Here is a 72089-nt window from a genome sequence, read left to right as displayed (position 1 = left end):
TGCCACATCTCCAGGAAAAATAAATTTTCAAAACAAATCAATTTCACCTCTCAAGGACCCACTCCTGGGCCACTCTTTTAATACTCTACTTGTCCTACTTGACTGGATCAAAAGCACTTTCTTCTTAACCCTTTCAGCATATGTTTGACACAGTTTTATGTGAAGGGAAGGGTCTCGTTGTGCCAACTTTCCTTTTCAGTAACACTTCCACCAACATCCCCATTGTTACCTATAATAACCTGTTCCATCAAAAAACTAGTCTCCCACAAGTACAAACACAAACATTGCACCCTCCGTAGTTTACCTGTTCCCAAAAAGAATGCTCAAGTTCACATTCCCCTGAGTTTTGACTCAGACTCACACAAGGACTTCTGATGCCCTCTTCTCTCTTAGCAACTGCAAACAAATATCTTGGCTCCTTTTTTCATCTACTCCGTACTCCAGGGATAACTGTAAAAGCCCCTGCTCTCCTCCAGACCTCCACCTCTCTGGTAAGTGCCACCAAAATCCCATTCCAGCCTGATCAATTTCACTGGCAGTGGCAAATAAATGTTCCCACTTCCATCCACTCCACTGGTTTCCATAAACAAAGGCCTAGTCCAAGTGTCTGCAGAGTTCTCCACTTCAAATGTTATATTGAAAATAATATTTTCTTAGCTGTTTAATATCAAGAAGCGGCTTCATTCTTGCTGGGAGCAAAGTCCTACAGTGAGTGATAAGCTTTGCAGTGAGTAGAATCCTCATTGGGCCTCGCAGACAGTGGTGGATCTTGAACACTTAGCTGCAGGGAGACATAATTAATTATATGTAAAAGTTCAGATCCTCTCCAGGTATCCTGAAAATATTTGCAGATCTTGAAAGTCTGACGAATTTTAGCAGAAATGATTCTTCATTTGAAAATTCACAGCATTGTTTCCTATTTGTTGTTCTCCTCATTAAAATGTTATTTATTTATTCAGAGAGCAGAATCAGTATCATGTGACTTAGGTGGCCAAATCACACAACATGAGTAATGATAACAAAGCGGAAGCAAACAATCTATAATCGCATGAAAATTTTTTCATCCAGATTATTCAGCAGATACTGACAAATAAATACATGCAAAGAAAGGCGAGGAGCAATGTTGTGAATCTGACTCTCATTCACACCTCCCAGGGCTATTTATTCAAGGTTGGAGGCAGGAATGAGTTTGATTCTGTTGGAGTCACCACAACAAAGATTCGGTCACCTCCCCATTTAAGACACAATGATGGAAACACTTAAAGGTGGATGGTCTGGGAGCAGAGATGAGACTCAAGGAAGAAACCATCAATATTGTCATACAAGGTACCAAAGTGGTCCTTTCAGCTGTGTTCCTCAGTAGGTTCTGCCACTATTACATCACAATGAACTCAGAACTCCAACATGTGTTTGTAGCCATGAGTCTCCATTATTTATCCGCCCTTGGAAGCCCTTTGCACAATCTGTAAACAGCAGAGAAAGCCTGGTGGAAGCTTTATAAGGGGGGATAATAATAAAGGAGTCTCATGGTAATCAGGGCATGTGTTGCAGTTCATTGTGAGGTAAATAAATAATGGAAGAGTTAGCTAAGGCATGCAGCTGAAAGGAAGACTTTGTTGCCATGTATAACACATTACTAGTTATATTTAGAGGCGATAGGCTCTACAAACCCCACTATGGCCAGGAGGGGTTAATGATTACACCTGTAGTAGGTGTTAAGAATGGCGAAGGGAGTTAAAAGAAGATTACTTTGGTCATTTCTGGGCTTATAAGGAAGAGGAGCAGACCTCTGTGCAAGCCTCCCTGAGGACAGGGAGTCCAGGTCCAGAGAGACTGACTAGATGACCATTTGCTTGAAGTCAGGTCCTGAAGTGAAGGGCAGGGTCCTGCCAAAGACTTGCTGGAGGACGCTCTTAAGTTCCTTGTTTGTCCTTATTTGCGGACTTTCTGGAAAGTGTGGAACTGGAAAGGGTCTTAGCTGGAGGGTCAAGGCTCCACAACATCAATCTCTGTTAGAGGTGATGGTTTACTGGTGGAGATCTTAAGGCAGGATGAGTAGTGCCACACTGGACTGCAAAGGGTGCTGTGGAGGCCAATCCTATTACAAGGTGTTTTCATTTCAAATCTCTGCACTGATTTTAAAACAATCACGCAAAGAGGTGTGAGAATAAGAAACTATGGGCAAATGACCTCTATACAAGGGGAGAAAACTCCTGGATTGCCATAATACATTACCTTCACAACACTTCCTCAGGGATCTCATACCACTCACCTGCACATCTCTGTGCTCTTTAAACAGGAGATAAATTCTTCCCATAGTACATGACTTTTTTCACTTTTCTCCTTAATCTTATAAATAAGATGCTCATAGGAAGCGTTTCTGTCATGTCAACAGATCAGTCTTTGGAATCTTTCCCACTTTACAAAGATCAATCTCTTTGCACCACCAGAGACAACCACAATCCATTTTTTAGAATACTGCATTGTCACAGGTACTGAAGACAAATGATGTAGCAAATGTAGCTCTGACTGCCCGGTAGCTTATGATACTACACTCTTTCCCAAACATTTGATCAAAAATGTCTAATATTGGGACATTGCCAAAAAATGTGTAAAATTATCACCCTGATTACCACACCACCAGTAAACATCATTCTGCAGTAGATACATATGAACAAGTGGTGAGTAAATCCTTTGTAATATTTTAAATTGTAATTTAATTTTGAACTCAGTAGTGTAGCCCATTATATTTGACCATTGGGTCTCATTAAAACATATATTTAATTCACACCCCCGTCTCTGTCAGATTGAAATACAACACATATGATAAATAAATCCAAATACCATCAGATATAGTTTTGAGATTACATGAGAGGGGTGAAATGTCTTATGCTGAAAGAGCTACAGGAAATGGGTCAGGCATTCTAGCCAAAAAGTAATGTGAATATCTTGAAAATATGTGAAATCTCAGTTGTTGATTGCTTATAATGATTATGAAAGGTCACGAAATACATGGACATACTTTCATCAGGAATATTTTAATTGAGATATATATTTGGTTTACTGCTGTTTTAACAGGCTGATCCCAGGTAGGGCCACCTCAGGTTTAGGTTTCTGTTTACAATGTTCATGTTCTGTTTACATTTACCCTTCATGTGTTTCTTGTTTCTTACTCTGCTTCCAACTATGCCAAGGAATTTGCATTTAAAGAAGTGTTTGTTTCCTCATAACCCACCTTCTCCCATTTGCTATTGCCAAATTCACAATGGAGTCACAATGCTCTATTTGTGACAGCATAAAGACTTCCGTATTTTCTTATAAACCCAGGACTATGTCTTTCCTATGGGATCAGAAAAAGAGGTCATTGGCAGGGCAATGGACTAGATGAAATTCTTGCACAGAGCCTTACCTCCCATCTTTTTACTTGAACTTCTTCCTCTCTGGCTTCCCTGACTCCTACCTCACCCTCCTCCACTCCATTCAAAACACAGCTGCCCAGATTATCTTCTTAGCCTGTCACTTTGACCTCCCTCTCCCCATAAATCCCTCCACTGGCATCTCTCTCTCTAGCACATCAAGTTCAATCTTCTTGTCTTCACCTTCAATGCCCTTCATAACTCTTCCCCCTCCATACTTATCTACTCTTCTCTCTTATTGCATCACCCCATCCACTCCACTAACATTGCCATCCTTGTGTGCCCATTTGCAATCTTCTTCAACGAATGCCGGAAGCCTCTCTGCTTTCCTTTATGCATGGAATTCCTTCTCTGAAAGAAATCTGCAAGGCCACAACTTTTCCCCCCACTTTCAAATCCCTCTTCAGCTAGCCACCTTTGCTCTTGCACCTGTGAGATATCAGCCAAACAATGATAGCTAGGGTTAGGATTAGTTGGGGACAGCCGATATTATTTATGTATAAATAACAAAAATATCCATGTGATTTAGAACTACTGAGCTGGCCATATACTGTGTACCATTTTATCTAAGGCAGTTATATGACTGCCATTTTCATGAGTGCCTCACAATCTTTAATGTGTTTATCCTCATGACACTCCTGTGAGGTAGGGAAGTGTGATCTTTAGTTTACAGATGGAAAACTGAGGTACAGGAAGACTAAGTGACTTGCTCAAGGTCACAGAGACTGTTGTAGAACAGAAAATTGAACCCAGGTCTCTGAAGCCCAATGCTAGTGCCTTAACCACTCGCCATCCTTCCACTCTTCGTAATGACATGATCTTATCACCATTAACCTCCTCTTCCTTTCCTCCTATTGATACACTTAGTGGTGAATCTTGTTTCAAATTAGTTTGGACTACATTATGGTTTTGCCACTAGCCCCAGGTTTGAGGAAGCATGCAGTGCTGCTCTAAAACAGACCAGGAAGCAGAGTGGGAGCCAAAGAATCACAATTTGCCTTCCACATTCTCTGTTTTCCACAGGGGAAGAATCATACTTTGTCAGCCCTACACCTGACTCAGTTTATATCCCTTGGAAAGCTCGTGTAGCTGCATTGGTTGCTGCATTCCTTGCCCCCACACAGAGGGGCAGTAGTGGCCCTGCAGCAGCTTCCTCCACCCTCCGTGCTGATACTTGAGACGCAGGAAGGTGGCACAGGGCAATAGAGGGGTGCCTTGCACCTTCCTACTTCCCTCCATGGGAGCTTTAGCTCTTCAAGGCAGAGACCATATCTTCTCATGTGTTAACACAGTGGCTATTACAAATTGACACCCATCCTAATTGGAGCCTTTGCCATGGAAATCAGTAGTCTCTTCTCTCTCTGCCTTCTATCGTCCCTGGGAGAACCCGGGCAGTCAGGCTGGTCCTTGTTAAAATCAGGCCCAGATTAAAGAATGTTGAGGCCCAGAGCACTATGGAAATATCTCCCCCCGCCCACACACACACCTTCCTTAAAGCACTCCTGCCCCACACATACTTTACCCGACAAAGACCCCAGAATGCCTCTCTCCCCCAACATATACCTCAACAACTGTCCACCAGCCCTGCCCCCCAACTTATTCTGACAGACTCCACACACATCCCAGCAGCCCTGACACACGTCCTACTCAGTGCAGCTCCAACACCTCTGTCCCACCGGCCACAGCCCTCAACATCCCCCACTCACCCGCAACATCCCCCATATTCCCCTCTTTGCCCCCACATCCCCCATTCCACTCACTGTCCCCAACATCCCCCACTCACCCCAACATCTCCCAATCCCCTCACCCTTCATTCCTCTCACTGTCCCCAAAATCCCCCACTTCCCTCATCCCCCTAATATCTCCCTCAACTACCCCAACTCATTCCCCTCAATGCCCCCAATATCCCCCACTCACCCTCAAACCCTCTCCACACAGCCTATAACCCATCAACAACTCATCCCCACCCACAGCACCAGGACCTTACTGGACACTCACCAGTGTCCATCCCAGGAGGAGCCCATCCCAAGCTAGGGTGGTTCTTCCAGGCCCTGGCTTTCTGGCACCACTCTTTGCCATCACCCACCCCACCCTCATAGAGTCCCATGCTGCTCAGATTTGACCATGGTGATGGAGCGGCCGCCAGACCAAATTTCGGAGCATGACATTGTGACTTGTTGCACAGGGTCACAGCACCACTCAGTTTTGTTTGTTTGTTTTCCAGTGGTCAGTGACCCCCCCTGAGATGGAGGCCCTGTGCAAGCACGCTGAGCACACATTGGTTAATCTGGGCCTGGTTAAAATACAGATAAAACATAACTTTGTTTCAATTGATCTGTCCTACTAAATATTTACATGGCCAATTTCTTTGAGTTACTGTGGTATGGGTCTGTATGCTATAATTTTAGGTCTAGTCTCTGTAAAGATATAAAACAATATTATAAGAACACTGGGAAAAAATCAGCCGAGTTAATTTCTTTAAATGTTTTTTTTTCTAGTTTGCTCTGATGTGAAAGTCCCTCTCTATGGGCCCAATCTAGCTCCCCTCAAGTTCAAAAGGAGTAGAATTAGGTTCTCAGTTACTGTGCTCAAAATGGAGCTCCATTTTATAGAAAATATATTCCAATTGTATCATGCCATTCAAACTTTCTCTTATCCGCTGCTGACTATCTGCATCTCTATTGCGAAAAAAACTCCCTTCCAGTGCTGATCACACTGCAAGCAAATTGTGCTGTGTGAATAAGTCTCCATAAACCTTCTGTGCATTCTGTGCATTGAAACAGTGGTCCCTGAGGACTAGTTCATTGTATACTGTTCCTCTCACTACTAGCTGCTGATAGAAGTTATAGCCTAAAGAAGCTGCAAAAACTGAAAAACAAATGTACTAGCAATGGAACCAAGGGAAAAGCAAGAGTAAAGAAAAACAACATGAAAAAAAAGAGGTAATTGGGAAGGAAGAAATACACTCCAAAGGAAAAAAATATAGCTTGAGTAATAAAAAGAATAAGCCAAAAACAAAACAAAAAAAAGGAACTAAGTAGAGTAGTCAACTAAATAAGCATAGGTTAAAATGGTTGGAATGAAAATGAAGGCAAGACACTGAAAGAAAAGATAGAGAGAAAAGAGCGAGCTAGAGGTATAAACAGACCAAATTTGAAAAAATACTTAAGAAAATGGTCAGAGAAGAATAAAGAAGCTTAAAGAAATAACTATGCACAAGAATTGGGAGGATATCCTAAACAGTAAAGAAAACAGAAACAGAGTTTGATACAGTAATAAATTCACAGATTTTAAGGCCTGAAGGGACCATGAGCTCATCTAGTCTCACCTCCTGTATAACACAGGTCATGGAATATCAGACAGTTATCCTTGTCTGTATTCAGCCCAATAGCTTGTGTTCAACTACTTGAGTTTGATTTCTAAAGAAAAAGGCACAACTATACTGAACCACTTTCTTCTGTTGGCTGTGTGCCCCAATCATCACTGATAAAGAATTCTCAACTTCATCTCAATGAGTGTCATTTGTGCAAAGCCAAGGGCAATATTTGGCCCAGGGATCAGAAAATGGCACATATACAAGAGGAGAAATCCAGAATATATTGACGAAGTGGGACAGCACCTTAAAGAACACACAACTCTTTTGGCATAGTTTATTTTTATCATATTAAAAATGATAGGGTGGGGATTTCAAAAGCACTTGGGATTGGCAAACTCTGCTCCCATTGAAGTTATGTGAGTTTTTACCATTAACTTCAATGGGAGAAGAGTTAGGCCAACACTAAGGGTATGTCTATACTACCCGCCGGATCGGCGGGCAGTGATTGATCCAGAGAGGGTCGATTTATCGTGTCGTGTCTAGTCTAGACACGATAAATCGATGCCCAAGCACTCTCCCATCAACTCCTGTACTCCACCAGAGCGAGAGGAGCAGGCGGAGTCGACAGGGGAGCGTCAGCAGTCAGCTCACTGTAATGAAGATACTGCAGTGAGTAGATCTAAGTACGTCGAGTTCAGCTATGTTATTCACGTAGCTGAAGTTGCGTAACTTAGATCGCTCCTCCCCCCCAGTGTAGACCAGGCCTAAGTGTTTTTGAAAAACCCACCCATAATGTAAAGTGGTTACATTTACATTAAAGTGGAGAAAGATTTCTTACCAAAAGATGTTTCAAAAGTATAAATTATGGAATTGGAACTAGGGGGAGAATTATCTAATTTGTTCATAGAATTTGGTCCTCTTTTCTGTTTGCAAACAAATCTCAAATTCTATTCATTTGTTCATTACTTGCAAGTATTTCATGGACTGTTTATATTAACATATTTAAATATTAAGGTATTTCAGCCTCTAATTTGCTCTTAGAAGGTACACTATTGCCTTGTTGTACTTCAGATATCTAATGGTTGAAATTCAAGCTATTTTTATTGGATACATATGTCACGTGATATCATTTCTGTTCCTGATTGGATGATGCAAATCTTTGATCCTGAAACTTGATTCACCAGAGTGAAAAATCATTTAAAAGTTTAAACAAGTGAATTGTGACCAATTCTTTTGCATTATACACCCAGCACCAACTGGAATTGCCTCAAAATAAAAGCAATTAAACACATGTAATATTTTTGGTTTGCCTATATCATATAACCATCTTTCACAACCGGGGGCTGAATTTTTTTTAAAAAAACATAAAATTACATTCACGTAAACCTATACTCAAGGTCTCCATTTCCTCTCTTTCTCCTCTGCATTCCCTTGCTTTTACTTTCTTCAAACTTTAGTATATCCAGAAAACAGGCCTCCCACAAAAAATTGCAATGTAATATGCAAAGGAAGTTGCATCAGTTTATCATCAAAGCTTTTAGGCCATTTATTGAGAAGAGACTTTCTGATTCATTCTGAATTGGTAATCTCTTCTCTCCCATAGTTACAGGCTTAAAAACCTTCTAATACCCTTGCATTGTGGGTTTTGTGAGCTGTCACATTTTGACACTGTGCAGAAACACCAGCAAAGGCATATTTTATGGTGATAAGCCACACAGGCTTTCAGTACACTGGATTAATGCACTAACCTGCTATATTTGGAGCAGGGAGTTTTTAAAACATGTCTTTTATAACTCATCTGAGAATGAGTTTGGTGGCTCCACCCTAATGGATGCTCATCTGCCACAAAAGCGCCGCACAGTTTTGCCTGGTTTGGCTCAAGCAGTACCACAGGACTATTGCAGCTCAATATTACAAATCAAATAGACCATCTGAACTTCATTGTTAGCGAATATTTGTGCACTCAATCTTAAAATGTGTTTTACATGAGTAGCTGTGCAAGCAAAACTCAAACACCTGAGTGCCATTGGCTGCTCTGTGATAGGCATTACTTTAGCCTCTCTGTGGCCCCAAACTACGAAAGCATGTGTGTCATTTTGAATGCCTGAGTAGTCCCATGTATGTAAAGGCTTTGCTAGATCAAGGTGTATGTCTTACATAGCCAACCAGTAAAATTAGCAAAATATTATCCTACTCCATGGAGTCTCTCGATGGTTTTGAAGTCCTTTGAGGGCCTCAGAGACAAGTTCCAAGTATTGTTAGAAATATCCTATGATACATGTACAAATAAGTTAAGGAAAAAACTAACCTTCAGATTTCAGAGTAGCAGCCGTGTTAGCCTGTATCCACAAAAAGAAAAGGAGGACTTGTGGCATCTTAGAGACTAACAAATTTATTTGAGCTTAAGCTTTCGTGAGCTACAGCTCACTTCATTGGATGAATCAGATGTAGTCTTTGGAAGGAAATAATCTGGCATAAATAATGTCATATGCAGCACTCAGCCTTGATACAGGGTAAATGTGGTTTGTAGAATTACTGCGAACAGTTGAAATTCTTGGCACCTTGGTAGTTTTAATATTTGTTTCTAATTATATTTTTTTTAAAACAGGCATGTTAAGGTGCTTACTGCAAACACCAACTCTATACAGAACACACTTTCAAACTGTAGTTTAAAGATTATTTGTATATATTGTCTGTTATAACTATATAAAACAAGGATGTGTCAACTGCAGCCTTTGAGTCAAATGTAACCATGGTGCAGATTAAAGCAGCCTGGAGTCTGCTGTAACTTTTGCCAGCTGCTTATGGTCCCCCACAAGCTCATATGCCACCTGGGGATAGCCAGAGCACAATGCACTTTGGATATCCTCCTCATTCCTTTCTCTTGCCCCACCACTCCTGACATGCATCCTGTAACAGGTGTTGTGGGGAAGGAGGCATCACAGCTACCTACACTGGCTCTGCACTATCATAGATGCTTATGCCTACTGGGGGTTGCTGGTGCCTGCACCTTTTGTGTTGCTTGAGATGTGAATGTGCACCCCCCTTCCCCCCAGAGTTTTAGCCTGTTTGCATTTCCTTTAAAGTAAAGTATGAGACAGGGTTTTAACACAGAGCTAGATGTTCTTTGTGTTAATTCTATCAAAGATCCTGAAAGCTCTAGCAAATATTTTGTGCATATATCTGGTTAGCTGCCATAGGCAATCTGTTATTTTTGCTAATGGCTACATTTCTCTGAAATTGTTTTGCATCTCTAGACTCCCCGTTTAGATACGGTGTTTGTGGCATCCTCATTTCCCATTTTATTACCAATATAACAGTTCCATTGCAAAGATTAACTGAGCCTTATGGCCTCTTAATATAAACAGCCTCACAGGAGAAGGGAGAGAAATTGATATAGTTTATCCTAGAACTAAAAATGCTTTAGATGTTTATTCGGTAAATAGCAGCATGAATGATGCATAAAAATCATTGTGTGATGTCAAAAGAGCATCAAAAAGGCTAAAATAGAATAACATATGTCCGTTTGTTCTTATGTTTTCCTTCTTATATTTACAGATTACTTCATGTGCAGATTGTATAGAAAGTGCCTGCTGCATAGACTATTATAATATTTATGTTATTTATTTGGGTCAACTGTGCTCGTCTCTGTCCAAAACGAAGAAAAAGACAACCCTGGCCCCTAAGAACTTAGTCTAAAAGAGTGACAGAGAAGGACCGGTTTAATTATTTATCATTATCTCACTAATTGTGGACATTACAGAAAAGGTGAGCTTTGAGGAAGGATTGTAAGATCTGAAGTTAGAGATGGGCCTGATGTGCGAAGTTCAGATTACAATACAAACTCCTCCAAAGTTTCAGGGGTGTTTGGATCAGTGGATTTTGATTGAACCATTACTTAAGAGGGGTCAGGTGCAAAGTTGATAGATCTGAATCCGCATTTCCCCCCAGATTGGTAGGGTTTGGACCTGGGGTTTTGGTAGGTGCTTGCCGTTTATGTAGCTTAAAGTTTTTGTTTTCTGCACCTTTGCACATCTAAGACATCTGCCTGTTTCAAGAAAGTAGCCATTTTGTTCTCAGAGTTGCTGCAGCTTGTGCAACTTTAATTTGGCCCTTTTGTATGTATGACACAAACTCACACTATTTTGCTACAGGGTCCCTGCCTCTTTCAGCGCACAGGATGGACAGTGCTTACCTAACGAGCAGTCGTTCAATATTTTGTTTTCTTCTCATTGCTCAGTGTATGGCCCATGCCTTATTTACTGTATGCTATTCAAACCCTGCTCTGAAGACAGAATTCTTAATAAGTGCATGGGCTTTGTATGGTGCTCATCACTATAGTAACTGAGTGCTTTGCAAACATTCATTTGGTTTCACAACACCCCTGTGAAGTGAAGGGGTAGTATTATCCCCATTTTATAGGTGGGGAACTGAGGCACAGAGATTAAAGTAAAAAGTATCAAGTAATTTTGGTGCCCAATTTGAGACACCTAGGAAGCAATTTTTCAGAGTAGTTAGCATTATAGAGCAATTTATTTGTTCAAAGCGCAGCTCCCAAAACTTTAGCTGCAGCTGGGAAAGCTCAGCAAATCAGACTCCAGGGTCTCAGGCTGGACACCCAGAAAATGAGAAATCCACAACTAGTGGCCAACTGTGAAAAGTTTGCTTTTAGTGATTTGCCCAGCATGACAGAGGAACTTTGTGGCAAAGGCTGGGATAGAATCCAATCCTCCGGGGCAGCATTCAACTGCCTTAACCACGAGACTCTCCTTTCTCTTCCTGCCATCCCCACCTCATTCATTACAAACCTTCCAGCTTCTGCAACAAATGAAGAAGGGGTCCTATGGTCTCCTTCTTGCACAGCCAGTCACAAGCCCCTACTGACCCAGTTCCAGTTTCCTTCTCCCTGAACCTTTGCTAGCCTCCAGTCCCAGTCTCCTCCTCCTCTAGGCTGCTTGTCCCAAACTACTGCACCCACCCTGGTCTGGATCTTTTCCCCTCTACATTTGAAACAGACAGTTTCCTCCTCCACTGCCTGGACCCAGCAAAAGAGTCACAGAACACATGAGAGACAGGTTCTCTGTTTTCAGTTCAAGTGCCTGATCCCTGCTTTGAACTGCAGCAGTCCAGAGCTGCAATTTCAGGGAAAGTCATGCTAAGCCCCAGATTGGAGCATGTCCAGTGAGGAGGGAATCTACCTTCTAAAATCTAAGAAGTCTTTACTGATAATGTGCTAACTGCAATTTGTCAAAGGCTTATAACTTGGCAAAAATTGGGTGGATTTTCACAGAAATAGCAAAAGACACATCCATGATAAATTTCAAATGCCTGCTCTAAACTATGTGGATGCTAGAGGTCTTCAAAGAAAAGATCATCAGCATTTTTTAACATGGACAAAACAATGTTTTCCATCGCCTTATTCACAGAAACAGCTGAACCATTTGGTAGAAATTTTCCCAAAAATTCAGCATGAGGCAGACACTTGGCCTAGAAAGTAAAATGTTGGCAAAGTTATAAGCAATTGAAAAACGGGCTTATGGGATGCGTCAGTCAACCTTAATAATAGGCAGTGCTACCAGACACAGAGCACTCTTGAAACAAATGCTTTTTCTGAAGTTTATTTGAACTCTCTAAATTCTGGGGGTCTGTAGAACTGGGCTGGACATCTTGTAGAAAAAGGCTTTCTTGAGAGGTTTCAGAAACTTTTATCGCTCAGAGGTGCGAAGAAAGACTGACTAAACCTTTTCTAACCCCAAAGTTTGGTTTGAATTTGGGACAAAGGTTATCTTGTGCTATGAAGAACAAAAACAATACAGTATCTTATATCCTTGAATTTTCATTACCCTGCTTTCACTACACAATCTCTTCTCTTGAGTAGTAGGATGGTCTTGGGGTTAAGGAACTAGGCTGTGACTCAGTAGATCTGGATTCATTTCCCAATATTCTATGTGATGGATTTGCTGTCTCTGTGCTTCATTTTCCATCCATAAAATACAGAAGATGGTATTTGCTTTTTCATACTCTTTGTAGCAAGGACTAGTTTTTACTACCTGTTTGTATAGTGCCTAGAACAGTGGAGCTCCCGATCTCAGCTGATGCCTTTAAGTGCCACTATAATACAAACTAATATTCAAAATGATGGTGATCTCTTCCAGTCTTGGAGGCCTTCAAAGATTTCAGGGACAGATTATTTTAAAAGGGGGATAAAGATTGTGTATTTACACACACTTATTCCCCTGGGCGGCAGGTATTGTAGGCTGGGGAAGGCTGTGCCTCCCCAAACAGCCAGGTGTGGCCCAGGCCACACTCTGCTCCCAGACCCTCCCCCCTCCCGGCGATTCCTGCTCTGTGTAGCTCCAGTCTCCCTGCGCGGTCCCCCCAGTTCCGGTGCTGCAGGGCTAGGAAGGCTGATAAAACAGATTTCACAAATGGGCTGCTCAGCAATGTCTGGCTTCCTGCATCTTAATATTAAGAATACTGTTATTAGTAATACACCTAAAGCTTTTTTGCCACTAAAGCATTTGCCCACTATTTTATTTTGGCAAAAAAGTTTCTGCAGCACCATTTTTACTATGTTAAAAAAACAAAATTTATACCAAGCTGGCATTATATATGTCTCAAATCTTTGTATAAATGTAGTGAAATGATTTAGCTAATCACTCTCTCTTTTGTATATAATGGATCCCACATCACTTTTCAAGATACTGGCTGAATCATTAGTATTCTACCAACATTTCCTTATGATCCTTTCCTCATTTTCCCACTAGAACAAATGACCTACATGTGAACTAAGTAAATTAATTCAAGATTTCCACTCTGAATTTTAGTGTATCCAACAATGAATGTTTCCTGGCCTCCATATTTCTCCTAAGGGATGCCATCCATTCTTGCACAATAAAAGCTGTAATCTATAGACTGCTGATAGCAAAGGGACTGGCAGCACAATGCAATTTTATTAACATACAAGGTTTTTTAGGTGAAGAAATTTTAAATGGACTTAATTGGCTGCTCTCTGCCACTTCCAATAGCCAATTATAACTTTTCTGCTTTGCTCTTCTACAAATTGGACCTCATTTTTTCTCTCATTTACATTAGTTTCACTCTTATTTAACTTCATTGACTTCAATGGAGTTGTTCCCAATCTGCACGTGAGTTCAGAAACAGGCCCAATTTTCTTTTTCTGGAATAAGTTGCTCAGATGGGGCCTGAACGAAGGCTCACTGAAGTCAGTGGGAAAGACTCTCAATGACTTCAATGTGCTTTGGATCAGGCACATAGTGACCTTGCAACTTTTTTCCATCACCATTCTTTAGATAGCCTTGAGAGAGACTTTGGTCTAGACTGATTGGTTGAAAAGCTACACAGATCTGGTGGAGTGGTGGGTAGACATTATAGGACAGGTGAAACATGATGAACATTATCTACTGAGCAAGAAGAATCAGCGGCCTGCAAACAGGGCCAGTTCTCAGTGCGGCAAGGAGTCAATCACCTTGGGTGCCAACTTCCAGGAGGCACCATCCCCTCTATGACTTTGCTCCCCACCCCCCACAACCCTTCTCATTGACTGTTTTTTTAACATTATTATTTTGTCTCAGCTGCTCAGGGAGACAGGGAGGGGGCAGCAGGGACAAAAATGTTTTCCAGCTAGGGCTGGTTCTGCTTGCAAAGTAGTGACATGAAATAGCAGTATTATTTTTATGTATGATTTGTATTGCAGTAGCACACAAAGGCTCTGATCTGGATCAAGACCTCACAGTGCTAGGTGCTACGCAAACATGCAGGACTGATGTCTCTCTCTATCCAGTCATCAAATAGGATCCAGTGGGTCTGTAAGTGCAATTAAGGTTTTATTGTGCCCATCTCTACCCTGCTCAGGCTCCAGCAAATGCTTCAGCAAAACATTTAAGCATGTGATTAACTTCAAATGCAGTTGTTCTCAAGGGGAGCTTCTGTTTCTGAGCATTCCTGAAAATCTGACCCAAAGTGTTTAAACTAGAAAACTTTTTTTGATTTTATAACTTCCAGGGGATATTGCCAAGTATTTAGGTGCAAAATTTGACCTCTATTGAAACTGTTGTAATCTGGTGAGAAATGTCTCCATGATTTTAAGTATCAATTTTAAAAACCAACAGTTCTGTACACAAAGAATTTTAAAATTATTAATCCTTAATTCATGACTCAAGTATTTTTCTTCTGCTTCTATTGAGGTTGCTATTCCTCCAGCAGAGGGCGTACCAGTTAACTAAAAAACCACTTCAGAGATGGTTGAATCATATTTACTGAATAATTTACTGTATGATTCTTGTGATATCTTTCAGATAAATTATTAATTTTTTCCATTATTCACCAACTTAGTGCTGGTGGAATAATTTACAAATGTATTAGTCACAAAATGTATTCAATGAGTGTCCTGATTATTTAAAATAAAATATTTGACAGACAGTTCTACTCACCTCCCTCTGTTTTTATTCCCAGAACAGTGCAAAACACCTTCCATGGCACGTAGGGAAATAAAAATATTAACAATCTGTTGTCATGTTATCTTGTGTGTGCAATAACAAAGTGCGTGATCCAATGCTTGCTGAAATTAATGGATGCATTCTCATTACCTTCGGTAGGCACTGGATGAGGACCAGGGTGAAAATGGAAATGCCAAATGGAAAACGTCAAAACTACGGTTGTCACCCATACACAGCCAACAGTCAACAATTGTCACTGAACTGGTATCTGAGATACTGCATATAGTCCATATTCTAATAAAAGTTGAACTGCTGTATGTCAGACACCACAGTATGATAACTATTGGTAAATGTTGACCTCTAATAGTGCCAATAATAGCAAGGAGAAATGTTACATTCAGTCTAAGAGGTTACCACCAATGAAGTTTAAGGCTCAGATTTTTAGATGATTTAGGGATTTGGCACCCAACGCAATGGGAATTTGATATCCAAATCCCTTAGGCAGTTTTGAAAAATCTCATCTTAAAAAAATAGGTCCACTCCAAGAAATCAATGGGAGTTTTTCCACTGGCGACAAACCTTCAATTTTGACTACATACCATGATGCTTGTTTCTGATGCAAGCTCTGCAAAAGTTGTTGCAAATGAACTCTTAGGCCCAATTCTACTTCCTTGGAGATCTACTCTTGCTATAGGATATCATCAGCACTTAATATCACACTGTTGATTTTGCTTTGTTTGGTTCCTGCATTCTGTGGCAGGGACACCTACAGCTTTAGACAGGCACCTATTATTTTATTAAAACCAAATAAATAAAACAATAAATCGTAACAATCAGTAAACCTTGTGCACTAATTGTGCTTTCTCAAGGAAAGTCAAAAAATGGAATTAGCAGATCTCTTAAAACAATGGTTTGGGAGACAAGCATGAGGCAGAAAAGACTGCTGTTACAGAATAATAGAATAGAATGTGTACTTGTTTTAGTTCTATGGTTACAATCTTATTGTAGTTCAGTTCTTGTTTTTCAGTAAAATTTAAATAAGAGTATTGAACCTTACTGATTTTGGCTTATAAAATATTGAGTACATTCACAGGGAGGGATTTTCAAAGGTGCTTGGGGTTGACCTAGCTCTAATACATTGAAATCAATAAGAGTTTTACCTTTGACTTAAATGAAAGCAGAATTATTCCCATGCTGCACGTTTTTTAAAATCCCAACTTTATTCTTCACCTTTAACTTATATAATCTTGTTCAATGCTAGACTTTGCTTTGTCACCCATTTTAGGCTATGATCACACTACAAGCTAGAGGTGTAATTCCCCGGCTAGTAAACACATACTTGCACCAGCTCTCATCTAGCTAGTGAGACTATAAATAGCAGCGTAGCTGTAGTATCAGTAGTGGAGGAACGGCTGAGCCGTGCTAAGTACAAACCCACCTGAAACCAGTGGCGGGACGTAGCTCAGCCATGCCGCTGTTGCCACTCCCCATGTTATCACAATTACACTGCTTTTATACTCACTGTAACTCGATCAGAGCTAGCATGAGTACATGTACACAAGCAAGAAAATCATATCCCTAGCTCATAGTCCAGATGTAGCCTTAAAAACAAGCTCAATATTTTCAGTGAAGTCATGGCCTATTTTCCATTTATACTGAATTCAGAAGACCCTAAGAAACAGAATATTTGTTATAGTAGGCAATAAATATAAATTTCTCACAGGTACCATGCTTGTCTGTCCTCTAGAATGATCACACAGTTCCATTGATTCCATGGGTCAAACTTTGACTCCAATCATATTTGGCTTGTCCTGCAGCCTTTACTCAAGTTAGCTACCACATTAGCATAAGAGCTGCTGGATCGGGCTCACAGTGTATGAATTCAAAATAACATTTTTAGACTGGGTGCACGTTAGTGCTTGGTAAATTTCACTGATGATGACTACCTTGCAGCAAGAGTAAAGTAGGACTGATGAACTAAAGGGTTGCATTTCAGGCTTTTGAATAATGCCTCCCTTCCTCAGAGTTGCAAAGAAAGATAATTGTATTATAAATGAAACAGTGACCTTTGATTCTGCTTTTTAATAAAGCACCAAGCTAGAAGGTTTCACAGGCCATGTTATTACTTGCGGGTTTATTCTTAGGCATTAGTATTGGGGAATCAGAGTGTACATGGTTCTGGGCCTTTTCTTTCTACCAGTGCGTTCAGTTAGAAGTTGTCATATGACTGCATTTTTAAAAGATTTGATACTTACAGTAAAAGCCACATTAGAAAAAGAACAGCTCATCCATATGAAGATGTAGGGCCAAATTATACCAGTGTCAATTCATAGTAGCTCATTTGAAGCGACAGCAGAATTTGGCCTGTGGTATCTCAAAGAATTAAACACACTAGAAGAGGGCGTCATTGAAAAGGTCAAGTTAATTGAGACACCAACACTAACTCTCATTTGCCCAACCTCATCCCACAAATGGAAGCTTTGAACTGAGTAAAAGAATCAAGTTAGTTCTAGTTACATATTGTTTAACTTGGCCTTTAAACAGCAAACCCCCTTTTTCTAACATCTCTTTTCCATCACATTTAGAAAGGGCTAAACTCTTCTTATGCTTTACTGAATCAAGCCTATTTAAATCGCTGAGTTCAATTGATTTAGGCCCAGCTTTTTAAGGTATTTAGGCATTACTGCACTGAGCATTGCAATGCTTAAGTGTCATTTTCAAAATTGATTTAGGCACTTAGGAGCCAAAATCCCACTGTCAGCCAATGGGATTTTGGCTCCTTAATGCCTAAATCCCTTCTGAAAAATGAGACTTAGGCATTTCAATGCTGAGTGCCACAACCCTTAAATACTAAAATCTGGGCCTTAAATTTTAAATATGTGCAATCCCATCTATAGTCAGTAAAGCACATAAGCACATGCTTAATTTTAAGCATGACTTTTAAGTGCCTGGTGGAATCAGGACCTGTCTAATCTGGGATTTTGTAGCTGCAAAGTAATTTCTCCCTTTTAATTTAGAAAAGTGGTAACAATGAACAAGACTATACACTGATGGGAAATAGTTTAACAGTTGACTGAAATGTTTATGAAAATATTGTCAAACAGGACTTACATTTCTTTTTCTATCTTGGCTTTCAATATTTGCCGTGGCTCAGAAGAAAGTGGGCTGCGTGGAAATCTCTCTTATTTGTAGCTGTCAGAAGGTGCACTAAAGGTTGATTGGCTTCTGTAGATTACACTGAGAGCTGAAAATGGAACTACAATTTTTGGTTTGGTTTTCAAAAAGAATGTCCCTCCATCACATTTTGGTCCTGGTTTACCTCTCTCTTCTAGTGCTCTGTATTCAGTACTAAAGCTGTGTAATCCTCAGTAAAAAAAAGCAGAACAATTAGTAATCAGAAATCTGTGGCTTTTGGTTCCAGTCATGTCTAAGAGATCTGTTTTCAAAGTAAGGGTTTAATAAGTCAAGTCTTGATTCACCCCTTGTGGGGCCAGATGGAGGCAATACAATTTGCAGCCTCTCTGTCAGTGAGGACAGAATCACATAGAGGAGGGTCTGGGGGCATTCACCTTAAGGGAAAAACTTCAATTACTGATCTTAGCTGTACAGGAGCCTTCCTCATAGAAGCTGCTATAGGGGATGCACTGACGTCAATGCATCTTGGTTACACTCCTGCACCCCAACCACAGCTGTACATTTTGGGGATAGTGCTAGCTAGTTCTGTCCCTTCCCCCTGCCATCAGAACAGGTCAGACTTTTATCAGGATCTGCCTACAGCCTTAGTCCTACTGCTACCAGTGAATTCAGATCTCAGAATTTAACAAGGAATAAACACAGTTTCAATCCTGCTCGCACTGAAGTCAATGGCAAAGCTCCCATTGGCTGCAGTGCTGTGGGATCATGCCTAAAGTTTGCTGCAGGATTAAGGGCCTAGTCTTGTGTGCAGTGAAGTCAGTGGGAGTTTTGTCCTTGAATTCAGTAAGAACAAAGTCAGAATCAAATATTGCACACTTCAGATTACAGCTTTATCTGTCTGCAGTGGTGTCAAATGGGGTTATCTGACAATTTCAAATTTTCTTTTAGAAAAGGGGCTGTGTTAGATATATTGAAACTTGATGTTTGCAATATATCCTGCTTATACTAGATTGGATAAACAGACACCAGCTGTATACAAAGCATTTTGGAATCTGGGGGCAATGTTCTCCTCCTCTCATCCAACCCCTATTAGCCATTGCTGTGACTTTCAGAGGTGAAAGAGGCAGCTAATTAATTTTAGTCTGTGAATTTAGAAAGCAGGAGAGGCTGTCCCCATGTCCAACACTGTGCGGCAGACTTCATTAATTCTTCATTCCTGGAAGTCACAGGTCAATCCCATATTGAAGAGTTGCTCCCACACATTTGGGTAATGCCCTTCCTACTAATTGCAGTTAATAAATGACACAATGTAATATGTGCAAGAGGATGCATATCCTGGGAGGAGAAAGTATGGGACTCTGTGAAAAGATGAATATATTCAGATTCTACAACCCCTGGCATATTACACTGCCGCATCATCTGTACAGTTTTAGAATAGAAAACAAGATAGATTTCCCCCCCCTCCCCCGGAGCTATAGATTGCTTACAAATTTATAGTAAGGAGACTTTTTCCTCTGTAAACAATTCCGATAGATGTGAACTACATCTAAATGGCAGCATAAATTTAATTCATCTGTTTCAAGTGACATAACATATGTCACAAGTGACCAGTTGCTAACCACAAGGAAGTATACTACCTACTGGAGTGCTGTGCTTTATAGCTATGCAAACTGTGTAGTTACCACTGAAGCATCTTGAAGCGTATGCAGGCAAATATGTCTGGCAAACCCCTTAGGCATTTTTTTCCCTTCTGCAGATTGTTAAATTGTTTTCTCACAGAGAACTGGTGGGAAAATGCAGACTTGTGCAAAATGAAATTATTTGCTGCAATCCTCCTTTATTTTTAAAAATACCCTTTTCTATACTAACAGGAGGCAACTTTTCCCCTCCTTTTTTCCATTTGTTGTTAACGCAAGCCAGCCTCAGCAAAGACCAGAAGGATAAAAGTGGGGGAAACCCAGTGTTGCTTCATAGAAATGCTGAGGTGTTCCCAGAGATCAGCCTACATTTAGGTATCTTTGTGTAGACTATTCTTCTTTATTAGAGCAGTTTTAACAGTGTGTAGACTGACTGTGTAAACTGCTTCATTTATAGAGCAAAGGGCACAGAATACAAATGTGTTTAGATTAGTCTAGTGGAGACACTTTCCTGACAAACCTCAATTTGTGAGGCTAAATGACTACATTTCCCACCATACAGAAACAGCAAATACTCAAGTTCTATAATCATCAAGTAACAACTATTTCTATGATTTGCAACTACTTAGCTTACACTAGAGAAAGGTCCAAACCACAATCCCAAATCCAAGCAGCCCCAAACTTTAGCAGAGCTCACATACCAATCCCACATCCAGATCTAATTTTTCCCACCCACTATTCCTGTATTCTGAATGTTTTGAATCAAGACCCTGGATTCAAAATTCTGCTCCAAACTGTGGCATGATCAAAATTCTGATACTTTTTAAAGTTATATCCTTTTGAAAGTCTGATGAATACGGTAGATGTACAGTATGTTGACACCTCATAGCTGGGAATTGTAAAAAAAAAGTCTCATAAAACTGCTTTGAATATTAACTTAAAAAGGTTTGCAGATGACTATAACAAAAATTGAGAACTGGAAGTTTCCTTCTGAAGACATGGTACTTGCACATTTAAAGGTCAAACAGACATCAAAAAAGTAAACTCTGCATTTAGCTATTTCTGTACAATGGGACCCCCAAAACAATTTAGCAGCCAGTGATGACAAAAATGATTCCAAAGAATATATACAACCCTCTACATGGAACAGATGTTTTACCACTTATATGCTAGAGTCCTGAAATTTTTAGAATTACTAAGCCACTGAAGGAGCTGTGAGACCACTGCGTTTATTGCTCCTGGTGGACATAAAAATCAAATAATGACTTGTTTGTCATTTTATTTTATAGAATACTGTCTAGTCCAGAATAACTGTGTTGATCTTTCAGACAAGACATAAAACTGGAAGTTCTGACCACTTCTGTTCATTGATATCCCTTGAGACTTGTGTGTGCATAAGATTAGGGGGTATTACTATGTGGACTGAATCTCTATGCAGGTAGTCATATTTTGCCTATCTACATGCCCCTCTGCAACTTCCACAGAATATGGTTAATTCCTCTCCTAATTTGTTGTGTAGTTTTGTTGTGCATTGTTTAAATGGCCTTCAACACGAGACAGGACTGCATACTACTGGCAACAGAAAATTTATCTGCAGTGACCAGGCATCCATTATCCCTGCTCCACAAAGGTTTCTGGAGCCGGCTGGCACAGCCTGAAAGAGGGCAGTGCTGGCTAGGCCATACAGAGGATATGCTGATTCAGCACAAATGCCAGGGATAGCCATAGTTTAAACACCAGCAGAAGCCTTAGGAGCAAATGTTGTTCTGGGGTGCACATAGTTCAGAGGGAGCAAATTTTGTGTCTCAAAAAGGCAGATGGGCCCTTTTGAGAAACACCTCAGAGATGCTTCCAAACTACACCAATTTTTTATGAGATATACAAATTTGATGTACAGAGTATATTACATCAACTCTATTACCTTTGACTTTTGTAAGACATTTGACTTGGTTGCCCGCAACATTTTGATTAAAAATCTGGAATGATACAAGTTTTCCATGGCACATGTTAAATCGATTTAAAACTGGTCTCAATGTGATTGTAAAGTGTGAATCATCATCAAGTAGGTGTGTTTCTAGTGGGGTCCCTCAGGGATTGGTTCTTGGCCCTATACTATTTAACTTTGTTATCAATGCCCTGGAAGCAAATATAAAATCACTACAGATAATGATTACAGACAGCCCAAAGATTGGAGGAGTGGTGAATAATGACGAGGACAGGTCATTGGTACAGAGCAGGCTCGATCACATGGTAAATTGGGTGCAAGCTAACAATGTGTGTGTTTTAATATGGTTAAATGTAAATGTATGCATTTAGGAACAAAGATTATAGGCCATCCTTACATGATGGGGGACTTCCTGGGAAGCAGTGAGTCTGAAAAAATTTGTGGGTTATGCTGGGTAATCAGATGAACATGAGCTCCCAGTGTGATACGTGGCCAAAAGGGCTATAGTGTGATCCTTGGATGCATCAACAGGGGAACATCAAGTAGGAGTAGAGAGATTATTTTACCTCTGTATTTGGCACTGGTGCAACAGCTGCTGGAATACTGTGTTCAGTTCTGCGGTCCACAGTTCAAGAAGGCTGTTGATAAATTAGAGATGGTTCAGAGAAGAGCCAAAAGAATGATTAAGGGATTAGAAAACCTTCCTTATAGTGTTAGACTGAGTGTACTTATCTTAATAAAGAGAAGGTTAAGGAGTGACATGATCACAGTCTAAGAACCAATGTAGGGGAAAAAACGGTTGCTTAACTACTATGTAACTGTTGTTCTTTGAGTTGTAATGCAGACATGTATTCCATGTAGGTGTGTGAGTACCCAGCACAGCAAAGCCAGAGAACTTTGCCTAGCTGTGCCCGTAGGGTTGGTGCTCACACCCTTTGGCCCTAGCTCCTTCCCTGGCTATCCTGCCCCGACCCCCCTCAGTTCCTTCATACCAAATGTCAAGAGTACAGACTCTGATGCAGAGGGGATGGGTTGCAGAATACATGTCTGCATCACATCTCGAAGAAAAACAGTTGCAGTACGAGTAAGTAACTATTTTCTTCGAGTAGATGCAGCCATGTATTCCATGGAGGTGATTCACAAGCAGTATTTGCAAGAGGTGAGGCTTGGAGTCTATTTAAACAAGAACTGCAGGATTGCCTTCCCAAAGTCTGTATCTGATCTAGATGCAGTAGTAATGGCATAATGGTTTGTAAACATGAACAGAGGACCACATGGCAGCCCTGCAAGTGTCCAGTATAGGAATGTCCCTTAGAAACATCATCAATGTTGCGTGGGTCCTCCTGGAATGAGCTTGTAATGATGCTGCCTTTAGTGGGACACTACTGAGAGTATCAATTCAGGACAAATTGCTTGGAGCAGGGCAGTTACAGCCCAAGGCTGGGGTTCCTTTATTATTAAGGCATACCAAACCAGCCAAACAGAAAGGACTTTGGTTTTACCCCACTGGCCAACCAGAAATCATATAAACAATTCCCTCAGACACTTCAGTTCCCTTGTATCACCACCAGCACCTCTCTTTATGGGGATGAATGGTTATGAAAACCAATACCCCAGTAAAAGAAAAAAGTTTCTCCCAATCCCAAAGGACCAAGCCCCAGACCCAGGTCAATATACAGGTCAGATCTTGCCCAAAAAAATCACACTGTTGCCAATTCTTTAGAATTTAAAATCTAAAGGTTTAGTCATAAAAAGAAATATAGATGAGAGCTAAAATTGGTCAAAGTAATCAATTACATATAGCAATGACAAAAGTTCTTGGTTCAGGCTTATAGCAGTGATGGAATAAACCTCAGGCTCAAATCAAGTACATCCAGAACTTGGATGGAGTCATTCAATCCTTTGTTCAGAGCTCCAGTGTAGCAAAGTTCCTTCAGAGGTAAGAAGCAGGATTGAAGACAAAATGGAGGGGTTTCCAGGGCCAAATTATCTGGGATGTCACCCAGAAGCATAGCACAAGTTTGAAATACAGACAGTATATAGAGCCAATACTTATAACTTTAAATACAGAAATGATACATGCATACATATAGCATAATCATAACCAGCAAATCATAACCTTTTCATAGACACCTTACTTGACCTTCTTTGTACAAGATTTGATGCCACTACAGGACCTTGGTTGCAACAATAATCTATACGGTCACAGTTCATATCAATAACGTCACAGAGCTCACACCCTTTGAGATGGCACAGTCTGAGCTACTTCGTATACTGTCATGATACAGGAAATTATCCACCTGGAGATAGTCTGTGAAGAGATGGCTTGCCTCTTCATTCAGTCTGCATATGAAAAACAGATGAGATGAAGAATGGAAAGGTTTAGTCCTATCCAGGAAAAAAGCAAAACATTGCCTGACATTCAATGTATGAAGATGCTGCTCGTCTGGGGTTAAATGTGGCTTAGGGAAGAGCACTAGTAGTGTATGACTTGATTTCTCAGTTTCATTTGAACCACTTTAGATACAAACTTAAGGTGCAGCTGCAGGGTTACTTTGTCTTGGAAAATTTTGTGTAAGGAGGATCTGCCATGAAAGCCTGCAACTCTCACTCTCCTTGCAGATGTTATCGGCACAAGGAAAGCAGTTTTCTGACACAGAAGGGAGAAAGAAGAAGTTGTCAAAGACTTGAACAGAGGTCCCATGACAGCCACTAAGACAGTATTAGAGTCCCCCCAAAAAACCCAGTTCTTTAACTGAGTTGAGACAAGTGACTCCTTTCAAGAACCTCATGGCCACGGAGTTTGAAAACACCAACTTCCCGCATATGGGTAGATGAAAGGCTGAAATTGCCACCAGATGCTCTGTCAATGAAATAAGTGCAAGACCAGAAGACTGAAGGTGTAATAGATACTTAAAGATGTCCTAGATATAAGCCATCTTTGGTTGAACTCCCTAGGATAACACATGCATCAAGAACATTCCACTTGGCCAAATAGGGTGCTTTGATGGACAGCTTTCTAATATGAAGCAAAATATGCCAGACCATTTCTGTACATCATTCCTCTTCCTCATCTAAACATGCAGCCTCCATGCCATGAGATGCACATAGTTGAGCATTGGATGCAAAAATGTGACCGTGTGGCTGAGTGAGGAAGTCAGGGTGAAAAGGAAAGGGAGGCTGAACAGGTAATATTAGGTGGTCAAAGAAGCAAGGGGTGCCTGAGCAGGCTGCCAGTTCCTGGTGTAGGCGACGTGGCCATGGCTACTGTCAAGAAGGGCAAGCCTGAGCTCAGGAAGAATGTGCACCTGGCAGTGGTAATTCGGCAGCGGAAATCGTACCGGAGAAAAGACGGGGTGTTCCTCTATTTTGAAGACAATGCAGGAGTGATAGTAAATAACAAAGGGGAAATAAAAGTCTCAGCAATCACAGGCCCTGTGGCTAAGGAATGCGCAGATCTGTGGACCAGGATAGCCTCCAATGCTGGCAGCATTTCATAAACCTGCTCCATCCTCGTTGTAAACATTGTCTCTGTCACTCTGGAGCAATGAGAATGAGCTTGGTACCATACAGTTTCTGCTTGAGAATGACCTGGAGGAAAATGATACAGGAGTGCTGATTCCCAGCTCAAGTGAAAAGCATTGGTCAGAGGGCCCAGACTCAGACCCCCTCAAGAGCAAAACTGATGGCATGTTTTGTTGACTTTCATGGCAAACAGGTTGATTGTTGGGATGCCCCAAACTGTAAATATGGACTGCAGAAGACCACTCAGGATAAAGGGAGAAATTTCTGCTGAGGTGATGTGCCAGGGGATTCTGGATGCCCAGTAAATGATCAGCCATGAGAGTAACATTTTCCCTGATACAAAACTGCCAGAACCTGACTGCCTCCTGACAATGCATGTTGAAGAGTGCTTCCCCATCTGTTCACAGAGTACATCACAGTGGTATTGTCGGTAAGGAAGTACACAGTCAGGTCCCTGATGTGACCTTGGAGAGAAAGATATAACATGATCCAATGGCTAGAAGTTGAAGCTAGACAAATTCAGACTGGGATAAGGCACACATTTGTAACAGTGACTGTTAATAATCATTGAGACAACTTACCAAGAGCTGTGGTGAATTCTCCATCCCTGGCAATTTTTAAATCAAGATTGGATTTTTTTTTAAAAGATATACTCTAGTTCAAAAGGAATTATTTTGGGGAAGTTTTACAGCTTGTGTTATACAGGAGGTGATGCTCACAATGGTCCCTTCTGGCCTTGAAATCTTTGAATCCACTGACATTTTCACACAAGGCAGGGAATCTCTTTTCATTTATGATAGATTGATGAAAACAAGACTAAGAAATAAAAACTAAGCCTCTAAGAGAGCATGGTGGGGCGGTGGGTGTTTCTCATGCAATAAGCTTCAGCAGCTTTGAGAAAAAAATGGCAGCTGTCTCTCAGCACAGGTGGAGTGCTCAGAAAAGTAAAGATGGTACACAGCAGAAAACAACGGCATAACAATTTCAAGCTACATATTCCACATAGACTTCAGAGCAGTGGTTCTCAACCTGCGGCCCGCGGGCCTCTTGAGGCCCAAACGGCACGCAGCTGCAGCCTATGTGACAGCCTCAGGGCCATACAGGTGATATATATTGTGTGGATGCGACCCACATAACACATAGAGAGCTACATATGCAGTCCACAATGGTAAATAGGTTGAGAACCACTCTTTTAGAGAGAACCATAGGGAGAGGAGGGGAAGCTATGCACAAAGACTGCTAAAAGCACATAAGAATACCACCACCACTACTACTTATGTTTCCTAAGACAGAGTAACAGTTACTCAGCTTTCCTCTTCACAAGAAAGAGGATGGAATCTCTAAAAGGAGGTAAGTGCCTAAATACTATTCAGTTTTATTGGGAGTGGAATACTTAAGTCCTTTAGGGCCCTTTGAAATCCCATCATTAATGTGCAACAAGCTGAAAAAGGAACATAGCTCCATGAAGTCCACTAGGGACTGTCTAAAATCAAGCAATTATGTGTGAGGTACTCAGATATTGTGGTGATTGGCAGCAATATCAACCCTTAGATATGGATAGCAAATTTTTAAAATGTATTTCTCTCCTGTCTCCTCAAATAAGCAATGTTAAATGTAAATCCCACTATAATTGGGATTGAACTGTTTTGAGGGCACAACTAGCTTTTTGAACATCCTTCAGAACAAATGAGGCTCTGCTCTCAGGAAAAAAAGTCTAAGGAAAGGTGAGTCCACCAACCCAGCAGTAATAAGGTCATAAAACAGGGTTTGGGAGGAAGTTATAAAAGGTGTTGCATGGGGTGGGTGAAGAAGTCTGTGTGAGCATACAGTAGGCCCTCTCACCTTAGCTGGCCTGTTGCTAGACAGGGCCTGAGTTACAAAGTTCAGCTCCAAACTCCACTAAAATTAAGGTGAGGGTCAGTTGCCAAATTTGGGTCTACTTCTGAAATTTCCCATAGTTAAGGTGTGTTTATACTCAGGGTTTTGGTTCAGGACCATCTCTGCCCTCCACTTGAGGTAAAGCGATATCCTAGAACACCAAAAGCCCTGCCATGTCTCAGGGATTAACTAGCTGTTAAGTTAGAATCCTCCACTACAGGTCAAAACCTGCATTTGTGCACACAGAGAAAGATAAAGTTGTGATTATGGGCAGATCTGTTTTCCAAGCCATATCCCTCATCCCCAAATAATTTTCTTTAGAACTTTATGACTTTTAAATAACAATCATGAGTAGAAAACACCTCTTATTGTCACCATTGAAAATAGCTTAATATTGTTACATGCATTTTACAGGGATGAATCATTTGGTCACAAACCAGCATGAAATTGCAAAACTTGTACAGTTGATTTAATGTACCAAAAGCAGTTTAATTCTGTCCTTTATAGAAATGTACATTCTAATTTTTTGCACTAACACAAACAATGATAGGCAATAAAAAATAATCTCTTCTAAAAATCTGCTAAAACAATTTGTGGATAGTACAGTATTATATTAGGCGTGGATAGATTTCTGTGACATTATATACTGGTAGGATACAAGGATATAAATGTAAAAGCAATAATCCTGGCAAAGCAAGCATTACTGACATTGGAATACAAATAAAACCCTAAACCAGAACCCTGATATTCTTTTTCTGCAATTAATAGTAAAAGAAAACATGTCTTGTATTATACATCTCTTTTCGGGTAATCTGAAAGCCACTGGCTGCAAGACTGATCCAAAATTAATTGAAGGCCACTGCTCATTAGTGCCAAGTAACTGAAGATTTGTTAAATCAAAAGTCTGAGTAAAGCTGATAAAATTCCCCTTAATATCTGATTTTTTTCCCCACTTTTTTTTTTCTGACAATGGTAAAAAGGTAGGGATTGGGAAACCACAGTGGATCATTTACTATAATGGTAATATCTCATACAGAACTGTTCAATATCAAACTTATGGTTGGATCCTGACCTACCTATTCACCTTCCTTTGTCTTTAAGGAGGGGGAGAGGGGTTGTTTTTTTGTTTTTTCTTGGCAGATGTATGCTCTAACAATAATTAGTATTTACATATATATAGATTTTCAAAGCACTTTACAGACATTAAGGGTGGGATTTCAAAAGTGCTCAGCATTGGGCTAACTCTGCTCCCATTGAAATCAACGATAAAACTTCAGTTTTTGAAAATTTCACCTTAACTAAGGTCCTGATCCAACTCTCACTGAAGTTGATGGAAAGACACCCAACAATCTGACAGCCATGGATACCAAGGCAGAGAAATGAAGTGGTATTCCTAAAGCCTTGGTAGGCTACAATTTCAGAGCTGGGCTTAGAATTCAGGAGTTGTTAGGAATTGTGGTTTAAGGATTGGGAGCTTTCTCTTATGTGTTATCAGTTCAGAAAGAAAAATGAATTAAGGCAAATTAATTGGTTAACAACCTTAGTTTGTAATTCAGGAAAACATAGAAGCATGCGGTGAAGTCCTTCCCTATTCAGAAAGGACCAGATTTTAAAGGTGTTTAAGAGCCCAAAGCTACAGATGGGTATCTAGTGGGATTTTCAAAAGGGCCCAGGTATCTGACTTTCATTGAAATTGATGCCTACATGCTTTTGAAAAATCCCACTGGGGGCCAATCTGCATCTTTGGATGCCTAAAGACTTCTAAAATATCTGGCATGTAAGCATTTATGCATGTGCTTAACTTCTAGCTTGTGTAAGTCCCACTGAAATGCTTTCCTGAACTGAGATGTTTTCTTGAATTGGAGCCAGATGGTGTGAACTACTAGACAGATATATTTCCACATGTGGGCCTTGTTGATCATCAAAAGAAGGTACTAATGGAATTAATACTGGTGTACATCCCAAAGTACATGCTTAGCTCTAAACAAGGATTGCCAAGGATTGGTTTTTTGTAGCCAGTTGATATCTGTTTTAAAAGAAGGCTCTATTTATGCTATCGGAAGCCTGTATCCCAAGAAAGGGGAAAAAATTCATAGGCAGGAGTTGTAGACCAAGCTGGATGAGCAAGCATCTTAGAAAGGTGATTAAGAAGAAGCAGAAAGCATACAGGGAGTGGAAGATGGGAGGGATCAGCAAGGAAAGCTATCTAATTGAGGTCAGAACATGTAGGGATAAAGTGAGACAGGCTAAAAGTCGAGTAGAGTTGGACCTTGCAAAGGGAATTAAAACCAATAGTAAAAGGTTCTATAGCCATATAAATAAGAAGAAAACTAAGAAAGAAGAAGTGGGGCCGCTTAACACTGAGGATGGAGTGGAGGTTAAAAGATAATCTAGGCATGGCCCAATATCTAAACAAATACTTTGCCTCAGTCTTTAATAAGGCTAAAGAGGATCTTGGGGATAATGGTAGCATGACAAATGGGAATGAGGATATGGAGGTAGATATTACCATATCTGATGTAGAAGCGAAACTGAAACAGCTTAATGGGACTAAATCAAGGGTCCCAGATAATCTTCATCCAAGAATATTAAAGGAATCGGCACCTAAAATTGCAAGCCCATTAGCAAGAATTTTTAATGAATCTGTAAACTCAGGAGTACCGAATGATTGGAGAATTGCTAATATGGTTCCTATTTTTAAGAAAGGAAAAAAGTGATCCGGGTAACTACAGGCCAGTTAGTTTGACATCTGTAGTATGCAAGGTCCTGGAAAAAATTTTGAAGGAGAAATTAGTTAAGGACATTGAAGTCAATTGTAAATGGGACAAAATACAACATGGTTTTAAAAAAGGTAGATCATGCCAAACCAACCTAATCTCCTTTTTTGAAAAAGTAACAGATTTTTTAGATAAAGGAAATGCAGTGGATCTAATTTACCTAGATTTCAGTAAGGCATTTGATACCATGCCACAGGGGAATTATTAGTTAAATTGGAGACGATGGGGATCAATATGAACATCAAAAGGTGGATAAGGAATTGGTTAAAGGGGAGACTGCAACAGGTCCTACTGAAAGGCGAACTGTCAGGTTGGAGGGAGGTTACCAGTGGAGTTCCTCAGGGATCGGTTTTGGGACCAATCTTATTTAATCTTTTTATTATTGACCTTGTCACAAAAAGTGGGAGTGTGGTTATAAAGTTTGCAGATGATACAAAGCTGGGAGGTATTGCCAATTCAGAGAAGGATCGGGATATTATACAGGAGGATCTGGATGACCTTGTAAACTGGAGTAATAGTAATAGGATGAAATTTAATAGTGACAAGTGTAAGGTTATGCATTTAGGGATTAATAACAAGAATTTTAGTTATAAGTTGGGGACATCAATTAGAAGTAATGGAAGAGGAGAAGGACGTTGGAGTATTGGTTGATCATAGGATGACTATGAGCTGCCAATGTGTTATGGTTGTGAAAAAAGCTAATGTGGTTTTGGGATGCATCAGGAGAGGCATTTCCAGTAGGGATAAGGAGGTTTTAGTACCTTTATACTAGGCACTGGTGAGACCTCACCTAGAATACTGTGTGCAGTTCTGGTCTCCCATGTTTAAAAAGGATGAATTCAAACTGGAGCAGGTACAGAGAAGGGCTACTAGGATGATCCGAGGAATGGAAAACTTGTCTTATGAAAGGAGACTTAAGGAGCTTGGCTTGTTTAGCCTAACTAAAAGAAGGTTGAGGGGAGATATGATTGCTCTCTATAAATATCAGAGGGATAAATACAGGAGAGGGAGAGGAATTATTTAAGCTCAGCACCAATGTGGACACAAGAACAAATGGGTATAAACTGGCCACCAGGAAGTTTAGACTTGAAATGAGACGAAGGTTTTTAACCATCAGAGGAGTGAAGTTTTGAAATAGCCTTCCAAGGAAAGCAGTGGGGGCAAAAGATCTGGTTTTAAGATTCTACTCAATAAGTTTATGGAGGAGATGGTATGATGGGATAATGGGATTTTGGTAAGTAATTGATCTTTAAATATTCAGGGTAAATAGGCCTAATCCCCTGAGATGGGATATTAGATGGATGGGATCTGAGTTACCCAGGAAAGAATTTTCTGTAGTATCTGGCTGGTGAATCTTGCCCATATGCTCAGGGTTTAGGTGATTGCCATATTTGGGGTCGGGAAGGAATTTTCCTCCAGGGCAGATTGGAGAGGCCCTGGAGGTTTTTTGCCTTCCTCTGTAGCATGGGGCATGGGTGACTTGAGGGAGGCTTCTCTGCTCCTTGAAGTCTTTAAACCATGATTTGAGGACTTCAGTAGCTCAGAGATAGGTGAGGTTTTTCATAGGAGTGGGTGGGTGAGATTCTGTGGCCTGCGCTGTGCAGGAGGTCGGACTAGATGATCAGAATGGTCCCTTCTGATCTTAGTATCTATGAATCTATGAAGCAACATCAGAAATCTTTAGGTAGGTTAGGAGATCTTATAAGCTTTGCACTAATATTAACGAAAGGGCTACAGAATAGGACAAGTACATTTGCAACCAGATAGGCTGCATAAAGTTGGGGGTGATATCAGTTGTTTACACCTTGGTAGCGGTAGTGTAGGTGTTGTATAGCCAAAAGTCTTTAAAGGCTTTCAATAAATAAAGAAAATATATTGTTAGAAGTGAATGTCTGCCTTGGTGAACAAGGTCCCATATGTTGGTGACCTGTAGTAACATGGCAAAAATTTGGAAAGATGTATGAGTTATGATTTATTAAAATTAATACATTTGTGGCATTTGACACATCAAATCCATACTTTTTTGATATACTATACTCTATAACCAATATAAGTGGGCTTTATATCTGATGTCAGTAAAACTTCATTGCTGTGAATTTTAGTGTTTTGTCTCAAACACATGGTACTCATCAATGTAATGGAACAGGATAATCATTGAAATAAGAGCAAGTAAAAGTCAAACAAATGAGCTGTTGAATTTTTGCATCATATTAAAGCATGATTCAGGGAAGCATCTAAGCTAATCCCTATTCAATAAACATGGAATTTAAGCACATAATTAGAAATAAGCATGTGTGTAAGTTTCCTTCTCGAAAAGGGATATTTTCCTGAATCAGAAACGTAATTGGTAATTATTCAGGGTAACATTTTCAACAGAGCCTATGTGATTTAGGAGCCTATGTTCCATTGAAAGTCAATAGCACTTAGACACTTTTGAAAATTGCATCCTCTCACATTTGTCTTTTCTGATGTTTGTCTGTCAGGAATTGGAATGTGTGTTGATACTACCTATGACTGAGCTACCAAGGGGATCATCAATTGTATCCCTAAACTTCAATTACCACTACAGAAACTTGAAAAGTTTCAGATGGCAGGGGGTTAAAAATAGAACTGTAGAGGATTTCAAGCATCACCCAGGGTAGAAATCCTTACCACATGCCGCACTACATTGCTCAATATCTCCATTAGCTGAGCATACTCATGAGGCTGGCCAATGAAACCAAACAACTACAGAGAAATAGTCAACTCTTTCCTGGTGTCACATGCAAAAAAGTCACTATGTATCATCAGTCCCTTGAATGTCAACTATCTCTCAGTAGTTATTTGGTTTCATTGGCCAGCCTCCTGAGTATGCTCAGCTAATGGAGGTATTGAGCAATGTAGTGCGGCATGTTGTAATCCACTGTTGGTGATGTCACTCCTTCTCCAGCTAATTGGTGCAATGTGTCCAAGGAAAATGGGAATAGGTTAGCACTTTCTATTTCCACCTTCTTTTCCTTTGATTATGAAGTTTGAATTATTCTCTCAAGAAACACAGTTGTTAGATTTCTAAGTTGCCTCTGGATTCTTTTGGTCTAACCATAACATTCTTTCCCACCCAGATTAGTGTGGTTATTAATAGCAACTAACAATAATCATTTGCACCATTCTTTACATCTCCAAAGCACTAAATAAACATTAATTCAGTGCCTCTGGCTCCTCTGATGCAAATAGATTGGCTGAGTCATACCTTCATATTTATAAACCATCACTTGTGTCCCAGTACATTTTGGAATAAACAAATCAGTTTTAAAGCCATTTTTCAAAAGGAAACATACCATCTCCAAAGCACAGGTTTATAGAGACCCCTCAAAACGAAAGCTGCAACAACAAACTGACAGGACTCCTTTTTAAAAAGCCAACAATTTAAGATTGAATGTTATATAACATCCCGGAAAAGTTGCCTTACATTTAATTTGCTGAACAGAGATTTTCAGCCCTTACCTTATAAAAGTGACCTTAAAGGCAACTTATTTGCATATTATGCTACCTTCCAACTTTCTGTAAAAGGATTTCCTTTCAGCCTTTTGTTGTACCCTTCATTTAATAAAGAAACCAAAACAACAACATATAACTGTGCTTTAGAGATGGTGCATTTCCTTTTACAAATGACTTTAAAACTGATTTATTTTTATTCTGAAATGTCTGAGAACACTAGCAACAGTTTATATATATAAAGATATGACTCAGAGAATCTATTAGTGTCACAAGGAACCTGAGCTTTTATGGAGAAATTGAAATTGACTTGTCTAATCCCTTTTCAATTCAGGGCCAGATCCTGATCTCAGATGTGCAATGTGTATAGTTGCATAAATTGAAAAATGCACTACTGGGTATTTGTGTGCAATTACAATAGAGGAATTTTCAAACCCTCTGGTAATATACACACCATGCTCTTGAGACTGAAATCTGGCCTTTCAGTACAGGTGCTTTTTACAAAGATTGGCAATTACTTTATTGGTCTTAAACTGTGCTGCAGACTCTCAGTAATATATAAAATATACTATCCATGACTGAATGCAAGAGAATATTTTCTCTAGAGAGATTCAGAAGGGAGTAAGGTCTGCAAAGGTAACATTCTTGTACACCAAGGTTGATGGCAAAACTTAGCTGTGGAATTGATGAGCTGGTAAAAACAAAGGGATGGTGAGGAAATTCTCATGGCTCAGGAGCAGGGCAGCAGAGGGAAAAGGTAGGGGAAACTGAAGTTTCTCTCATTGTCAATCCTTCAAGCTACAATAGTCAAAATCTTTAAACACCACATCAGTGGTACAGGAAAAGAAAGTGAAAACCTTCTCAAACTGGAACTACAGGGAAGGAACTACAGAAGCTGAAGGTAATTATTCAATTAGTCTGGAATAGCACTATTACTCTAGCAGCAACAGTGTGTAATCTTTAGTGTCATGAGCTAGAGGGCAATGAAGACTTTTCCCGACTAGTATCTATTCTGATGTCCATATCTAGGGTATATCTACACTGCAGCCCAGGTAGAGAGGCTTGTGCTAGCTCTGTTTGAGCTAACTCACTAAAATAGCAATGTAGATATTGCAGCAGGAGCAGCAGGCTTGGACTCAGGTGGTTAGCTGGAGCTACACCCCTGCCACAACAAACATACTTCTATTTTAAGCATGCTTGGTTGAGCACAATGAGCATGAGCCTGTCTACCTGTGCTTACTTTCTGTGCTCAGTGGGCTTAATCAAGCTGCTGTGGCTACTTCTGTTTCCTTTCCTCCTTCCATGATGCTAAGAGTCAGTCTAGGGGAGAAGTAAGATATTCAGTCATCTCCATCTTCCTCTATTTCCAAAGGGTAACATTTTCCAAAGCACTTTGATTTCTAAGGCACTTATGCCCATTGAAAGTCAGGGTGCTTTTGAAAATTTTATCCAAAGTTCCATATTCCTGATGATTAATTCCAGGGGGAAAACCAAATTGAGCAAAGAATAGGACTGTTGCCAAGTAAGGGAATCAAGATGCATTAGCCTCACTAAGATTTAAAATCTACAGAAATACACAACCTTATGTGAAACGTGCTCTAAGTATAGCTGTCAGAACTGTATGGGATGGAAAAGGTACATGCCAGGAGGCACACATCTGGTATGGGCAGGTGTCCTGTGTGTTCTCCATAGAATAATGGCACTTCAAGAATGCCACTCCCACACACAGAGTTGGGGTGACTTTTGCAGAGAAGGCATAACTCATACAAATAACACAACCAACTACATCAAAAACTAAATCATAAGTACACAGCACCTTTCTTCTCAGTATCTTAAAGCAACTTACATATACACTAATGTCCACTATGATGGTGGTGGGTGCTATGGAAAAACTCAAGATACAGTTGATAGATAATCGAGGTTTTTCATAGGAGTGGGTGGGTGAGATTCTGTGGCCTGCACTGTGCAGGAGGTCAGACTAGATGATCAGAATGGTCCCTTCTGACCTTAGTATCTATGAATCTATAATAAACTAACCTTCAAAGCTCTCCAGTGAGTTATATAGGAGCATGACTCACTTTGGAAAAAAAGAAAAGGAGTACTTGTGGCACCTTAGAGACTAACAAATTTATTTGGAGATACTAAAACAGGCACAGAAATGTTAAATGACTCGCCCAAAACAAGACAGTGGCAAAGCCAGGAATAGAACACAAATACCATAAAGCCTATAAAACAGTTGACAATGGTGAGGCAACTGGCATGCTGTGACCTCCGCTGATTACTCCGATAATCATCTTACTGTCACCTTGTGATTCTCTCTTCTGGTTGCATCCACCTGCTGTCTCTCATCTGATCCTTACACTGCAAGCTCTTTGGGGCAGGGACCGTCTTATTTTATATTTGTACATTGCCTAGCATAGTGGGGACCTTTAAGCTCCAGCTGGTGCCTTGAGGTGCTACCACAATAAAAAGCCCTAACCTAGACCATGCTTCTCCTCTGTAGACAGAAGGGCCCAGATCTTCTAAGGTATTTAGGCACCTAGGGCCAGATCCACAAAGATGCTTTGGCACCTAAATCCCAGTTTTGGACTCCAGTGTGATCCACAAAACTCCTGTGTAAACCTGCAGGCACCTAAACTCTGACTAAATTTCAGTTCTAAAAGTTGCCTAGGTGCCTAAGTTTCTACATCTGGGTATGTGCTCTGCTGCCTCATTCTAGGCAATCAGACAACTGTCTCCCACCTACGCCCTAGCAAGTGATCCACAAACTGGGGGGAACTAGGTGTTCAGCCACGTATCTTGCCTGTGGGGCCTATGCTGTAGGCAGTGCCTACATATCAAAATGTGGCTGTTGGCAGTGGTGCCCTGTCCACCTTCGAACTTTCAGACCAGTAGTTACAGCACTCATCTGGCACATGGGAGACGCAAGTTCAATTCTCTCCCTCTGTCTGATGGGGAGAAGATTTGAACAGAGATCTCCTACCTCTGGGGAGAGTGCTCCAGCCACTGAGCTATGGGATAGTCTGGTGTGGGCCTCCCTCAGTCTTTCCTGTTGAAGCTGTTCCACTTTGGATTAAATAATTAAAGAGTCATTAGGCCAGAGAGATAGAGCGTGAGAATGAGTCTACAGTCTGGGGGCTAGGGGACACACTGGGAGGCCCAGGGTGCAGTGCCTGCTTCAAGGCATGTAAACCAGGCTTTGTGGATCGCATTGTTGTTCTTGTGATTTTCAGTGTCACAATGCTTAAGTCCCTATGTGGATCCATGCCCTAAAGTCCATTGATTTCAATGGGAGTGAGATGCCTAAATATCTTTTGGGGATCATTCTCATTTGAGGGCCATTTTCATCAAAATCTTCATTGTTACCAATATATTTTACATACTTAGTTATTTTCAATAACATGTCAGTATGGTCAAAATCTTGTCCTTATTTTGAGGCACTGTAAGACTCTTAAGCTAGTGGAGGTTCATCAGCACTCATTTGTAAAAGGAAGGGAGAACATTTTTAGTGTCCTCTTCATGTGCCCATACGGCACTCTGTACATCAAAACAGCACCCTCAAACTCCCATATTCACCGCGTCATATAAATATGATATATTTCATACAAAGCATGCCATGTAAGATATCATATGAAAGGTCATGATCTGCTGAATCTCATTGTTCTGTCCAAATATGTATATCATTAATATGTATGAAGTTATGAGATTTTGCTCTTTGGTTGTTACTGAAATATGCTGTAAGTTTGAGAGTCTCTAATGCTAGTTCTCCTGTGAAATCAACATGGCTCATCACCAGCCATTGACTAGCAGGAAAAGAGTAAACAAGGGATTTACAATTCAAGGACAGTTGTGCAAGCACCACACCATGGGACTGCTCAACTCTATGACTCTATTGCACAAGACCACACCAGCCACCCTTTGGCTCAGCAAGGCCCACAGTCAGGCCTGGACTAGAGTCTTCCAGACACTTGGACTCAGGATATAAAACAGGGGACAGTGGAATCATGCTTTGGCCTTTCTCCTCCGCCACCTATGCTGGAAGCAACAAGAATGCTGGGAAGAAAAAGACTTCAGTTGAGGAGACTGGTCCGAGGCTTAAAAGAGGAACCCTGTGTATTAAGAACTGTAACTTCCAGTGGAGTGAGAAAACTGCTTGATCTAAATATTGCCTAGTATAATAAGGTTTAAGATTTAGCCTGTGTGCTTACCTTTTATTTTCTTTGGTAATTATCTCTAACCTTTTGTGCTTACTACTTATAATCACTTAAAATCTGTTTTATATTTTACCTTAAACAGTGTATTTTGGCTGAAGTTCTTGGGAAATCTCAGCTCTGTTTACAAAGGCTCGTGTATGTCCTCTCCACATTGATGGAGGAGCAGACTGGGTAATAAACTTACACTGGTCAGGCCTCTGGGGTACAAGGCTGGGGGCTTAAGAGATTTACTGGTGCCTTTCTCTGTTTGATTTGTAAGTGGCTCTGGAAGCATTCATGCCATCTAGCTGACTGTGTGGCTCCACATGTTGTGCTGAGTGATATCAGCACCTAGAGGGGTTTGCTGCTTGTCACTAGCAAAGCATTGTGAGAGACAGCACAGGGTGTAGAGTTAAGGGGACACAGCAGTATCCCACTTCCAGGTGATACCCTGGGGATCCCATCATACGCTACCAATATTTCTTCAAGCATGAAAGATCTTCCTTACTGACTTTGATGTTTCTTGCTATAGAATATCCCTACTAATGCCAGTATAAACAACTTGGGTTATGGGGACGCACTGCAGTGTCTGGAAAATTGTTTCAGAATGTCATCTGCGCTTGAAAACTGCATTGAATGAATATATTATGCTAACATATGCTAAAACTTAAAACTGCCAATGCTGCAAAGAAAATTATCTGCAGGCTCTTCTCTCATTTGGAGGATCAAAAGGGATGAGATTTCAGTCTAATAAAATGTTGTGCTTGCAGCTGGACTCTGGGAGAATATCAAGATACATTAGGTAAAACTGACATTAAAAGTGCAACATAACAGATGGACGCAAAAGTGAATTTTTATCAAGATGGTCCATTAGTGTTCTGCAGCCAGACAGAGAAAAACAATGACCTGGAACAAATCAAGAAGAATGGTGCTTGACTTGCGCTTCCTCCTTGCAAAGTGTGACCCATATTCATAGTCTTTAATTAGAAATGAATTTTGCTTATGGCTGATGGGCTAATTTCTCTCTACTTTTCTAAATCACCAATCTCCCAGGTTACATTACAAATGAGAAGAGGAAAAATGGATCAGTCCTTTCACCAGTGACAAAACAGGTTTCCTTTGAAGTGGAGAAATCAATCAGCGAGTCACTTAGTGCTGCCTAGTTACATAATCTATGATTAACCTCAAACAACCTTGGGTAACTTTTAGCATCAATATTTAAAATAAGCCTAGCACAAACTACATTTTTAGCTTCAAATCCTGCACTTCCAGAATGGAAGGTTCTGATCTGCCCCATAAGTAACCTCAGAGGGAAATAAGAGAACTCAAAACAGTGGGCCTTTTGCAAAGTTTGAATGCACTTGATTTGAGAAGTTTATGTACATGTATTTGTTGGTGGAAGAGCTGTGTAGTTGCCCGTCTGTAGGCATTTTGCTGCTCTATTACCAATAGTACAAAGCTACTGCACAGACAAGGGGGCTATCTAGTGGTCTGAGCACACAGGACTGTGAACTACATACCCCTAGCCACAATCCTAGTTCTGTTCTTGTGGCAAAAAGAGCATGTCATTATGTAAATCAAGGATTATATCATTAATCCACATGAACAAGAGGGCAGAATAGAAAGTTGCACAGAAAACCTTAATTCTGGCACTTCCTAGCTTTTGAATGCCTTACTTGTCAACCTTAATAGTCTTTTAATGTACTTTTGTATGAAAGCATATATGTGATCTGAATACTTTAGTGGCTCCTATAGTTATAACAGCCCAAGCCAAAACTCCAGGCTTGGCCATCGCCAAGCCCTAAATTTTGGAGTATCTGCCATTTGGTCTGGGTTTAAATTTAGTGACTTTCAGAGTGACTTTTAGTCACATTTTCAGAGCCTCTGAAAAGCCACAGAAGTAACTGCAAGAGTCCACTGATTTATACTTCCAGAATCAGTGGGAATTTTGCAATCATGTCTCTAAAATATTTGTATTAATAGTTAATGTGTAGGGGTCTATCATACTATATCTTCCTTCCCTTAGTTATATGTACATGCCCATTGTAAATGCCAGTTCCTGAATCCAGCTTCTGGGTATGAGATTGTGTTTCTTCATGAAAGAAGACTGGGAGGCAGAGGTAGTTTTGATCCACTATTGGCTTATTCATATCCATTTGCCTTAAACTTCTCCCATAGGAGATTTTACTGTGGATGGTACTGGATATAAGAAGGCAACTCGCGCAGTGAGGGAAGGTCATTGGAGAAGCAGGGATGTCCTACCTTGCTCCTTTGTCTGGCTTTTGTATGATTTCATCCTCATGTTGAGTGCCTATTCCATAGTACATTTCCACCCCAATTTGTTTGATTGGGAAGACATTGACCTGAGAAACTGCCAAAAGAGTGATGCACAAAGGCAGTGGAATAAGAGGCATAGAGACACCAGAAATTCATTTCCCGTTAAAACAGTGAAGTCTGCAGAAATGGCTGGGGCACAGCTTTCTGTTTGCCCTAGTTAGGGGTGTTTGTACAGTACCTGTAGGTAGTCAGGTAAGTTTTGTCATGTCTAATCAACAGTACCACAAGAGAACAACTGACAGAGCAAATTCAGAGTGCCTGATTCTCCTGTCTTTTACACCACTGTAAATCAAAAGCAACTCTCTATTAGACTATGGAATAACACCATGTCACTGATATGAGAAGACATTCAGCTCCAGGAAGACTTAATAGTACATGCACGTTACTTAGGGCTTGTCTACATTACCTGCTGGATCGACAGGCAGCAATTGATCCAGTGGGGGTCGATTTATTGCATCTAGTCTAGACATGCTAAATCGACCGCCGTGCGCTCTCCTGTCGACTCATGTATTCCACCAAGGCTCGAGGCCCAGGCAGAGTTGATGGGACAGCGTCAGCTTTCAACTTACCGCAGTGAAGACACCATTGTGAGTAGATCTAAGTATGTCGACTTCAGCTACATTATTCACATAGCTGAAGTTGCGTAACTTAGATTGATTCCCCCTGCACCAGTGTAGACCAGGCCTCAGTTAAGAATGATAAACTCAGTATAATTCATCTATTTTACATGGCTTCTCCACCTTGCCTATCAACTAATGGACTAACCCTGGCATTCTATCTAATTGCTCTATCCCCTGATCATTATGATAGCATTAACTCTGGGCCAATACAACCATCCAGTTACCACTATTAAAGAGATGATGACAGATGAAAACCAGGAGGCAAAGGACTAAAGAGAAAATAAAAGAATAGGTATTGAAGAGCATTCTGGTGACCAGGACATTTTGGTATAATACAAGTTAAAGAAATATTGACTCTAGTTGGCTGACACTGCATAGAATTTGGGTGCCGATTCTATGCAGTGTTTAATAGTGTAGCCTGAATGAACTTCCCTTGAAATTTAATTTCCTGGTAATGTTTATTGCTAGAGATGTACCAGTTGTATTAGAAACCCAAACACTGGTGAACAGAGCTAGATTGCAAAAAGCTTTTGAACTTGCTATTTGCCCAAGAGGGATAAAATGGAAACCTGAAAGTTGACAATTTTTATGAGTTGGGAAGACCAGTTGAAAATGGTGATTTTGTGAACCCAGAACAAAAACAGGCCATTTAAGGGGGTGATTTGGGGTTTTGTTTGTTTGTTTTTCCCCTTCCATATTTCTCTTCATTTTATGAAGACCTCTCTGGACTCATGCTGTTGGAGAGTTTTCAAAGAAACAGAACTTTCGTGCAGGTTCTCCCCCCACCCCCAACTTGAAACGTGTCTGACTGGGAGTTTACAGCAAATAAAAACCTAAATACAGCTACGCTACTAGCATTTTGAATACTGTTGAAAGGAAAAACATCTATTTAAACACTGCAGTCAAATTCCCTGGAATTCTGCTATACGGTTTGCATTTTATATTAATGGTTTTCTTAATTGGCTGGGAGCTGCAAGATCGCCACATTTGGGCTGGACACTATTAGAAATATCAGTACAAACAGAAAAAACACTGGGCTCGTTTCAGCCTTGATTAAAACCTTGTGTAACCTTAATGTACATTTAAAGATACAATACACTTGATTTCTTGAAGATTCCCTGTCAACACAAGATAGATATCACTGCTGTAAAGAAAAAAAATATTTATTTACACCAAGTACAATGACCTTTGAGGTCCCTTCTAACCCTATGATTCTATAAGCATACATATCAGGATAAATTCTACTCTGATTCTTATTCCATAGCAACCCCATTGAATTCAACTCGAGCCTTGTGTACATATGAAAATGTAATTTGGCCCTTAAGTATTTCCAGGTTTATAACACTTTGAGATCCAAGGATGATCAAACAACTTTACACAGGTGAGCATGCATCTACATCATTTACAGGAATGCATCTACATCAAGATAAAGTAACTTGTCCAAAGTCGCACAGTGCATCAATGGCAGAGCCAAGAATAAAACCCAAGTCACCAGATTCTCATTCCTGTGCAGTGTGAATGGGACTACAATAGTTTCCCACTGTACTTCTCAAATGCATAAACGTGAACCATGATCACAAGCCTCATAATTTCTTATGCCTCATAACTTCATAAAAGTCTGGGGCAAAAGAATGGCAGGTGGACCAAGAAATTAGAAATGGAGCTGTCTGGTTTTGATTCCATCCTGGAAAAAGAATGTTGGTGGATTTATGTCCAAGGCTAAAACAAAGCTATCTTCAGACAAAAACACTTCATATTTTAATCTTAAATCCCTGTTTTGCATAATATTTTAGTGTTTCCAGCTATAGAATATCATCATCACAGTATGCTATGGAGTACCTTTACTATACCAAAAATAAAGCAGATCAAATTTTGTTTGTTGTCAGCTACTGTTTAAAGTGAATACACTGAAGTAAATTCTGTAAGGGTTAAATACTAGTCCTATTGACATCTAAAGGAATTTTGCCTCTGATTTTAATGAGACCTGGTTTGGGCCTTTAGGAAAGCACTTAAGCATGTGCTTGCATCCATTCCTCTTCAGCAACACCACTAAGCATGTGCCCAAGCCCTATTTAAGGCACAAATGCTTTTCTGAAAGCTTAATTCAAATGGTAATGAATAGATCTGCCATCTGAAAATAAGATATTTCCCAGATTGTAGAGTTTACAAAAGCTACCCAAAAAGAAAAGGAGTACTTGTGGCACCTTAGAGACTAACAAATTTATTAGAGCATAAGCTTTCGTGAGCTACAGCTCCTTCACTGTTTGCTGCAGCACATAAGCGATAACTGAAACATACAAAGCTCAGAATACTTCTTCCTATTACCATGGATTGAATGGCATTTGCTTAAGTGCTTTTGTCTGAGAGAACATGACAGATGTTTGAAATTATCAAATTTATTGTATATCTTTTATTTCTTTACTACACATTTTTACCTTCACTGCTGAATGCAGTACATGCAATAAAGAGTTAAAAGTAAAAAAATTATAATTTTAATATTAGAACCAACTTTAGAAAACCAGAATATTGTTAAATATGGTTGAATCTGTAATGTCAAACAACTTATTTGAAGTTAGCTTCTATTTCTACTAATTGTCCATGAAGTTCACAATTTTTACCAAAGTATTCATTATTCAAAAAAGTGTTCAGCAAATAGTCTCGTGAAAAATCTCCAGCATACAGGTAATTCACAAATAAAGGTATTTGCTATTCAGAATTCACTGTCTGAGCTGTATGACTGATTACTTAAGTCACATGGTGTTGTTCCTGTTCCCTGATTGGCTGGCCTCATCTTTATAAACTACAACTGCTTTTGCAATAAAGCAATTGTTTTCTCATTAACTGACTTTTGTTTCTTGATTAAACGCACTCCCTTGCAGACCTGAAATTCACTTCCGACTCATGAGAAATTTGTCACTCTATTCTCTAGAGAAAGAGAACAAAAAAGATGTGAAAATAACTAATTCAAAATGCAATTCAGAATTCACAAACATTCTTGCAAACACATTTTTCCTCTATTCACCCAGCTCTAACTTTTAATTTTGGTAATGTGTATTAATGCCTTATGTTAGTAAAGAGATTTCCAGTCAGTAATGATCAGACACTCATATTAGACCAAAATAATTCCTTTCATTTTTCTTGATAGGTTGCGAGTGCTTCATAATCAAATGTGTTCATTTTAGACTGGTCAGGAATATTTTTCAAATGGGTAAAAGCAAAGTTGAGCAAGAAGAGATGAACAATCAGTTTGAATTTCTTGTAAAATGTCCTGCTAATAGTAGTTGATTCTCATCGTTCCTATTTTAAATGATTTCCACGAGAGTTCATGATTGTAAGACATTATGAGACCACGTAATTGAGAAAGAAGAGTCAATTCTTAAGATAGAGCTCTAATAATTTTAGGTCAAACCTAATTGAGATGAATGATGTGCATGCGTCAGTCTTGGTAGACTTGTTCCATTTCATGAAGAATGTTCCTCTTTTAGCTGTCTGCAGCAGAATCTAAAGGGAAGCTCGGCCACTTGCCGAATCATGCCCCATATTCATTAACAAAATAAAAAGTGCAAGGAAGTTATTAGTGACTAGGGCTGGGTGAACATTCCATTTTAAAACCAGCAGGAAGCTCTCCCCATGTCCCCCTCTCTTCCCAGATACTATAAGGGCCATTAAAAAGGAACCAGAGCCAAACATTAGTTTGTCAGTGAAATATCATGAAAGTAACAATCACAAACACCTTCCATTCTTGTGGTACTTCCCTTGCAGTGTGCGAGCAGGAAGAACAGCAAGAGTAAACAAGGAATGAAAGGGTTAGCAGAGGAGAGATGATAAGGAATGAAGAGAAGATAAGAATATTGGGTGGAGCAGGGAAGAGAAATTATCATAGGGACAACAGGACAAACCATGCAGGAAAAATGCTATAGCACTCCCCAAACAAACACAATGGGGTACAAGGCTTTGTTTTTCCTTCTTTAGGGTATGAATAACTCATTTAAATAATTGAGTTACTTATATCCTACAGGGTGAGATCTCTTTCTCCTCCCCCTCCCCCCACCCAATTCCAGGCTATAAAACAAATGCAATTCATCTAATTGGCTAGAATAGGGAACTGAGAAAAGGAGGTCTAAAGAAATGAAGGCCTAGAAATGGAGGAACTTGCAAAAAGCAAAATAAGAAAATAGAAAAATGTGGAGCAGAGAGACAGGGCCAGTCCCTGCCTCATTCCTTTCATGCATAACTGTGTGCACACACTAAAATCTGATTTCCATAATTACTTCTGCATGCTGGGGACTCTGCTATTGCTCTTGATTTTTACATGGAAGGTGCTCATATACTATGGTGTCGGATGGCAGCATAAACCCTAAAATACGATGCATGAACAATCACAGAAAAGCAAGCCCTAAATGGATGTAAGGATGGCCAAAGTGAATTCATTTAAAAATGCAAATGAATACTCAGTATTTGCCCAGCTCTTACAATAAAATAATTAGCCTGTAGTCATCAAAATCCATGCAGCATCTATTAAATGGATTAAAACTTATTATATGCTATGTGAATAACGTGTACCTCTTTGTAAAAAATAGTTCCAAAACAATCTAGAAAGCAATGTATGCCAGATTGATCCCAGATTTATCTCCACTTACTTCAGTGGAATTACACGAAGAAGGAACCTGGTCCAAGAGATCTTTTACAATCACCTTAAATGATTCATTGTACCAAGGTCATTATTTTCTCATGATACTTAATTTCTCTCCTACTCCCAGGCACTGAAGTGAACAACAACTTGTGGTGAAAAAAGAAATTACTATTTCTGGCTATTATATGGAGTTCCTCAGCCACAATGGCCACTCTTCAGCTATCAATCTGCATGCTTCAATCATCCAGTTTTCTCCCTGTAACCTCGGCATTTCCTTTTGTCATTGAGAGATTTGCAGTATCTATTCTGTATCTAACTGATCGCCACAATTTTCCAGTGTTCAGGTTCCAAACCAACCATTACTGTGCTGCTACCCCCAGACCCAAAAGCTTGGTTGTCAGGGCACCCACCTAGGATGTGGGAGACCCCGGGTCAAATGGTTGCTTTGGAGCAGTAATTGAACCTAGATCTTCCTCATTCAGTGTGAGTTCCCTAATAGCAGTCTATAGAATATTCTGGGATGGAGAGTTCTCCCTCAATCTCTCCTCCTTTAGAAGCTGTTACACTTTGTAAAATTATTCATTGGAGCAGGGACTAAAACCCAACTGTCACCCCTCCTAGCTTGGTGGTTAGGGTGTTCACTGGCAGAGAAGAGACCCAGGTCAACTGCCTGCTCCAGAGTAGGGATTTTAACCTGGGTCTTCCACATCCCAAAGAAGTGCCCTAGCCACTGGGACTTTTGGTATAAGGAGTGGGGAGGTTTGAGTTCTGATTTTGTGAATAAATCCCCTTGCAACGCTAGTCACACATATCAAAACATTTCCCAAAACATTTTGACATTTCCCAAAAAATTCTTTGATTCAACTACAACAATTCTCCAAAATGATGTTAGTTAAATGTTTCAGTGTATCCAAATTTGCATTTTTCAGCAAAATGTTTTGTCCAAAAAATTTCACCGAGTTCTAGTTATAACAGCATAATCCAGCCCACCTAGAAGAGAGTTATAACAGTCTATATCATGGGCTGGCTAACACAGTTGTAGGGGAAAAAATAAAATTCCCTGCCCACATTGAGTACTTAAATTCTGGGACAGCTTTATTAGTGCTGTTAGCAATAATAGTCTTCAAACATATTTACAGTTACCATGGTTCTGCCCCCAGTGTGGACACAGTCTCACTGTGATAGGCTTTGGCTCTTGCTAAATGTATTATCCCACCTGACATACCAATTGGAATGTTTTTCAAATATAAATAGCAGTTCACTGATGGCAAGCCAAACAGCAAGCAAGAGAGAATCAAATGCAGCTTCTTGAGTGACGGTAATCAAATATTTCATGACAGTAATACGAATATTAAATATCAGTCCATTAAATGTCAGTATTTCCCAAGACTTGCAGTATATTCTGGATCTCAAAAAAAGCAAATTCAGCATTTTACCAGCCTGAAACAGCTGGCACTATATAACAACTGTAAATGGTTTATTTTTACATCCCTATCAATAGAACTGACTGAACAGCTTGCTGACAATTTTGCATCAGTGGATTTACAGCTGCAGCTATTAATACTAAATTCCAGCTATCATGTGTGATTGCAAAAGCCTTATCCATGTAAAAACATGAAGTTTAGGCTGTTACATAGAAATTTACTCCAATGATATATACATTATCCATATGGTAAGACACCCTAGACTTTTCTAGGTAAGAAACATTTCTAGGCAGTTACTTATCTCTATATTTAGGTTGCTTAACATGTTCCATTATTAAAGGATTAGTGTGACCTTTTCTTTGAGAAGCTATATCACCTCCATTGTTCGTAGCAAGCCCTTGATACTTGGCAGGGGGAACACCCTGAGGCTACAGAAGTGCCTTTTTTTCCCTATCCCATTAGATTCTGTTAATCTTTTGCTGGTATTTAACTATTAAAAATCATCATTTTTTCCCCTCTGGCTTGCATTCCTCAGGAAAATTCTGGTAGCACCTCAGAATAATAACTGAAGATATGAACATTATATGGCTGGGGTCACATTTCCAAAAAGCAGCAGCAGCAAACAATATACTGAGAATGTCTAGGAGCTGCCATGTTGTGTAATCTTGTGGATACCTGATGTAAGGTGCTCAGGTGCTGTAAGGATGGGCCATCAATATACATTTCTAAAGAGAGAATAATGAATACAAGAGCTTTTATCAATAGAATATTAATGGGCATAGGTGCTAGAACTACGGGTGCTGGGGGTGCTGCTGCAACCCCTGGCTTGAAAAGATTTCCATTATATATAGGGTGTACAGTTTGGTTCAATGGCTCTCAGCACCCCCACTATAAAAACTGTTGGAGCACCTCTGTGTGCAAACATGTAAACTCACATAATTCTGAGGGGAAAAGGAACTTTGAACACTTGCAGCCCAATGCATGAGCTGTGGAAATGAGATTGTCTCATGAAAAATAAGGAAGAATACTCACTAAAATTCAGCTGGGCCAAATGTATTGATTATTTCAGCAAGAAAAAGAAGCAAGTTGCCAGTTGCTTAAATTGCCATTTTTGGGTGGCAGTTGCATGTCAGTCATATTTAAAGGGCCAGCACCAAAAACGAATATGAGGAAAGAGTTTCCATAACAGCACAACTGTATACTGAAGAGAGTCAATGGGGATGCACAGCTGTCACCAAATAAGGTTCTCTTGAGTAGGGTTTCTTTGGTATTGTCTACAACACTTTTCACCATAAGTAGTAGACAGGGCACTGAACAGGGAACCAGGAGAACTCGTTTCTATTCCTGATTCTGTCACAGACTTGCTGTGTGACCTTGGATAATTCACTTCACCTCTCTGCCTCCGGTTCTCTTCCCACTCTTTGTCTATAGATTGTAAACTCTTTGTGAGGAACTCTCTCATTATGTGTTTGCACAACACCTAGCACAATGGAGCCCCAATCTCGGCTGAAGTTTCTGTAATACAAATAAATAAATAACAAACAATAAGAAGATCCTGTTAATATGTATCTTTCCTATTAAGATAGTTGACTTACTGCTTTAGAGTGCATTGTAAGCTACCTGTGTGAACTGGGCTGGTGAAAGGATGTTTTGCACCCTAGGCGAAACTTCCACCTTGCACCCGCCCTCTGCCCTGAGGCGCCCACCCTGTTGCAGCTCCCTGCTGCCCCCCCCGCCCTGAAGGGCCCCCCTGCGGCAGCTCCCCACGCTCCCTCCTCTCTGAAGCGCCCCCCGCGGCAGCTCCCCACCCCCCCAAGGCTTCCCGCCACCCCCTCTCCCCTCGGGGAGCCATACGGCAACTCCCCTCCCCAGCTCACCTCTGCTTCGCCTCCTCCCCGAGCACGCCAACGACGACGCTGCTTCTCCCGCCTCCCAGGCTTGCGGCGCCAATCAGCTGTTTGGCACGCAAGCCCGGGAGGGAGAGAAGCAGAATGGGGCGGCGTGCTCAGAAGAGGAGATGGAGCAAAGGTGAGCTGGGGCAGGGAGCAGTTCCCCTGTGCACCACCCCCGCCCCGTTACTTGCTGCAGGCGGCCCTCCCGGTGGCCCTCTGCCCCAGCTCACCTCCGCTCCACCACTTCCCTGGAGCGCACTTTTGGCCACCCGCAACCACTTGGCGCCCTAGGCGACCGCCTAGTTCGCCTAGTGGTTGCACCAGCCCTGCGTGTGAAAAGCCTTGTGTAAAGCCAAAACATCTTAAACAGGGGAAGGCTTGCTGGTAATCCATAACTTGAGATCCTACAGAGGAACCAAAGCCTTTCTAAAGTATGGTTGCAAATAACTGATTGCTGCTTATAAGTTACCTAATAGTTAAAACTCACTTCCACATACTTATTAAACACAGGGTTTATAGAAATAATGAAGTTAAATTAATGTTCATCATTTTTCCACCATTTATCAGAGTATATTATTTAGGCTATTGCTTTTATTTCCCTTTTCTCAGGAACTTTCTTGTTTTTCCTGAAGTACTAAGTAACCTGAGACCAAGAGTGATAGGTTTATATTTGTTCCTCCTTTGTGTCAGTCTCATATTCTCATTAGCTTTGTGTTACCTACGCCATGACAACAGGCCTCTAATTTCTCTGCTTTTCTCTTTTCCGGCAATGAATTAACTATGATGATGGGGACCATAGCAACTGAAGCAAAAACTTCATTAAGCAAGAATTTTCAGTGCATGCTGTACAAACAGCATAGGCTTTGCTGAAGCCCTGGATTCAATGCACAAACATTGAGGTGTGTACTTTATCCTCAACATATAGTGTAACCAGCATGCCACATCACAACTCACACTGAAGATCCACATCAGGAATGGGAGGACTGGCTTGAGGACGACAACAACAACATCTTTTCCTTCTTCTTCCACATTTCTAAGTACTTCCAGCTCCTGACTGGTACTGGAAACTGAAGTATCAAAATACTTCCCCAGAGACTTGATATATTTTCATCTCAAGAGTACTTTGCTCTAACCACAAGCCTCTGTTAACAGAAAATTAACACCGGCCCACAAACTAATAATGACTAACATCTACTCTGACACACAGAATTATACTCAAACCTTGTTATTTTAATTAACATAGAAACAAGTATGAAGTAAGATGTGAAACAACAAAATGACCCTTTTGTAAAACTTTCTTTTTGAAAAAAAGTCTTTATTAAAAACCTTTCCATTTTCCCCCAGTAATGCGTAATCACAGAATTAAAGGGGGGAAATGCACAAAAGCTCGAACACAAACTGTAATTAAAACAAAGCAACAATAAATCTGTACATAAACCTGAGGCCTTGGCTACTCCCAATCTTAAAAAGACTCCTTGGAACCTACTGCAGAAAGAGGTGTTTTAATCTCAGTGTCCTGGACAGCTTTCAGTTGAACTATTATAATCACCATGACTATAATTCATTCTTTGCTCCAGCAGGGAGCATTTCTTTTCCCCAGCTGTTTACATAACTCCATAGATTTTAAGGCTGGAAGGTACGACTGTGATCATCTTGCTAAACACAAGACATAGGACTTCCCTGAATTAATTTCTGAACTAGAGCATCTCTCTTTTAGACAAACATACCATCTTGATTTAAAAATTGCCAGTGATGGAGATTCTACCATGATGTTTGATATATTGTTCCAATGGTTTATTACCCACACTGTTAATAATTTGTACCTAATTTCTAATATGAATGTCCCTAGCTTCAACTTCCAGCAATTGGATCTTGTTATATCTTTGTCTGACAAACTGAAGAGCCTTATGTTATCAATTTCTGTTCCCTATGTAGTTACTTATATAGACTATGATCAAATCACCCAATAACCTTCTTTTTGATAGACTCAAGAGCACAATGCAGTTTACAACTATGAGGAATGTTTTCCAGTCATTTAATCATTCTTGTGGCTTTTCTCTGAACCCTTTTCAACATATAAACATCCCTCTTGAATTGTAGACACTGGAACTGGACACAGTATGCCAGTTGAGGTAACACCACTGCCAGGTACAGAGGTAATATAATCTTTCTACACCTACTTGACAATTCCCTGTTTATGCATTCAAGGATCACATTGGCCCCTTTGGTCACAGCATTATACTCAGAGCCTATGTTCAGTTGATTATGCCACATGACTCCAAAGTCTTTTTCGGAGTCATTGCTTCCTAGGATAGAATCCCTTATCCTATAATTATGGCCTATATTCTTTGTTCCTAGATGTATGACCTGAAATGTACATTGTCTGTTTGCTTCCAGCTTACCACACAATCCAGATGGCTCAGTATCAATGCGTTGCTCTCTTCATTATTTAGCACTCTTCCAATTTTTGGGTCATCTGCAAACTCTGTGAGTAATCATTTTATGTTTTCTTCCAGGTCATTGATTAAAAAAAACCACTAAACATAGGCCAAGAATCAGTCCCTGTGGGATCTTACTAGAAACACATCGCTCAGTAATGATGATTCTCTATTTACTATTACAGTTTGAGCCCTATAATTTATCCAGATTTTAATTAATTTTATATGTGCAATATTGATTTTGTATTATTCTAATTTCTTAATCAAAATATTGTCAAATGCCTTACAGAAGTCTAAGTACATTATGTCAATAATATTACTTTTATCAACCAAACTTGTAATCTCATAAAAAAAAGATATCAACTTAGTTTGATGGTATCTATTTTCTATAAACTCATGTTATTTTAATTATTCTATCCTCTGTTAATTTGTTACTAATAGAGTCCTGTATCAGCTGTTTCATTATTTTTCCCAGGATTAAAGTCAGGCTGGCAGGCCTATACGTTCTCTGGTCATCCCGTTTACCCTTTTTAAATACTGGCACATTAGCTTTCTTCCAGTCCCTGGAACCTCCCTAGTGCTCCCAAACTTATTAAAAAAAATCAACACTAATAAGTCCAGAGTGTTCCTCAGTCAGGTCTTTTAAAACTTGGATAAAAGTCATCCAGATCTGCTAATGTATAGATGACTAATTTTAGTAGCTGCTGCTTAGCATCCTCCTGAGTTATCATTGTAATGGAAAGTATTTCATCATCGGATATGACTGCATCATCTGGCTTTTTCCCATATACATAGCAAATATTTATTAAACACTTTTCCCTTTTTCTTCTCTATTGACAATTCTACCATTTCCATCTATTAATGGGCCTATACCTTTTTTAGGGTTCCTTTTGTTCCTTGATATAGTTTTAAAAAACAATACAAAACAAAACATCTTCCTAATGTCTTTAACTCTTCTGGCTATAGATTTCTCCTTGTGTCCTTTTGTTTCCTTTATTAATTTTCTACAATTTCTAGCTTCTAATTTTTAGTCACAGGTATCTACTTCCCCTTTTTTCAATTTGTTATATATTTTATTTTTTATTGCTGTTTTCATTCTAAGCCAGACTGGTTTTTTAACCAGTGCAGCCTTCTTTCTCAATTGTGGCATTTAGTAAAATCTTCTTAAACAGTTACCAGTTAGGAGATACATTTTTCTGTGTCTCCCTGCTGATCTGGAGCATACTTGTACTCAGCTTTGTGAAACTGGTCCTTTGAAAGCAACAAGGGTGGGATCCACAAAGCTACTCTGGTGCCTAAATCCAGACTTGGGTACCTAAGGGCATATCTACACTTACCTATGGAGCGATCAATCCAGCAGGGGTCGATTTATCACATCTAGGGAAGATGCGATAAATCGACCACCGAGCGCTCTCCCGTCGACTCCGATACTCCACCGGCGCTAGAAGCGTAGGTGGAGTTGACGCGGGAGAATCAGCAGTAGACCTACTAGAGTGAAGACACTGTGGTAAGTAGCTCTAAGTATGTAGATTTCAGCTATGCTATTTTCGTAGCTGAAGTTGCTTAACTTTAGACTGTCTGAGCTCGCCTACCCTCTCCCCAGTGTAGACCAGGCCTAAGTCTCAGGCTAAGATGCCCAAGTTCCAGTTTTAGGCTCCACTGTAACCCAAAAAACTCCTACTGAATGCTGTAGGTGCCTAAACTCACTTGGCTCCCAAGTTTTTGCAGTAAAAGTTCCCTCTGCCTCTATGTTTCTGCCTCTGAGCATGTGCACTGCAGCCTCATGTTAGATGTCCAGATGCCTATCTCCCACCTAAGCTCCAGAGCCATTCACAAACTAGGGATGCTAGATATTCAGCTGCCTAAGTCACATGTGGGGCCTGATGAGGTAGGCAGCCTCTAGGGAAACCTACCAGATTTGGCACCTCCTGCAAGTTCACACAAACTTGCTGTTGGGAGGGGAAGAGAGGAAGTGTTCCTTTATAACCTTTAGCATAGTGGTTGAGGCACTCACCTGAGAGGTGACAGATTCCTGTTCAAATCCCTTCTCCTCATCAAGTGTCAGGGAGCTTTGAATCAGTGCTCTCCACACCCCAGGTGAGTGTCCTAACCACTAGGCTCAAGGATTTAAGGGAGTGCATCCTATATTTTAAGCTCTGCATGAATGCCTATCTTCCCCGAGTTTGTGGCTCTCTAAGCAGAAATAGGCACCCACCTCAGGGTGGGGTTTAGCACACACCTCTTTGGTCACCATTATAGATGGCTCCCTGTCTAGCGTGCTGGCTTTGTGGATCACATTCTAAGGTTCCTATGTCTCCCCATTCATTACATAAGGAACCTATGTGCTTAACTCAGTCTTTGTGGATCACAGTGTTGTGCCTGTAATTTTCTAGGCATCTAGAGTTAGGCAACACAATGCTCAGAATTGCAACGCCTAAGTACCTTTGTGGATCTAGGCTCAAGAGGATATATTAGTGTGTGAGACTTCTGTCTGCACATAACAAATGTCATCAAGTCATGCTCACTTATGCCGGAGCAACCACCAATTTAGTTGGGCTTTTCAGGGCCCAAAAGCCCAGCCACATGATCCTCACAGAGAACAAACTTCTGTGGCATTTCATTTCAGAGGTGATTTCATTTCAGTAATGAGTAAAGCAATTCCTCTGTATATAGAAGAGTACTTTTTCTTAAGATGTATGTACATATTTAGGCACATGCAGTTGTGCACATGCAGCCTGTGCACATAAATAATCATCTTTGCTTATGCACATAGCCACTGGTGTTATGTACATGTGAAAAAAGTTGCACACAAGCACAGTATTTTGCATACACAAATGCTTGTGCTCATCTTTGAAGGTCTGGCACATATTGTATAGTATCTAAAGGAGTTTACTAACTTCCCAGATTGAAATATGTATCTAATCATCATAAAAAGCACTTCCCTTTCAAAAATACCTTCATGAACAAATGTCACATATTATGAAAATAATAAAAATGACAGCATTATTCATAGTAGCAATATAACTTTTCATTGCAGTTCACTTGCAATCATCTTCTCTAGATTGCTAATTATATAGCTCAAGCTGTATTTATTAGTACAAAGATTGAATAGTTTGCTCTTTTGTATGGTTTGTCAGAAAAAACTTGTATTAAATATCTATGGCCTTGTTCATACTTGGGAAATTTGGCATGGCAATCAATGTGTTGTCTACTTAACATAATTGTAATACCTCCCACCCACCCACAAAAGTACTCTAAATGGTGCATAGGCATTATTATAGCCTGTTGAATTACTCTTGCTTCAGGCAATGCTTTCCACCATGCCAATCTCCACTATTACGATGCCAGTGTAGGTGGATATTGCTGGCTTAATAGCCCAAATGGTGAAAACAATCTTCTCACAACCATCAAGCAATGCCCCAGTCAGTGATTAGGTAGTATTTGGTTTACCTTCCTGCATTGCACTGCTCTGGGGTCAAGTTTCCTGCACACGGCTTACCTATACAGAAAGGCACACACTGTGGAGCCCAGATGCACTCTATTTTCCATAATGAACAAAATCTTGTACTTCCGTGACTCAGCTGATTACAGGTACTGCATGTCTCTAAGCTAACTTTGTTGGTACCTTCCCTCTATGAAACGGTGTTTCAAGGCCCAGCAGTAAAGTTTTGTTTCTTCAGTTCAAAATACTGAGGTAATACTATATCTAGTTTCATTTCAATCTTCTATAGAAATATTCTAATGACATAACTCTACTTGTATTAACTGTAGTGATGGGGCAAAACTGGAACATAAAATCTGAAACTGAGGTGCTCTGGTTTAACCACAATTTGTTGGTCTAGATGTAGAAATTTCATGGTCTGTGTTATGTAGGAAACAGAGAAGACTAAATCATCTAACTTTAATATCTGTGAAACCTCTTTATATTTAGTAGGGGTTTGCATTCAACTCCCAGGATCTGCACCTTCTCCTATATTGTTTTTTTTCTGGATTTGATCACAGACTAGAAAGGATCTATTTTCAGGTACTGGTTTGGGTGGGGGCCAAGTCACAGAGGAACATCTACTTGTATAGGATTGCAGACCAAGATGGTGGAAATTTTGAGAACAACTGTTCAAGTATTTCCTACAATTTAAAACAAATCTTTCAAGGTCAGCTGCTTGCAGACTGATAATATGTATCTACTCTTTTCATCTCAGATCTCATGACATGTCTCACAAAAGTTGGGTTCTATGAAATGTAAGCCTAAACCAAGCCCTGATTCAGCCTTGACTCTAAATTTAACTGAGAACTGGATCTGAAAACCATTTCCTTGGCTCAGCTTTCAGCTAAATATGGGCTTGACTTGCAATGTTTTTTCAGAACATCCATTTTCTTTGCAACAGCACATGTACTGGTGTTTCATAACACAACTATTTTTATACCTAAGGTGTTCTTATCATCCACAAGTGCAGATTCAGTAGGTACATGTAAAAAAGCTGTGTGCAAATGAAAATGTGGTAAGCTTATATCACCAGCTAAGCAAAGGACAGGAGACTGGCTTACAGATACTTTCATTTCTAGAGTAAGTATTTGAAACCCAATGGTCAGTAGTTTCTGAAAACAGCAGTCATCTGCCATGTAATTTTGTTGGCCTATATGAAAGAAATGTGTGATCTCAGTCCAGTTCTTAGTGACCAAGTATTGATGTTACTATTGGCCTTAAAAGAAACCATTGTTGAATAGTGTGTATGCTAAAACCCATTGTTTCATGTTCTCTGCGTGTGTATATAAATCTCCCCACTGTATTTTCCACTGAATGCATCCGATGAAGTGAGCTGTAGCTCACTAAAGCTTATGCTCAAATAAATTTGTTAGTCTCTAAGGTGCCACAAGTACTCCTTTTCTTTTTGCGAATACAGACTAACACGGCCACTACTCTGAAACCTGTCATTGTTGAATAGCCTTTCTACTGAGACTAAGTACGGAATAGGGCATAGAGCATAAACTACTGTCTCTCAGCTGGTTGTCTTTTCAGGTCAGGATTGAAGCATAGCATGAAGGATATGCATGAAACCTTACACTGTCACAGTCCATGCTGCTGCAGTCTGGTGTGCGGAAAACATTCTCCAGATCTGACAGACTGACACCTTACATGAATATTGTTAGCTTTAAAATAACGAGAAATACTACTAAATAGAATTGCCGACATGTGTGTAGTTGTGGAAACAGGGGGATTCTCTCTCATCCATTTAGTTGCCAGCTCTAAAGGAAGGGGATAAGTCATCTTGCAGCAAATGCAGACAACCATGAAACAGAAGTTTAGCTCTATCTGCTGCTTTTAAGTGTAACAACTTTTACTCTGTGCAGATTGTTCCTGGAAAAGGCCTCATGGCTCAAAGATAATTGCTAACTTTGTCTTCTGCTACCAGTGTCCATTTAATAACCTTGTTGCAGAAGCCCACACACTGACGCACATCTCCTCTTCTTTTGATCCTTAACCTATTTAAGTCTGGGCCTGAATAGCTTTCTAATGCTGAGTAAGCAGTTAGGTCTTTCAGGTGAATGTGAAAGCCATGCAGGCACACATTACTGCTAATGGTATTTCTGTACATAAATCCCCACACATCTATTATAGAATATAACCTAACCACTTCCTGAAAGCAGCTGGCAAGAATGCAAAGGTGCAGGCACATCAACTCCATTTTTAAACCCAAAAACTCATTGTTTTAAAAATATATTTGTTTAAATTCCAAAGGTGATTTGTCAGCTTTAAAGACAAAGGGCAGACTTTTCAAACTTCGTTGCCTAGAGTTGTACAGCTCAATGCATAACTAGGCACTCAGGGGAATGACCTTATTTGCAGAGGTGCTGAGCACCTGCAACTTCCATACTGTGGGTAATCAGCACGGCTGAATTTTAGGTCTCTTATTCAGATGCCTAATTATGGACTTGGGTGCCTAAAAGTAGGCACTCTAGAATTTAGACATAGCGCTAACATTTTCAGGGTGTGTGCCCATGGGATTTGCAAACACATGCCTGATTTGAGTGTAAGGCAGTCATGTAGATTTGTAGAATGATACATCTTCTGGGCATTGTGGGCATGAACCAAGGTGTTAGACACCTTACTGGGATTTTTCAATTATGTAGAGGAAGCCTACAGGAGATAAGTGTAATAGCCTACCAAGAAATCAGTGGAATTACATGCAGAGGTGGATCTGGCCATTGTATTTATCATGTGTGTAGTTTAAACATATAGATCAAGCTGGAATATATTGTCTTGCTGAAAATACATTATTGTTACCTCAGTTTCCCTAGAAACTAACCCAGGGTTACACTTATATTGTTTTTATTAAATGTCGCTGTTGAATCAAACAGAAAAGGGATGGGGCTTATTCATGCATGCACACACTCATCGCATTCATCCCCTCATGCACCCACACACTCACACAGGGAGAGAGTTACCGGAGACAGCAGAGGAAGCCGAGAAGCTGAAGCGTAGTAGATCTGATGTGTCCGCCTGCGGTCACGGATCCGGGCTGGCGAGCAGGTCAAGAAGCAGGGGGCTTGTGTGCATACCTGCTTCCTTGTGCTGGAACTGGGCAGCTCCTGTCACGTGCACTGAGTTTCCCTTCTGTTTTTGTCACCGAGAAGCATTCCCAGGCCTCGTTCCTTTCACGCATACCAGGTTCTTCTTTTCTTTATAGCCCCCATGATTGCCTTCTCAGGGCAGATTGCATCAGACGCACCTGCCTCCTGTCTCCAGGCTCTATTTTCCTTGCAAATCCTCTCCGCCCAATCCCACATACACTCCCTTGTTCACACTCCCTTATCTCCCCACACACTCCCTTGTTCACACTCTCTCTGATTGCGTGATGGGGCATTGCAAAGCTTGGAGGTTTGTACAAGTGGTAACTGAAAAGGTTAAAAAGCTTGCAAGAGTAACAAAGCTGAAAAGGCTATGCTAACAATAACTAAAGTTACAAAGTTTGCAAAAGGTTACAGAACTTAATGATTATACTAGCAATGACTGAAAAGTTACAAATCTTACAATCACATTCTGCTGGATTGAGCAGAGGCTTTACATAACAATTATCTCCCAAGAAAAAAGGGTAAATGCCAGGTTTTGATGCAGGGGAACAGGGACTGTAAGGGACAGCTGGTATGTGTCTGATGTGGTACTTTTTTTCTGTGCTGTTGTCGGAATGCAGCACAATGCTGGCTCCTACAGTAAAAACTGAATTTTAATGAACAAGCTGCAGGGAGAGAAATAAAACAAATTTGTCTCTATCCAAGTGATCATCAGCCACCAAACATGTACATGAAATTCAAATATGGCAGAAAAGCAAGCAAATCTGTATGCTCAGGTTTGACTTTTGTTTCCATTTATTTGCTCAGATAAATTCCACTCCCTGACTTCTATGTGAATAGAAATTTACCTTGAAACTACTAAATCCCAATCCATTAATAGTTAGTGCTAGAAGGGCAATAACACGCTCTCTATTGCTGTTGCACTCCTTGCATTTTGGCTACTACATGAGAGAGCTCATTCTACATAAACAACCAGCCTCTCTGGCAGGATACTTCTTTCCTTTAAATTCATAGTTCATTCTGCATTTTGTATAAACAAGCCAATATAATGCAATGCAGTCTCCATTGCTCTCCTGAGGTACCCACATAAACCCACTGGCTCCATGGAGATTGCTTACAAAAGGCCACCTTTTCCATAGAGCTCCACCACATGAGGGAACCTCCCTTCCAGGGAAAGCTGCAGCCAAGGGTAGCAGAGAGTTGGCAGCGCTGGATCCCAGAAGCAAAGCTTAGGCACGTGCAAATAATTTCCACTTTCCCCTGCCTGAATTTGGACCAATTTGGGAAATTCTTAATCAAATGAAATAACCTCAGCATTTGAGATTTTCTATTTTTGTTTCAAAATATTCCCCCCTCTGTAGCTATTGGTCTTTACACACAGAGAGAGGACGTTATCATGTGTTTGTGTTGGGCATGGCACATCATTGTTAACTCTGCTTAAGCAAACATTATTGCAGAAGAGTTGTACTGACAACGGCTGTGGTACAGCTGACAGTTACATGGAGCAAACAAGTTTGGACAGAGCAGGAGCCCATGTGAGGGGTTTTGGTAGCCAAGACTCCTTGTTCTGTTTCAAATTTGTGCATTTTGAATTGTTCAGAATTGTACACCCCACAAGACAGAAATCATAATGGGAGAGAGTTAAAAACCACAAGGAAATCCAGGCCTGAGTAAAGACAATGGCAAAACCCCTATTGACTGCAGTGGGGCCAGGATTTCACCTCAGAGATCTGGTTCATTCTGTACGTGTGAAAAATGAGACACTCAAATCAAACTAAGGGAAAAGCATCTGAGAAATGTGCATGTGTTTCCCACCACTCTCCTGCTGACAATAGGGTTCATTTAACTAACCCCAGTACAGAAGCAACAGTGACAGATGGCATAAAGAGAGAGAATGTCCCTGATGGTGACCACGGGGGAGATGACAGTTAAATGCCTAACTCCCATTGATTCTACAGCTTCCAGTGGGAATTAAGCACCTAACTGCCATTCGTAGGTTTGAAAAAAAGTCTTCTTCAATGACAAAGGTAACCACAGAAAAATAGCTGGTACGTTTGCCAGTGTTCCTGACTTCTCCTCAGGACCTTTCCTGAATGGCCATATCTTAGCACTGTGGAACTCATGACTCTCACTCCATCCCAGTCACCAGTGTGTACTTTCCTTGGGAACGCTCAAAAGGCAATGAGAATTTATTGACATTTTGATAAGGAAAGAACAGTGATCATGCCAGCTTTACAGAGCAGTGTGCTGCCAGCTGACCACCTGGCACTGGGGCCCAAATTCTGCCTCCCACAAGTGTGAGTTCTTTCATATACAGTAAGTTTTGCTCTTTGTTATTTGCATTCAGGAATATACAGAATGGAGGGAAATTAAAGGTTTGATCCAAAGCCTATTGATGTCAATGGGGGTCTTTCCGCTGACTTCAGTGGGCATTGGCTCAGACCCGAACAGCCTTTAACTTTGGCATCAGATGACATTAATTGCTTTGCTGTCCTCTTTACATTCTCTCTTTTTCATTCCTGTGTTGTCCGTAGACAAATAATCTAACACTTAGCTCTGGGCTGACATTTTCATTCTCAACATACAGTAATATCTTGTAATGAAAGAAAATCAATGCCCCGTGTCCCTCTCTGGGTCTCCTGCTCCCATGGAGACAACATAACTTTTGTCACATCACCCCTTGGGCCTGGAATCTCCTCCTTGACCTTGTGTGCTATGGAGAGTGGAGAGCTATTTAAGTTAAAGAAGAATGTTGGTAGATGGTATAAACTGGCAATGAATAAATTTAGGGCTGGAAACTAGAAGGAGATTTCTAACCATCAGAGGGGTAACATTCAAAAACCAGTAGGAGAACACTTCAACCTCTCTGGCCACTCAGTAAAAGACTTAAGGGTGGCAATTTTGTAACAGAAAAGCTTCAAAAACAGATTCCAGCGAGAAACTGCTGAGCTTGAATTAATATGCAAACTAGATACCATTAACTTGGATTTGAATAGAGACTGGGAGTGGCTGGGTCATTACACATATTAAATCTATTTCCCCATGTTAAGTATCCTCACACCTTCTTGTCAACTGTCTAAATGGGCCAACTTGATTATCACTACAATTTTTTTTTCTCCTGCTGATAATAGCTCATCTTAATTAATTAGCCTCTTACAGTTTGTATGGCAAGTTCCACCTTCTCTGTAGGTATATATATATATCTTCTTTCTATATGTTTCATTCTATGCCTCCGATGAAGTGGGCTGTAGCCAACGAAAGCTTATGCTCGAATAAATTTTTTAGTCTCTAAGGTGCCACAAGTACTACTGTTCTTTTTGCGGATATAGACTAACACAGCTGCTACTCTGAAATCAAAATTACCTGTGGTGGTTTGGTCTGGGAGTCTCTTCTGGTTCGTGTCTTATGTTCCTAACGTATCATGCTTCAGGCGGATACCTCTGGACCAGGAAGAGGATTTTTTCCCCTAATGTATTCTGGGTTGGGTTTTTGGGGTCTTCTTCCTCTGAAGCATCAGAGATGGCCAAAAGTGGAGATGGAACACTGCATAGGGTGGGCAATGCTATTGAGAATTCTCTTCCTCAGGTGTTTGGTTAGTGGGACCTTGTTCACCTGCTCAGGGTCTGACTGATCATCATATCTGGAGTAGGAAAGGAATTTGCCCCTAGCTTATCCTGGGGGGGTTTCTGCCTCTCTCCTTACCATGGGTTGTGGGTTACTTGTTGAGTATACCTCACTTAACCAATTTTCTGCCATCAGTGGGGCCTTGGGCATTGGTACACCTCACCTCTTCCTGTTCTATCCATGGCATGCAATAGTTTAATCTCCTGAGGGCTGTAATACTTTGGTCTAATTCTGGTTGTTGGATGTGATGTGAAGGTGACTTGGAGGTGCTGGTGGCTTGTGGTACACAGGAGGTCAGACTAGATCTGATGGTCTTTTCTGACTTTAATCTCTATGACTCTTTATTATTTGTACTGCAGTAATGTCCACAAGCCCTAATCAGGAATGGGGCCCCGTTAATTCCAGACACTGTACAAACACAGGTAGATGTGATCCTTGCCTGGAAGAGATTACAATCTCATTTAAGATAAGATTCAACAAGAGTATGTAACAAACCATAGGAGGAAAAACAGTTAACTTGGCTACACAGGCTGACAAGTGGGCCTTATCCAAAGCCCACTGAACTCAATGGAAGTTTTCCCACTAGCTTCAGTAGACTTTGGATCAAGCCCAGTGTGCACAACTGGATCATGTTAACTTACTTAAATCTCATTTAAAAAATTCCCTATCAAACTACAGCCACCTACCCTGTGCTCCCTTAACGTGTGCCATGTCCCTCAAAAAGAGTTACCCCCAGCTGGTTGCCCTGCTACTGTCTGTTTAATTTAATGCATCATGCACTTTACTTTTTCCCCTTCTACATAACCTATACCCAAGTGCTCCCCTACTTGGGACTATATATTCCCCTTTAAAAAACAAAAAGCCAAACAAGTTATTCCCCAGCATTTCCTCAGGCAAAAGTTTCCCCACCTCAACATAAGGTGCGTGATGGAATGGGAGGCCACAAGGATATGTCTACATTGCAGCCAAACACCTGCAACTGGCCTGCATTAGCTGACTTGGGCTTGCGGGGCTCGAGCTGCAGGGCTATAAAATTGAAGTATAGGCCCTCGGGCTGGAGTCCAGGCTCTGGGATCTCCCTCCACCACAGCCTCCCATCTGAGCGCAAACATGTACACTGTAATTTTATAGCCCTGCAGCCCAAGCCCCACAAACTTGAGTCAGCTGATGCAGCCCAGCCGTGGGTGTTTTACTGCAGTTTGCACATACCCTGGGATTCTAAGATTTATCCCACTCTGAGCTCTAGGGTAGATTCCCACAGGTTTTGAAGTAAGAAGCTTTGGTTTTCTTTCAAGTGCTGAGTTTTTTACTACTTTAACCTTCTTGATTATATTGTTCCCTCAGACTATCAGGCTGAGATTGTCACAGTTACTGGAGGTATTTGTTCATCACTCCCCTGCCACAAACCCCTATAATTTAAAACCAAATCTCCTACATATCTTTGAAAATATTAGGCTAAATATATTGCATCCAATGTTAAGAGAAAGTAAAGGTTGCATGATTAAGCTCTCAAAGTTAGGAGAAGTGGGAACAAAGGCTACAAGGAGCCAACGCAATTGTAAAAAAGCTTGTCATTTGGTTTCTTCTGTCACAAGCATTGACTTCCTATGGCTCCCTTTTGTTTTTATCCCTTGCTGTGTCTGAGGTAGATTATAAGCTCCAAGGTGCAGAAACCAGCTTTTTTTAATTTTAGGATGCTGTTTAAATAAATTACTAGCAGCAGCAGCAACAGTGGTATTTAGCAATGCTGAAATAGCTAGTGGTGAGCTGCTTAATCCAGAGTGAACAGGCAGGAGTGGTTTACAAACCCAACTCAATTAAAAGAAGCTAATAATAATAATAAGAAGAAGCTTATTATCTGTATTACTGCAGCACAGAGGCCATAAGCAAAATCAGGGCCCACTTGTGTGAGGTACTGTACAAGTACATTATAAGAGCCAATCCTGCCTTGAAGCGCTTACAATCCAAGGTTTTGATTTTGCAAGCTGTTCCCTACTGAGGGACCCCAATGGACAAGGCAGACAAAGGAAGTATTATCCCCATTTCACAGATGGGGAACTGAAACAGAGGGATTTACCTACATTCACAAATGAAATTTGTGACAGAGCCAATAATTGAACCCAGATCTCCATCTAGTGCCTTAGCCACCAGATCATCCTTTCTTTCCACTTAATTTGATATTAAACAGTATCCGACATTTCTAAATTTCCTCTGGCAATGACCTTTTGGCCATTCAAATCTGAGCACTCTAAATTTATTTCTTTTGTGTAGAAGTTGGATTCAATTTCTACTAACATTTTAAAGACACGAAGCACGATATTATGTCTAAGGGGAAAATAAAAAGGAAGGCCTTAAAGAGAAAATTAATGAGACACAGACACAAAATGACAGTACCAACTCTCTAAATGAGGTTCTTAATAAAGGATAATGTTCTGGTACACTGAAAATTGGAAATAATGGAAAATGTTATTAATCAGATACCATATTACTGTAGGGCACACCTGACCCTTCAGGCAATAATATTCTTAGGTTTTAAGCTCCACTTACCATCTGAAAGTTTTAGACCCATTTGAAAAAATCTTTAAATGTAAAACTTTCTCCATTTTTCTCTTTTATTTCTCTAAACATTAGCCTCTCCCTTTTGATGGTCTACTATGAATGTAATTTGGGAAAGAATGATAACATACAATTTCCTAATATTTCACATTCTACCCAAAACAGAGAAGAAAATATTTTTCTGCTGTAATTTTGATGATGCTCACTTTTTTTTTTTAAACAGACCCAACAAGGTAAATATAAAATTTTAAAATTCAAACTGAAGGCAATCTTGAAGATGGCATTTGGGATAGTTCATTATTTCCTAGTATTAATGTTTTCCTTGTACATGACTTCAAAAATGGACTATATGTGAAAATATTCTACAAACACTTATATGTGAGTAATGGGACTACTTATATGCTTGCAGAATCAGGGCCATCTGTGTAACATGCCTATTCATGTATGCCAAAATGCTCATATCACCAAGAGGTGAGTTTGTGTTATAGCTCTCCCACTATGTCTAATCCACAGAAGATATGAGTGTTAAAGCCAGAGCTAGGGAGCTTTAGCTCAAACTGTATCAGCTTGTGCTTTTAGCTCTGGGAGTCCATGGTTCAATCCCAGAGTGTCAGCCAAGATGGCAGCCACCACACTAATAATTATTATACACAAAAAATATGTTAAAAGAACATAATTATGGTTGCAAAGTCAAGCAGTCAAAAGTTAGAAAATGCCAGAATTAAGGTTACCTCTGGAACCTTAATTCAACCCCCTAGTGCTTATAAATTGACAGTCTATAATTACACAATCACATACTATTTTTTCCACAGAACCCCTGCCTCCTTCAGTGCACAGGATGGAAAATGCTTATTTACGGAGCAACTGTTCAATACCTTTTCTCCTTGTTGTTCAGGCCTTATGTACGGCACACTAGTTAAACCCTGCTCTGAAAACAGAATTATTAATTTCCTCATGACTTTTCTATGGCACTCCTCACTATAGCATGTGAGTGCTTCACAAACAAACAATTATTTTATCTTCACAATGAGGTGAGGAGGTGGTTGTGATCCTGGGAGTCCCTCAATGCTAGCTGGCAGAGGACCCACCATGCTGTAGCTCATCAGACCTGATGCATTCATTACCCCCAACATACTGTTGTCATACAGACAATGGGTAATATGAGAGAAGCAAACAGAACTCTGGTTATCCATCACTTATAGAACAAAGGGTTCAGCACCTTTTGATTCTGTTAATGTTGGGTCCCCTGGCTTGGAGATGCTGGTATCTTGATGTGAGTAAGAAAACTGCTTGGGCAAAGATTGTGACTTGCTAAGATTCAGTTTTAGTCAGTCACTAGAAAGCATGTTTATTTTATTTTGTTTGTTTGTAACCATACCTGTCACTTTTTTCTATTGGTTAGTATCACTTAAACCTCTGGTCTTTGTTAATAAACTTGTTTTATTACAAAGCCTTCCCAGTGCTATGTATTAAAGTGAAAAGTGAGTTGTCAACTCACCTAACAGGCTGATGTGTGCTCTGTCTCTTTGAAGGCAGCGAACTTAACATTTAAGAGTGTCCAGTGAGAGCGACTGGACACTGCAGGGAGATGCCTGTAGGCAATTTGGGAACTGGAGTTCACTGATTTGTACCTGCAAGGCAAGGCTTAGACTGGCAGAGTCTCAAAGAGTTTGTTGACCAGGCAGACAGGCTGGGATGTCAGCGAGCTGGCACAGCTTAGCAGCAGCAAAGCTCTCACTCTTGCTAAGGCAGAGGGGTAACACAGTGGCTTATGGTTCTGGGTGTCCTGAGCAGAACATCAGTGGTTTTACCTTCATTTCACTTACAGAAAACAGAGGCACAGAGAGATTAAGTCGTAAATATTCATTCATTTTGGGTGTTCAATTTGAGACACTTAGGACCTGATTTTTCAGAGCAGGTAGCATTATATAGCACTCTATATTCATAGCACAACTCCCACTGACTTCAGTTACAGCTGTGAGTAGTCAACACTTCTGCAAATAAGTCCCCAAAACCCTTAAGTCGAGCACTCAGAAAAGAGGAACACCTCATTAATAACTACCTCTGAAAAGTTTGGCTTATGTGACTTGCCCAGCATCACATAGGAACCCTGAGAGACACAGGGATAGAATTCATTTTCCTGGGCAGCATTCAACTTCCTTAACCATGAGACCTTCCTTTCTTTTCCTATAGACCCCTTCCTCATTTACTACATACCTTCCAATTTCTGCAACAAATGAGGCAGGGTTCTGCAGCTGACAGACTCCTTCACTACATTCCTGATACATCCCAAGAGTACAACCATCCCATGGACTGAATGAGGTAATTACACACTATCATAATTCATACACACAAGGGGCCATAACTTCACACAGGCAACCTTAATTCTGGCATTTCCTAACTTCAGAGTATTTGATTTTGCAACTTTAATAATGTCCAAAGTAGTTTTGTTTGATTTCCAATTTAAAAAAGCCAGGAAAAAAACAGAAATCCCATCATGTGGCATAATATTGAAGCCAACATGTTTCATCAGCAGTGTTAGGATATAGATATTCAGGCCTGTCTGTAAAAGCCTATACTCTAAGAATTTAGGTGTATTCTTATCACTTAGTTAGTTATAGAGATATAAAAGAAAGAATCAAAATGTCTGCTGATGTAAAGGCCTTCTCTGACTGTGACAGTCTGAGGCCCTGTTCTTAGGCTAAGGCCTTTGGCTAAGCAACAGAGGCAGCCATAAGGTGGGAAGCGACTCGTCACCTCCTCACATTCCAAACTAGTCAGATTGAAAGAAGGTGCTATTGGGCTGTTAGGAATACAATCCTGTCCTGATAGTGCCCATCGTCTCCAGAGAAAGGGAAGTGCCTAGAAAATGTAAAAGAAAACTTAGTTTGATAGCATCCTGTTTAGCAAGAACTCTCTTATCTGGGATGTGAAATCCTCACTTCTATATTGTTTTGTCATTATAGTTCCCACTTTGCTATTGTTTATTTGCATGGTCTCTGTCTGGTTCTGTTTTGTTTGTTTCTGTCTGCTGTATAATTATTTTTGCTGGGTATAAACTAATTAAGGTAGTGGGATATAATTGGTTAAATAATCATGTTACAATACGTTAGGATTGGTTAGTTAAATTTCAGTAAAATGGTTGGTTAAGGTATAGCTAAGCAAAACTCAAGTTTTACTATATAGTCTGCGGTCAATCAGGAAATGTGTGGGTGGGGAGGGGAATGGGAACAGGGAATGGGGGTGGAAAATTGGAATCATGTTTTGCTAAGGGGGGAATGGGAACAGGGAATGGGGTGGGGAAATTAGAATCATGTTTGGCTAAGGGCAGGAATTGGAACGGGGACACAGGTAAGGCTCTGTGATGTCAGAGCTGGGAAGGGGAACACTAAGGAAGGAAACTGGAATAATGCTTGCTGGAAGTTCACCCCAATAAACATCACATTGTTTGCACCTTTGGACTTTGGGTATTGTTGCTCTCTGTTCATGTGAGAAGGACCAGGGAAGTAAGTGAGTGAAGGAATAAGCCCCTTGAGAAGCAGGACCGGAACATTTATATCCACTGCACAGACATCTGTCAGTTGAGCTTTTGGAGTAACTGATAGCAATCATAGGTTATCATCCTCTAGGGGGACTAGCACTAGAACTGAATGAGACATACACTTCGCCAGTGGATTTCATAGATATTCGCTGATAGCAGACGAATGGTGAGACTCAGGAATCTTGGATTCCATCCCAGGCTCAGAAGGGGAATGTACTGTGGTGGGCACAGACCCTTCTACCTGGTTCACCTAAGCTTGATGCATTTTGTCCCATTCTTCTTGCCATCCCAGCCCCAATCTCTAGTCTCCAGGTTTCTCATCCCAGTTCCAGCCTCTTTGCCTAGCCAGCCCAGTTCCCCTACTCTCTGGTCTTTATCCAATATTTGTCTCTTCAATCCTACTGGCTCCCAGTCTCCCCACAGGGGCTCCTCATCGAATCTCAGTCTCCCCTATTCCTTTCCCTGGCTCCTTGTGCCGGTCTCTTTGCCCAACCAGTCCTACTTCTCCCCTGCACCTTGTCAGATCTCTCTCTCCTCTCCCCACACCCAGCTGGTTCCTAGTCTCCTCCCCAGCTCCTGGTCCAATCTCAGTGTTGCCCTCACACAGCCAAGTGGCTCCCAATTCCCTGCTTCCCACACTAGCCTCTAGTCCCCGTCTCCCACACCCGTGGCTTCCATTCTCATTGCCCCACTACTCTCAGCCTTCCACTTATAATGGGAAATGTCAGGCAAACTTAACAATGTGTGCGCTACCAGCCCTAGCTTGAATATTTTTAGTTCTGCATGATTTTGAAATACTTTCCCCCTCCCTTCCTTCTAGAATGCACTGTGGATCTTGCTGAGAAGGATATCCTGTGCTTTTTATTGGAGAGATTCCTTATCAATTTCCTTTCAAAAATATTGGGTTTCTTTATTTGTGTTAATCTTAGCTTCCCCTTCAACTGCCTCACAAGGTCAATTTCTCCTCTATGCTATTCACACATTTGCTTCACTCCCCTGATTTTAAAATTCACGCCTGTGCAGAAGGCCACCACAATTCCTATGCACTGCTTAACTCTCACTGAAAATGTGACTAGTCCCTGAGGGCCACCAGGAGAATTAAATGTTGCACTGGCCTTGGGCTGCCCCTCTGCCCATGTGTGACTTCATGAATGGAACCCATCAATTTTTCATACTTCACGGCTGCCCTCTTCCTCTTCTTATTTTCCTCAGTCCTCCTAACTCATATGGTATAGCTTCCATCACTTAGGGTGTATGAATAAGTACTATGTCAGTGGAACAGCTTTTCCCGCTGACACAGCTACTGCCTCTCACAGAGATGGATTCATTGTCGACGGGAGAGCCGCCTCCTGTCAGCATAGAGCGTCTTCCCCAGATGCGCTACTGCAGTGCAGCTGTATTGGCGCAGTTGAGCGGATGTAGTGCTTCTAATGTAGACTAGTCCTAAGAAGACTATGCCAACAATATGGCAGTAACTCCCCCGGCATCACGTACCAGAACGATTAGAGGTCCTGAGCTTTACAGAGCATCATCTCTTCTGCACTCCCTGAGCTATGCATGGGCACAAATTCTCATGCATTACGAGAATATACTCTGTTTATGCAGGACAGTGGAAGTCAGTGTGATGAATCCAAGTTGTAGTGGTCTGCAATTTGATAATATATTTTCATGCTTATCTTATGGACTGCTGCTTTCTTACTCACAAGAAAAGTCATAGGCAGTCTAGTGGCTAAAGCAAGGCTTTAAGACTATGGGTACAGCTACACTGCACAAAAAACCAACCAACCAACCACACAAACAAACAAAAAAAACCTCCAACAACCAACATTGCAGTACCAAGTCTCAAAGACTAGGTTAACTGACTCAGGTTCAGGGGGCTCACATTGAAACAGCAGTGTAGATGTTCCCACCTGGGCTGGAGCCCAGGCTCTGAAACCTGACAAGAGGGGAGGGTCTAAGAGCTCAGGCTCCAGCCTAAGCAGGAACATCTATAGTACTATTTTTAGCCCTGTAGCACGTGCCCAAGTCAGCTGACATGGGCCAGCATAGGTGTTTGATTGCAGTGGAGACACACCCTGAGTCTTGCTGCCACAGGATTTTTTTGTTTGTTTGTTTTTGTTTTTGCTTTGCAGCGTAGATGTACCCTATGTCTGTATTTGGAGCTGAGGGTGTGATTCCGAGCTCAAGTAAAAAGAAAAGGAGTACTTGTGGCACCTTAGAGACTAACAAATTTATTAGAGCATAAGCTTTCATGAGCTGTAGCTCATGAAAGCTTATGCTCTAATAAATTTGTTAGTCTCTAAGGTGCCACAAGTACTCCTTTTCTTTTTGCGAATATAGACTAACACGGCTGCTACTCTGAAACCGAGCTCAAGTAGACACACTTAGGCTAGCTCTCCATCAAGCTACTATTTTCAACACACTAGTGCAGGTGCTTTAACATGGGCAGTGGTGAGTGGCAGCATGAACTCTAATGGTGAAGAGCAATGTCCTAACCCATTGTACCACCTTGCTCAAGTTCAGAACTAGTCAAAAAGTTTCCAAAAGAACAGTTTAATTGGAAAATGCTGATTCAACAAAATCAAAATATTTTGTGGAAATGTATCATTTTCATCAAAATTTGACAAAAAAAATCAAAATGTTTTGTTTCTATGAAATTGAAGTGCTTTTCCCCCCATAAGGTGCTCTGTTTTGACATTATCATTTAAACAGAGACAATATGACTGAAACACTAGAGTCCAAAGGAGGCCTTATCAAAATGCTTTTCAGTAAGGTCATATGATATTTCCAAAACAATTTTTTATGGAAATTTCAAAGTTAGAAGTGTAAAAATGTTGACCTTTCATTCCAATTTGCAATGAAAGGAAACTTCAAAATGTCAGAATTTCCTGCAGAACCAAAGTTTTGAGTTTAAATCTAGTTATTCAAGATATTTTGAACTGCAATCCTGTAGGCTGGAGACAACTAAGTGACGCAGCTGAACATAAGGTAGGTAGGAATAATTGCTAATCACAGCCCAATACTGCAAATATTTTGCACATGCTTAACTTTAAGCACATGTAAGTCTTTGCTGGATCAGGGCCTCACACTCCATACACCCACAGTTCTTTTGAATCTAGTCACATGTTACATAGAATTTCATTTTTATTAGGGGTCAAATCCCAGTCTTCTTGTTCAGGCAACAGATTCCACTGACTTTAATTAACTAGTCATCTGAGTGAGGGCAGCGGGATCAGGAACATAACCCAAGCCTGAGTGCAATACTATTAGAGTACAAATAAGTGAAAAAGATTCTCTCTTGCAAAAGCTAATCATCCCAATAAAAGTAGGTTTCAGTGATGTTTTAACTGTAAATCTCTGTTTGGCAAAACAAACCTATAAAACTGCACTAAAAAACCCGTAGATTTACAAAGGTGGCAACTTTCAGGATGCCTTAGCTGGAGACAATAAAACATTAAAAAAAAACACATTAAGAATGTCTGAAACCACCTTTGAGATGAGTGACATCTTTTATGTAATAGGCTAAATCAAACCAAAACCTTTGTTGACATTTTGATTACATTTATGTTGGTTGGTATAATGAAAAATTAACTTTACACATAAAAAATTGATTGTAGCTTCTTTTACTGCCTAGGAAGGAAAGTTTAGTGCAGTCAAGTGAACTGTGCTTCTTCACAGGTTGTCACTTTATTTACTTTATTATTGTAATTTATGGGGATGTTTGTAAGCAAAGGAGTGTTATTTATTCTACAGTACTCCCATTTGATCGCTTATAACACTCATCATGGCTCTATGTAATAAACTTCATAATACCACACATTAATGGGGTTATTTAAACTATAACTACTGTAAGTTAACAGGAAAGTGCCTTGCAGTTTTCCCATGTTTACTTGCAGTTCTGAAATAATGTACAGGAGATGCTTTTAGTATGGAAAGAGTCACCAGCTTTAGTCCAACGATGTATGGGAAAATTTATAATTATTTAATAAATACATAAGATTTGACATTAACGTGTGTGTGTGTGTTCATTAAAATGATTGCTTGCAACTTTTTTTTTGTGGCAGATAAAACGTATTTAGTGCCATTTCCTGAAAACTGCTACGACAAACACTTGCCCAAACCATTATAAAGTTTAGATACACTTGTAATCCTATTCAAGTTCTCCCTTGCTGTTTCTAGCACTGGCAAAAATGAGACAAAAGCTGAATTCCAGTTACCTAACTTCCACAACTCTCATTAATTTGAATATTGATTACTATGTATCTCCTTTTGCATGCCAATAATAGCTACGCAGGTGTATTTTTGCTGCATCCTATTCTGTCTCAAGACTCTCTTGGAACCAGGATGTAAGAACACAGTAGTTCATTCCCACAGAAATAATTTTAAATATGTACCTTTCCTGGGCAACATGCATGCACATCAAACATTATTTCATTCTCACTTGAAACTGACCTATGTAGAATGTGTATGTAAAGTTATGAGTATATTCAACATTTGAATATTGGGTGCTAATTTTTCTATTATTCGAAGGAGATAATTTGAACTTCCCACTACAATATGAGTTCAGGTTGAATTGTGTCAGCCTTTAACTTGGCATTTCTAGGGGGTGTTATTTCACCAGTTTGTGTCCTGACCTAAGCATTATTTTAAATACATTTCTTTGGTATTTAATGGAGTATAAACAGTGGGTATGTGAGAG

General features: G+C 40.4%; 1 long non-coding RNA gene across 1 annotated transcript; it reads left to right on the top strand.

Moving 5' to 3' along the window:
• Nucleotides 1-25129: 25129 nt before the first annotated feature.
• LOC122459926 lies at nt 25130-48984 on the top strand. The gene is made up of 3 exons (XR_006280912.1): nt 25130-25426; nt 40990-41004; nt 48974-48984. It is a non-coding gene; the product is annotated as an uncharacterized LOC122459926 (long non-coding RNA).
• Nucleotides 48985-72089: the final 23105 nt, after the last annotated feature.

This window comes from Dermochelys coriacea, chromosome 4 (genome assembly GCF_009764565.3).
Source record: "Dermochelys coriacea isolate rDerCor1 chromosome 4, rDerCor1.pri.v4, whole genome shotgun sequence".
Classification (NCBI taxonomy): Eukaryota; Metazoa; Chordata; order Testudines; family Dermochelyidae; genus Dermochelys; species Dermochelys coriacea.
This window is presented reverse-complemented; position numbering and strand designations above follow the sequence as displayed.